The 72089-nt window shown below is 45.2% G+C and overlaps 2 protein-coding genes across 3 annotated transcripts; both read right to left on the bottom strand.

The window, feature by feature from the left end:
* Positions 1–14313: 14313 nt before the first annotated feature.
* LOC142312471 (uncharacterized) lies at positions 14314–20443 on the bottom strand. Of its 2 annotated transcripts, none has more exons than XM_075351413.1 (5): positions 19981–20443; positions 19774–19897; positions 19593–19690; positions 19305–19395; positions 14314–15186 (listed from the first exon to the last, which is right to left on the bottom strand). In XM_075351413.1, the coding sequence occupies exons 1-5, from the start codon at positions 20233–20235 to the stop codon at positions 14432–14434; spliced, it is 1323 nt and encodes a 440-aa protein (XP_075207528.1). In that variant the 5' UTR covers positions 20236–20443; the 3' UTR covers positions 14314–14431. The 2 variants fall into 2 exon arrangements, with proteins under 2 accessions (XP_075207528.1, XP_075207529.1); XM_075351414.1 differs by having other exon boundaries at positions 14314–15183.
* Positions 20444–38243: 17800 nt separating this feature from the next.
* On the bottom strand, positions 38244–65441 carry LOC142312469 (uncharacterized). Its single transcript, XM_075351410.1, has 13 exons — positions 65298–65441; positions 64989–65168; positions 64784–64907; positions 64603–64700; positions 64315–64405; positions 63403–63548; positions 42586–42735; positions 42277–42456; positions 42072–42195; positions 41895–41992; positions 41608–41698; positions 40095–40147; positions 38244–39975 (listed from the first exon to the last, which is right to left on the bottom strand). The coding sequence occupies exons 1-13, from the start codon at positions 65373–65375 to the stop codon at positions 39256–39258; spliced, it is 2133 nt and encodes a 710-aa protein (XP_075207525.1). The 5' UTR covers positions 65376–65441; the 3' UTR covers positions 38244–39255.
* Between the last annotated feature and the right edge of the window lie 6648 nt (positions 65442–72089).

Below are 72089 nucleotides of genomic sequence, written 5' to 3'. Positions count from 1 at the left end.
CCATTTTGCGCGTTGAGGAGAGGGGAGATCAGATGTGGGGAGCATAAAGAGAAGAATAAGGTTCAACTCTTACCTGGCCAGGTGTTTCTGGTCCCCACGTCTGGTCACCTCCTCCTCGGCTTGGCAAGACAATCCACTGCGTCCTGGGATTACAAACACGGGTCCCTGCTTTTCGGGCGCCAGATAATGTTAGGTTGACCTAACGGTCACAGCTGTTGCCAGCGATGTCCGAATGCAGAGAGGGTACCGGTGACCCCCCCTCTGCTACTCCGTCTCAATGAAAACAAGCGGACGCCGTTATACACATAAGACTGGAGATGTGCGGCTCCGAATAGAAAGTGTATTGGTATTGTTTACATTACAAAGTTATACAAAGTTGATTAGGGCGTAACTATGCAACATACATATTCATTAATCTACATTCATTAAGGCGTGGATTGCATATTCCCAGCAAGAGAAATTAATATAATGACTTATACTCCCATAACAAGATGTTTTTCAGTCGTCTCTAAGTCAAAACATTCTGCGTCCTTGAGGTTAGTCTCACAGTTTATTACGCAAATAAGTCTGGTTCGGTCTTGCCAGGGAGAATGAATTTCTATTATTTTCTAAGTCAGTGAAAAAGGTTAACTCTTTCCTCACACCAGCAAAACACACAAATGTAACAGGCAACAGAGTCTCACCCTTCCGCTGGCTCACCAGGGATTTAGAATGTCCTTGACTCAGAGGTTCCAGGGCCGCTTACTCCAGTCCAGCAGCACCCCGCTTTTGGCGGGCACCCACCGAGAAAGGAATAACGCCAGATTTAGGAAGCTGTGTGAGGTCTGCAAAGTCTGTAACAGGTGACTGAACTGTCCCAACCTAAGTGTCCTCCTTAGGTAGTCCTGGTATGATGTTACAATCCTGGCAGCCGGAGTCGAAATCCCTAGCCTGTGGATATGGTCTCCAACCGGATCCGGAGTCCCTAGATCGAAGCCATAAGATATCCTGATCCTCTAGTCAGCTCCAAAGAGCTTAGACTGGATCCATCAACCTTCATCATATGGGAGGCCTTCCATTCCTTGTAGTAGTCTAGTTGCCTGCCTTTGAACTGACTCTAACTTCTGAATGTCCTTTTTAAAATGTTATTACATTATCAATACACAACTACAATACAATGGTTACTGGAAATGTCTGGAGAATAATACGTCTGGCTTTCAGTGGCCAACACAATTACATTGAGTCAACAAGAGTCTTGTAAAAACAATGAGGGACTTCTCCCCCGTCTATAGACAATCTATCATGCTGTCTGGCTGGATTTTAAGAAACTTTAACCCATGAGAGTCCATGTCGTCACAGACACCACCCGTGGTGTGCGGTGATTTTTGATGGCACCGCCGCTGCCGCTGGTGCCCGGGGCTGATGGAGTGGGGCAGCTGGATGTTATCCCCACCACGGGTAGGAGAGGTGTTGTCCCGGGACCCCGGTACTGGCGGGATGGTGTACAGTCTGCAGGGTTGGACCAGAGGGTGTTGGTGTACTCACAGTTCCTGAAATAGCTTGACACAGAGTCGAGATAGTAAACCAAATTGCCAGTGGCTTGTCGCCTTGGAAGGGTGCATTCGGATTCCGCATCCCAGTGCGGTGGAACAAGGGCCCTTTTTCCTGCACTTTAGGTTTGTGTCCTTGGTTTTGACTACTCCGCTTGAAACGGGGAAGTCCACTCCAGGTGTGTTTGTCCGTGGGAGCTGTGGCCCGCGAGAACTGACTCGTGGGATCTTAGCAGGCAATTGTGGAGCCCTATCCCCCTCGTTGGGCTTCTGTCTCGCTCTATCTGGGCCTCCTGTGGGACGAGACTTGAAATCTTATCCCCGGCTGGTCAATTGGTGAGGTGTTTGAAACTGTTCCTCGCCCTAGGGTCCAGGTACCCTGTTCTGTGCACCGGATCCCCGCTGTTGGTACTGGCGGGCTACGACCCTGCCCCGGGCCACTTAAGGTTTCCCGCAACCGGATCTCCATCGCCTGTGGCCCTGTCTACCGACTGCCACCTAGTCAGTTGTCCAGGCCTCTGGTAGCCCAGGAGCTCCAACTCCTGGCTACCCTGTTCACCGTCTCTCACTCAACTCCAACTCTCACCTTCAACTGTCACTCTCTGACTGAAACTGGCCCCTCCCATAACACCTGAACCCCTACGTGGGCGTCGCTATCCGCTTAGCCCTGCCCACTGGTGTGTCCCTATTGTCATGGGGGGGTGATTAGGGTTTAGATGGCTGGTCTTGTGTACCAGTATGGGGATTATTATGGAGTACCAAAGAGGTGAGAATCCTGCACCTGGAAGAGGGGTGCAGTCTTCTGTGACACCCTGATTTTGTCAGGGCGTCACATTAATAGCCACAGGCAGAGCTCCAGTCCACCCACTGCTGTTAAATGAACATGATGGCTGATTAAATCAGCCATGATCAGCTGGGAAAGAAGCAGGCTCAGCTTGCCAGCCTGCATCAAAGGGATACAACACATGCATACCAGTATATCATATGTCAGTAAGGGCTTTAAACATCACCACATACATCATTACTCTATAGATAAGAGCATAGATAGGTTGGTTCTCTCCATAAGTTGGTCGAATCCAGAAAAATAAGACGTTATGTTTTACGTCTTCTTTAACAAGAATGTGAGATGATGAAAGAACTACAATAGAAGGTACACAAAAGGACTTTTTCTCTGAAATATTGTTCACAAATTTGTTTAAATCTGTGTTGGTGAGCACTTCTCCTTTGCTGATATAATCCATCCAGCTCACAGGTGTGGCATATCAAGATGCTGATTAGACAGCAGGATTATTGCACAGGTGTGCCTTAGGCTGGCCACAATAAAAGGCCAGCCTAAAGGTGCCTACTCCTTTACCATCTTTTGACCTGCTGTGTCGAATCCAGTTTTCCGACTCTGGATCTCCAGCAGAAGATTCCGAGCCTGTCAGATTGGCATTGGTAGTGATTAGCGCACCTTGGAGGATCTCCCAAGATTGCTCGGACATTGCCCTTTAGGCACTTGGCACTCCCTGTAATTATGACATTTCTTGCGCACCCTTCCTGGCTATGGACGGTTTTCCAGACCACTCACTGAATTTGAGAAGTTATCCATAGGAGAGGGGACACTCTGACACTCATTATCTGCGATGCACTCCCCCCCTTCCTTGCCCCAGTTATCTGATACTCTGGGAAAGAGATCTAGGAGTTGATCTTTCAGCTGAACAAAGAGATAAAGTTCTTTTACTTGCACACAAGACCTCTACCAGTTTGAAACGACAAGAAGCCAACTATAAACTGCTACGCCGATGGCATAGGGTTCAGAGATCGCTAGCGAGCGTACCCGCCCCCGTCGGTTGTGCATCACAGGCAAATCGCTTGCCGTGGTGCACAACATCGCTTGGACCCGTCACACTACTTACATGCCTAGCGACATCGCTCCTTTTTAGGTGGGCGGTTTGTTCGGCGTCACAGCGACTTCACTAAGAGGCCACCCAATAGAAGCGAAGGGGCGGAGAGGAGCAGGACGAACATCCCGCCCACCTTCTTCCTCATTGCGGGCGGTCGCAGGTAAGGAGATGTTCCTCGTTCCTGCGTTGTCACACGTAGCGATGTGTGCTGCCGCAGGAACGACGAACAACCTGCGTCCTGCAACAGCAACGATATTTGGGAAATGGACAGCGTGTCAACGCTCAACGATAAGGTGAGTATTTTTGCTCGTTAGCGGTCGCTCGTACGTGTCACACGCAACGACGTCGCTAACGAGAACGAATGTGTGTCATGAATTCCGTGACCCCAACAACATGGCGTTAGCGATGTCGTTGCGTGTAAAGCGGCCTTTAAACTGTTGTAAATTCCAAATGCTGGAGATATTGCATTGGGGAGGAAGACTTTTTGCATATCTTTTGGACATGCCCAACGTCAGATTGGTGACAGGAACTACACAGATCCAGGGCCCGAACATGTTTCTATTGCAATTTTATGAGACTTCGTCCTCTTCCTATAAAAGATCTCTGTTGAGGTTCTTAGTGATGACGGCCAGAGCTTGTATCCCCCTGGGCTGGAAATCTACCTGACTTCCAAGTCCTTCCACTTGGGTAAATAAAGTGAATGAATTGATGTACATGGAGGATTTGACGGCTTCTCTACATGACCGATATGATGCCTTCTGTAAAGGTTCGTATCAGTGGATTGATTTCAAATATATAAAGTTAAAGATGACACAATTCCATTGTATTTTAGGCCCAAAAAAAATTGATTTGCGTCTTCTAATTTTAAAATAAACAAAAAAGGACGCTGGGCTGATGCAAAAGTTTGGGCACCCTGCATGGTTAATACCTAGAAGCTCCCCCTTGACAAGTATCACAGCTCATACAGTTAGGTCCAGAAATATTTGGACAGTGACACAAGTTTTGTTATTTTAGCTGTTTACAAAAACATGTTCAGAAATACAATTATATATATAATATGGGCTGAAAGTGCACACTCCCAGCTGCAATATGAGAGTTTTCACATCCAAATCGGAGAAAGGGTTTAGGAATCATAGCTCTGTAATGCATAGCCTCCTCTTTTTCAAGGGACCAAAAGTAATTGGACAAGGGACTCTAAGGGCTGCAATTAACTCTGAAGGCGTCTCCCTCGTTAACCTGTTATCAATGAAGTAGTTAAAAGGTCTGGGGTTGATTACAGGTGTGTGGTTTTGCATTTGGAAGCGGTTGCTGTGACCAGACAACATGCGGTCTAAGGAACTCTCAATTGAGGTGAAGCAGAACATCCTGAGGCTGAAAAAAAAGAAAAAATCCATCAGAGAGATAGCAGACATGCTTGGAGTAGCAAAATCAACAGTCGGGTACATTCTGAAAAAAAGGAATTGACTGGTGAGCTTGGGAACTCAAAAAGGCCTGGGCGTCCACGGATGACAACAGTGGTGGATGATCGCCGCATACTTTCTTTGGTGAAGAAGAACCCGTTCACAACATCAACTGAAGTCCAGAACACTCTCAGTGAAGTAGGTGTATCTGTCTCTAAGTCAACAGTAAAGAGAAGACTCCATGAAAGTAAATACAAAGGGTTCACATCTAGATGCAAACCATTCATCAATTCCAAAAATAGACAGGCCAGAGTTAAATTTGCTGAAAAACACCTCATGAAGCCAGCTCAGTTTTGGAAAAGTATTCTATGGACAGATGAGACCAAGATCAACCTGTACCAGAATGATGGGAAGAAAAAAGTTTGGAGAAGAAAGGGAACGGCACATGATCCAAGGCACACCACATCCTCTGTAAAACATGGTGGAGGCAACGTGATGGCATGGGCATGCATGGCTTTCAATGGCACTGGGTCACTTGTGTTTATTGATGACATAACAGCAGACAAGAGTAGCCGGATGAATTCTGAAGTGTACCGGGATATACTTTCAGCCCAGATTCAGCCAAGTGCCGCAAAGTTGATCGGACGGCGCTTCATAGTACAGATGGACAATGACCCTAAGCATACCGCCAAAGCTACCCAGGAGTTCATGAGTGCAAAAAAGTGGAACATTCTGCAATGGCCAAGTCAATCACCAGATCTTAACCCAATTGAGCATGCATTTCACTTGCTCAAATCCAGACGTAAGATGGAAAGACCCACAAACAAGCAAGACCTGAAGGCTGCGGCTGTAAAGGCCTGGCAAAGCATTAAGAAGGAGGAAACCCAGCGTTTGGTGATGTCCATGGGTTCCAGACTTAAGGCAGTGATTGCCTCCAAAGGATTCGCAACAAAATATTGAAAATAACATTTTTTTTTTGGGTTTGGTTTATTTGTCCAAATACTTTTGACCTCCTAAAATGTGGAGTGTTTGTAAAGAAATGTGTACAATTCCTACAATTTCTATCAGATATTTTTGTTCAAACCTTCAAATTAAACGTTACAATCTGCACTTGAATTCTGTTGTAGAGGTTTCATTTCAAATCCAATGTGGTGGCATGCAGAGCCCAACTCGCGAAAATTGTGTCACTGTCCAAATATTTCTGGACCTAACTGTAAATGCTTTTTGTAGCAGCCAAGAGTCTTTTCATTCTTATCTGAGGAATTTTCATCTGTTCTTCTTAGCTTGTCTTCCAGTTCTGTGAGATTCCTGGCTCGTCTTGCATGCTCTGCTTTTTTGAGGTCTAGCTACAGATTTTCAATGATGTTCAGATCAGGGAACTCTGAGACCAGTGGCGTAACTACCGCGGTCGCAGCAGTCGCGATCGCGACCGGGCCCGGGAGATTAGGGGCCCGGCGGCCGCCAGGCAGATCAGCAGCCAGCTCCTGTCAGTGTGAGAAGAGCCGCGCTGATCTGTCACAGACCACGCGGCCGCTATTTGACCCGCTGCCGCCGCCGACACCGGGCCCCCCTGCCTGGTGTCAGCGGCGGCACCGGGGCCCCCTACCTGGTGTTAGCGGCTGCGGTGTCTCCCCCATCACCGCGCACAGTAATGATGAAGCATAGCGCGGCCGGCTATGCTTCATCATTATATATTGTATTCAGTATTATATATTGATATATTGTATATCAGTATTATATATTGAGTACTATGGGGTGAATTATAATACATGGAGAACTATGGGAAATACATTATAATACATGGAGGACTATGGAAGTGTATTCTAATATATGAAGGGTTATGTGGGAACCTTTATACTATTTGGAAGGCAATGTGGGTGCCATTATTGTATTTGGAGAACTATATACAATGGGGGACAAAGATACAAGCAGGGGATGGGAATGTTTTGTGCTGAGGGAAAAAGGCTCTTTTCCCTCAGCACCCAGCTTTCCCATGCTCTGCTATACATCATTTCTCAGCACCCAGCTTTCCCATCCATGCTCTGATATGGGAAAGCTGGGTGCTGAGGGAAAGATGTATAGCAGAGCATGGGGAAGCAGTGTGCCGAGGACAAGATGGATATCAGAACATAGGAAAGCTGGGTGCTGATAGAGGGATTTCAGATCATGGGAAATCTGGGTGCTGTGGGTAAGAGCCCAGTGTCAGCATCATTATCCTGTACCCCGAGTGTCAGTGTCAATATCCCGTACCCTAAGTGTCGGTGTACGTGGAGGGGGGGCCCAGGTCTGAACTTTGCACCGGGGCCCATCAAACTCTAGTTACGCCACTGTCTGAGACCATTGTAAAACCTTTAACTTGCGCCTTTTGAAGTAGTCTATTATGGATTTTGATGTGTTTACGATCATTTTCCATTTGTAGAAGCCATCTTCTTTTCAACTTCAGCTTTTTTACAGATGGTGTTATGTTTGCATCAAGAATTTGTTGAAATTTCATTGACTCCATTCTTCCCTATACCCGTGAAATGTTTCCAATGCCATTGGCTGCAACACAACCCCAAAGCATGATTGATCCATCCCCATGCTTAATGGTTGAAGAGATGTTCTTTTCCTTAAATTCTGTGCCCTTTTATCTCCACACATACTTTTGATCATTGTGGCCATAGAGTTCTACTTTAACCTCATCGGTCCACAGGACTTCCGAACAGCGGTGTCAGATCGGAAGTCACATTCCTAGGACCATATGACATTATGACACACTACTCCCACAACCAATCACCGCTGGCTTCCTTCTTCCCACCTTCGGACATTTAAGTAATGAACAAGAAGTGAGTGGCAATCACAGAGCTCACATCCTGTTAATTACTTAACCCCTTCACGACCGCGGGCAGTAAAATTACGTCCTATTTTAACATGACTTAACGACCAGGGACGTAACTTTACTGCCTAAAGTTCATTTGATTGCCGTGGCCAACGGCTTTCAAATGATGTCCCCTGCTGTTTCTTACAGCAGGGGACCTTTGCTTGACCCCAGGGGGGGTGGCATCGCCACCCCCCATCGACAATCGATGTGATTGGCTGTTCAAATCTGAACCACCAACCACATCGTTCGCACTAATTTCGGCAAAAATAATGCCTGAATTAGTGCGATACTGTGAGATCCAGCTATGAGATGCTGTAGCAGCTACAGCAGATCATAGGTGGACCTCAAACATGTCGCCCCCAGCCCCTGCAGCACTGATTGGAGCGATCGTGCTATGACGCGCAATCGCTCCAATCAGTGTGCAGTGGGGCGGTCTGATCTGCAGGTGGCCACCCTCCCCAGGCCTTTGCTGGTCTGGGAAGCCCCCCCCAACATGTCTGCAGCGTGGACTGGCTGGTACTTGTGGTACCACGCCACGGCTGCTGCCGCTGATGTCACTGCTCCTGCTCCACGTACTGTGAGTACTGTGCTCACCTTGCAGCCCGTGCGTGCTCCCGTGACGCCCCCTGCGCGCTCCCGTGATAGCCCCTGCCCGTGCCCCCCTGCGATCTGCCCCCCCACGCCCCGATCTGCCCCCCGACATCCCAATCTGCTCCCCCCGCGATCTGCCTGCCTCCCCCATGATCTCTATTCTGCTTCTGCAGCTCCTTCTCCGGTATCCCCCCCACTCCCCCTCTGCTCTCCCCCTACCCCTCTGCTCTCCCCCCGACATCCTCTTACCTGTCTTCACCGGGTCGTCCGAGGTCTTCACTGGCCCGATCACATCTGCCTCCATCGCTGGGTCCTTCCTGGGTATTCTGCAGAGCTGTCCAACGTCCTGCCTGCTGCTCCTGTAAAGCTGTCCATCTCGCTTGCCTTCTGTTTCTCCTGCAGTTCTTCTGGTCAGTGATCAACCTGCTAATCCTCTGGGTACTGTGAGTATAACTTTTTTTGTTGTTTTTTTTCTTTCTGTATCCCAAGTCCATTTTTACACCTCATCCGTCCGTGCGTCTTTTTTTTTCTCATATCCCCGACGCTTTTTGTATTGCATCAGTCCGTGCGTCCCGCCGAGCGCTGATCAGGGATGCACATAACGTATCTGCATCCCTGCAAAATTTTTGGCGTGACTTTTTTTTTTTCGTATCCCCGACGCTTTTTGTATCGCATCCGTCCGTGCGTCCCGCCAAGCGCTGATCAGGGATGCACATAACGTATCTGCATCCATGGTCAATTTTTGGCATGACTTTTTTTCCGTATCCCTGACACTTTTTGTATCGCATCTGTCCGTGCGTCCCGCCGAGCGCTGATCAGGGATGCACATAACGGATCGGCATCCCTGCTCAATTTTTGGCGTGACTGTTTGGGGTTTTTTTTCCGTATCCCCGACGCTGTTTGTATTTCATCTGACCGTGCGTCCTGCAGTGGCCGATCAGTGCACCGCATCTGTGCGTTTGAAAAGTCAAATAGCGTTCCTTCTCTTCTGAGCCCCACCATGCGCCCAAACAATTGATTTACACCACATATGAGGTATCTGCGTACTCAGGAAAAATTGCACAATACGTTTTATGGTACATTTTTTCCTGATACCGTTGTATAATATAAAGCTACCTGATTCATGCAAAAATGTTGTGGTAAAAAAAGAAAAATTTCACGGTTCAACGTTATCAACTTCTGTGGAGCCCCTGGAGGTACAAGGGGCTCACCAAACATCTAGATAAATTCCTTGAGGGGTTTAGTTCCAAAATGGGGTTATTTGTGGGGGAGCTCCACTGTTTAGGCACCATAGGGGGTCTCCAAACGTGACATGGTGTCCGCTAATGATTCCAACCAATTTTGCTGTCAAATGGTGCTCCTTCTCTTCTGAGCCCCGCCATGCGCCCAAACAATTACTTTCCACCACATGTGAGGTATCTGCGTACTCAGGAGAAATTGCACAATACGTTTTATGGTGCATTTTTTCCTGATACCCTTGTAAAAAAAAAAAAGCTACATGGTTCAAGTAACACGTTTGTGGTGAAAAAAAAAAGTGTATTCATAGCTCAACATTATGAACTTCTGTGGAGCCCCTTGGGGCTCGCTAAACATCTAGATAAATTCCTTGAGGGGTCTAGTTTCCAAAATGGGGTCACTTGTGGGGGAACTCCATTGTTTGGGTACCTCAGGGGGTTTCCAAATGCAACATTACGTCAGCTAATGATTCCAACCAATTTTGCTGTCAAATGGTGCTCCTTCTCTTCTGAGCCCCGCCATGCGCCCAAACAATTACTTTCCACCACATATGAGGTATCGTCTACTCTGGAAAAAATGCACTATAAATTTCATGGTGCATTTTTTCCTGATACCCTTGTGAAATAAAAAACTACCTAGTTGAAGCAACAGTTTTGTGGTAAATAATTTTTTTTTTCTTTTCACGGCTCAATATTATAAACTTCTGTGAAGCCCCCAGGGGTTCAAAGTGCTCACCAAACATCTAGAAAAATTATTTGAGGGCTCTAGTTTCCAAAATTTGGTCACTTGTGGGGGAGCTCCATTGTTTAGGCACCTCAGGGGGTCTTCAAACCCGACATGGCGTCCGCTAATGAGTCCAGCTAATTTTGCGTTCCAAAATTCAAATGGCGCTCCTTCCCTTTCGAGCTCTGCAGTGCTCCCAAACAATAGATTTTTACCACATGTGGGGTATCAGCATACTCAGGAGAAAATGCACGATAAATTGTATGGTGCACTTTCTCTTTTCTCCCTTGTGAAAATGAAAATTGTATGGCTAAAGTAACATTTTTGTGTTAAAAAGTAAAATTTTCATTTTTTCCTTCCACATTGCTTTGGTTCCTGTGAAGCACCTAAAAAGTTAATAAACTTCTTGGATGTGGTTTTGAGCAGTGTGAGGGGTGCAGTTTTTAGAACAGGGTCACTTTTGGGTATTTTCTGTCACCTAGGGCTCTCAAAGTCACTTCAAATGTGATGTGGTCCCTAAAAAAAATTCTTTTGTAAATTTTGTTGGAAAAATGAGAAATTGCTGATGAACTTTGACCCCTTCTAACGAAAAAAATTTTTGTTTCAAAAATTGCGCTGATGTAAAGTAGACATGTGGGAAATGTTATTTAGTAACTATTTTGTGTGACATATCTCTCAAATTTATGGGCATACATTTTCAAAGTTTGAAAATTGTGAAATTTTCAAAATTTTCGCAAAATTTCCTAAATTTTCACAAATAAACGTAAAAAATATCGGCCTAAATTTACCACTGACATGAAGTACAATATACAAAATTATCCCCGGCACTCCAAGAGAAAGAGAAACAATGTCTGGGTATTTTTGATATTTTTTATTGTGTGATAGTCTTATCTCGACGTTTCGGTCACACCTTGACCTTTATCAAGAGAATCAATCAGACTATAGAAAGAGAACATAAAAAAACAGAAATTAATACATAATACAGGAAATAATTACCAGGAGACACAGCTCCGGTTACTTATATACAATGTGCACAAAAAGACAATTTATTTCCTGTATTATGTATTAATTTCTGTTTTTTTATGTTCTCTTTCTATAGTCTGATTGATTCTCTTGATAAAGGTCAAGGTGTGACCGAAACGTCGAGATAAGACTATCACACAATAAAAAATATCAAAAATACCCAGACATTGTTTCTCTTTCTCTTGGAGTGCCGGGGATAATTTTGTATTTTGATCGACTGACTGTTTCCCCAGAGCACCCGAATACATAGTGAGCCAGGTCTATACGATTTATTGGATTCTATTTTTTCCTGGGCTCCTATAATCCGTAATTTTTTGACCTCAATGTCTTTCAATACTTTTTCATATGCTAATGAAGAGGTGACAAATATCCTGTCAAGGGTCACCACACCACGCACTTTTTTATCAGTTCCTACTGAAGAGATTCGTACCCGCGACTATGAAAAGGAGCTAAGGAGATACTCAGCTTTGGACTTACATTGCGCTACATTAGCCGAGTACCATAAAGTCCAACGAATCCCGAGAGGCCTCAGAGTACCCCTTCGTCCTACCTTATTTTCGGATAACCCCGAATACTGTACCAAGTACGAAAGTATCTTAAACAAATGCTCGATGGACGTGATTATATTGACCATTGAGTTTCTCCAGAAAGAGATAAGCGAATTGGAACCCAAAATCAAATCCATCGAAGACCAATTCTCTAACACCTTACCAAATGCCGAGTGGGACAGACTGAGACAGAAAACCAGAGAATCTATCGACGCCTTCCAGAAAAATCTACAGGAACGTAAAAGGACGAAGTTCATCAGGGATCAAGAGGATTATCTTAAAGATCGTGTCTACAGGTGGCGCTCACAGGACACTAATCCTCCCCATCGCCCTAACTTTCACAGATTCTCGGCCTCCTCTGGTTCTGATAGTGACTCCTACCCTACGTCATCCAACCGTTTTTTAGGGGCCAGACACACCCCAGGAGAAAAACGAGGAGGAGCCAGAGGAAGACCAGGTCATTTTCCTCGTATGCAGACCAGATCACAGGTATGACCACTGTAAATGACAATATTGTTGATAACTTGGTGTTTAACATTTCGTCATACAACCTTTCACCCATTGAATCACAGGTGTTGCAAAGGGGTCTCTCGTTTTGTCCCACTCCTAAGTTCAATCCCTTCAGGGTGGACCAGGAGATGAGATGCTTTTTCAGGAATCTCCGTCTCAAAGCCCATTTTGCCTCCTCAGAGGGGGACACGACCCCTGAGGACGTAAGCCTGGGTTCTGGCACTTTCAGTCTCCGGGATCTCAAACTCAGTCTCACGAGTACCTTTCATCCCCCCAGGTCATATCACCCCGTTGAGACTTACATTTCTCTGGTTTCCAATGATATGAATAAAATTTTGCAGGATATTGATAAGGGCCAATATAAGATCAGACACAATAATACCCCTGAAGAAGACAAAGCCATCAGGGAACTCAAAAACAACAAAACTATAGTAATTAAGCCAGCTGACAAAGGGGGTTCCATTGTCATTCTGGACAAAACATATTACCTCTCTGAGATTTACAGGCAACTACGTGATAACTCTACTTATTTGCCCGTCCCTCGAGACCCCACTCCTCAAATACGCGATCGGATCAGGGATATTGTGGATTACCACTTATCACAGGGCACGATTGATAAGAAATTGGCTGAGTATCTCATCAAGTCTAACCCCGTAACACCCGTCTTTTATGTTCTACCCAAGATCCAGATCCAAAAAAATACCCAGACATTGTTTCTCTTTCTCTTGGAGTGCCGGGGATAATTTTGTATTTTGATCGACTGACTGTTTCCCCAGAGCACCCGAATACATAGTGAGCCAGGTCTATACGATTTAATGAAGTACAATATGTCATGAAAAAACAAATCTCAGAATCTCCAGGATCCGTTGAAGCGTTCCAGAGTTATAACCTGTCAAAGTGACACTGGTCAGAATTGCAAAAAATGGCCCGGTCATTAGGGCGTTTTAGTGGCCGGGGGTGAAGGGGTTAAATGTCCAAAGGCAGGTAAAAGGAAGCTGCTAAAGATTGGTTGCGGGACTCGCGTGTCAATGTCTCGTGGGCCCTGGAAACATCATTGGAACCACGGCCGCACTGGAGGTGAGTATAGGCTTATTTATTTTGAGGGGAATGAGTAGGTGATTGTCAAAATAGTGGACTCCCCCATTAAAAAAGTCCTTGCAACTTTTTTTTTTTTAACATTGTAAATTTGTGTTGAAGAGTGTAAATGTGAAATTTGCCAGGAGAAAGGCGGCATAATCCTTTAAGATATGGATATGTACAGAATTGTTATATCAAAGTTTTTTGATGTCTAAGAAGTGATTTTTGGATAGAAAATTTCTCACATTTTCCACATGACTGGTCTACACTGTGAGAAAGATCTTTGATTCACAATTTTATTTGAGTAGCGATTGAAGCACTTTCCACATGCGCTACATAAAAAAAAAATGTCTTCCCTCTGTGACTCCTGATATTTGATCTGATTTTTCAGAACAATTTATAAGATAGATGTAAAATATTAATATGGTTTCTCCCCTGTGTGAACTCTCTGATGTGGTTTCTCGGTAAAACATTTCTCACATTTATAGCATGAAAATGGCTTCTCCCCTGTGTGAACTCTTTGATGGTCAACTAACTCTGTCTTCCGTTTAAAAGCCTTACCGCATTGTGAACATGAAAATATTTTTCTTCCTGTTTGAAGTCTGTGATGTCTAAAAAAAACTGCTTTGCTTTATAATCTGCTATGAATCAGAAGATAAAACCAGCTGAAAAACATTAGATGATAGATTTTTCTTGTGATGCGCTGACTGTATATATGTATTAATGACATGCTTTTCAAAAGTATAACGTGAGATTTCACAATCACCTACCTTGAAATGTGAACATATTTGATTTCTTTCTGGGCTCCAAGAATAGTTATCTGCTAAAAATAAACACCTAATTTTATTATTTTTTAAATTCATTTTTAAATTATATCCTTTTTTTTTTTAAGAAAAACAAAAGTTTTTGACTTTTGTGTTTAATTCCGCAGTTTCAACTTTCTAGTAAATTGTTCAGTACAGAGTAGTGTAGTATAGATATGTACAAAAAACATGGTTTTAGAACGAATATAAGACTGGATTAGCAGTATTCTTTTTTTTTATGTTGCTTACAATGTTTTAACATTTGAACATGAAAATATCTTCTCTCCTGTGTGAACTCTCTGATGTGTAACAACATGTGATTTCTGGGTAAAACATTTCCCACATTCTAAACATGAAAATGGCTTCTCCCCTGTGTGACTTCTTTGATGTTTCACCAAAACTGCCTTCTCTTTAAAAGATTTGCCACACTGTGAACATGAAAATGGTTTCTCATCTCGGTGAAGTCTGTGATGTCTAAAAAGAACTGATTTCTGGCTAAAACATTTTCCACATACTGAACATGAAAATGGCTTCTCCCCTGTGTGAATTCTTTGATGCTCAACAAGATTTGCTTTACGTTTAAAATATTTCCCACATTCAGAACATAAAAATGGCTTCTCTCCTGTGTGCACTCTCTGATGTGTAGCAACATGTGATTTCTGGGTAAAACATTTCCCACATTCTGGACATGAATATGGCTTCTCTGCTGTGTGAATTTGCTGATGTGTCACAGGATCGGATTTAAGGTTGCAGCATTTCCCGGATGCTGAACATGAATATGGCATAATTCCTGGATGAACTCTTTGATTTTGGTTCACAATCTGCAATGAAGAGAAGACCAGTTGAAAAGGATCACATGATAGATCTTTGCTGTGAGAGTCTGAATTTTCATACGGGTTAATGGTGGGCTCTTCATATGTGTCATGAGTGAATCCATAATCACTTGGTTTACAGTCAGAAAATATTTGATGTCCTTCTTGATTCCAAGCATAGTCATCTGCTAAAGATAATACAATTGAGTTTATTTTGAAATTCTACAGAAATCTTTTTTAAGAAAAATTAAAAATCAATATTAAGGTTTTGTATAAGAATTGCAAGTCAACTGACAAAAGCAGTTGTGACAGATTACAATTTAAAGTGAACTTTTCACCATGAAAATGTAGTCCAATGTGCAGGCACCAGGTTATGGAGCAGGGTAGATATGATATATAGTTTTGTTTTTTTTATTTATTTATTTATTTTTTAAAGCTTCAATATAACTTGTGTTTTCATTATTTAGACCCCTGCTCTTTCTGGGATTTTCAGTCCAGTGGGTGGTCCTATCAGTGATTGACAGCTATCTTTATATACTGTAAGTTATCACAGTTGTTCTGAATCTTTTTCCAAAACTATATCTGTCTGCTGAGTTCCCCCTACTCTATGTCTGCAGTTTAGACTTTATTTTTATGGGGACAGTTTTAGAGATGAGCGAACCTGAAAAGTAAAGTTCTGCGTTCATACCAAACACAGAATTTAAAAAAAAAGTGTTTGAAATCAGGTACAAACCACTACTGTATAATGCACACTTGCCTATCTTACGACTCCAAAGTAGGATGGTTGCCATGATCCGTTATGGTTTAAACTACAGGTTGGCGAATCACTGGGTTTAGAATGGTTTCATGAAATCTGGCGTAACAGTGTCGGCTATACATCTCTTTCTAGAAGGATTGACTTAGACATAGGTTGTCTACCAAAGGTCTAAAGCTAAACCAAGCTATGAGGCAAAAGACTAAACCAAACCAAGCAACAATAAAAAAACATCTACACCAAGCCATGACATGAGGGAAAGACAGCAGGCAGAACACCAAAAATAAGTCAACAGTCTGAACACCTTTCAAACACAAGGCAACATTTCGAAACCAGACCGAAGACAAAGTACTGGAGGCAAAATATCTAGACTGCTCCAAGCAAATGTTAATAACTCAAGGGCCAATATACTCACTGCAATCACTACTAGCGGCCTGTTCATAACTTCTCTAAGGGTGGACCATGGTTGTACAACCACATGTTTCAAGCTTAGCTGTCCAAAGGGCAGAATATAGCGAAAGTGATACCGATCTTAGTGCATGGTGATTCAGCTGCTGGAGCACTGTTGCATCCTATCGTGCTGTGTTGTGGAGATACTCTTGTCATTGTGTATTTCCTTCCTTTTCTTATTTCCCCCCGCCCTGTTCACATTTTGTCTTGAGAATGAGTTTTAGTTCCTCCCTGTCTGTCTACTTGCGTGAAAATTTATCATTCCAGTCCTGGCCCCCTCCCAGGGTGGGGATATAAGATCAGGGCTTACCAGGAGTTAGGGCTATGCTTGGGGTCCAGACTTCACCACCATCAGGCGTACATCTGGGATGAGGGACAGTTAGGGGCTCCCCTAGCCTGAGGTTCAGCTTAGGAGTCCCGATTCCCAGTCCCTCCATTACTACCATGACAAAAACTCCTTCATTATTAAACCACATCAAGAAACAGTGAGCCACCAAAAGCCAGGAGACAGCTGGCCACAGAAAACCACAAGGTAACAGGATAAACTAAATCAAGTCATATTACCAAAGATTATAACAAGCAAGCAGTCTAAAAGCCAACCCAAGCTAAAAGGTCTAAAGCTAAACCAAGCCATTAGGCAAAAGACTAAACCAAGCCAAGCAACAATGCAAAAAATCTACATCAAGCCATGACATAAGGGAAAGACAGCAGGCAGAACACCAAAAATGAGTCAACAGGCTTAACACCCTTCAAACACAAGGCAGTAGGTCGAACACCAGACCGAAGACATGAAGTACTGGAGGCAAAATATCTAGACTGCTCCAAGCAAATGTTAACAACTCAAGGGCCAATATACTCACTGCAATCCCTCCTAGAAGCTGCTTCAGAACTTCTCTAAGGTTGGACCATGGTTGTACAAGCCACGTGTTTCGTACTTATCTGTCCAGAGGGCAGGAAGACCACTGGAGGTGGAAGTAGGAGTTGTCTCAATTTTTTGCTTTAGGCTTCCTATATAGTAATAGGATGGAGCACTTTCTCATGGGTGTTGGGAAAAAATTCACATACAAATATGAAATGAGTCAGAATTCCAAGCCAAAAGCCAAAGAAAATGGTCATCTGAGCCGTTCATTTTCTAAATCTGTTTAAAAGTTCTCCATTTTCTTATCATACAGAAACTTGATTCTAATAGCTAATATTTCTCTAGTTGCAAAAGTGGTTAAAAGCCCTCAGCAGATGGTGAAGAAATAAACCTCATTCGCATAAAAAATTATCTTCATATTCCAGCTGTATATTATATATACATTTTATTTGGTGTCACCATCTATATTATACAGTCATATGAAAAAGTTTGGGCACCCCTATTAATGTTAACCTTTTTTCTTTATAACAATTATTTTTGGGTTTTTGCAACAGCTATTTCTGTTTCATATATCTAATAACTGATGGACTGAGTAATATTTCTGGATTGAAATGAGGTTTATTGCACTAACAGAAAATGTGCAATCCGCATTTAAACAAAATTTTACTGGTGCAAAAGTATGGGCACCTCAACATAAAAGTGACATTAATATTTTGTAGATCCTCATTTTGCAAAAATAACAGCCTCTAGTCGCTTCCTGTAGCTTTTAGTGAGTTCCTGGATCCTGGATGAAGGTATTTTTGACCATTCCTGTTTACAAAACAATTCCAGTTCAGTTAAGTTTGATGGTCGCCGAGCATGGACCGCCGCTTCACATCATCCCACAGATTTTCAATGATATTCAGGTCTGGGGACTGGGATGGCCATTCCAGAACATTGTAATTGTTCCTCTGCATGAATGCCTGAGTAGATTTGGAGCGGTGTTTTGGATCATTGTCTTGCTGAAATATCCATCCCCTGCGTAACTTCAACTTCGTCACTGATTCTTGCGCATTATTGTCAAGAATCTGCTGATACTGAGTTAAATCCATGAGACCCTCAACTTTAACAAGATTCCCGGTGCCGGCATTGGCCACACAGCCCCAAAGCATGATGGAACCTCCACCAAATTTTACTGTGGGTAGCAAGTGCTTTTCTTGGAATGCCGTGTTTTTTTTGCCTCCATGCATAACGCCTTTTTATATGACCTAACAAGTCAATCTTTGTTTCATCAGTCCACAGGACCTTCTTCCAAAATGTAACTGGCTTGTCCAAATGTGCTTTTGCATACCTCAGGCGACTCTGTTTGTGGCGTGCTTGCAGAAACGGCTTCTTTCGCATCACTCTCCCATACAGCTTCTCCTTGTGCAACGTGCGCTGTATTGTTGACCGATGCACATTGACATCATCTGCAGCAAGATGATGCTGCAGGTCTTTGGAGGTGGTCTGTGGATTGTCCTTGACTGTTCTCACCATTCTTCTTCTCTGCCTTTCTGATATTTTTCTTGGCCTGCCACTTCTGGGCTTAACAAGAACTGTACCTGTTTTCTTCCTGTTCCTCACAGTGGAAACTTACAGTTTAAATCTCTGAGACAACTTTTTGTATCCTTCCCCTGAACAACTATGTTGAATAATCTTTGTTTTCAGATCATTTGAGAGTTGTTTTGAGGAGCCCATGATGCCACTCTTCATAGGAGATTCAAATAGGAGAACTACTTGCAAGTGGCCACCTTAAATACCTTTTCTCATGATTGGATACACCTGCCTATGAAGTTCAAAGCTCAATGAGGTTACAAAACTAATTTAGTGGTTTAGTAAGTCAGTAAAAAGTAGTTAGGAGTATTCAAATCAAGAAATTGATAAGGGTGCCCATACTTTTGCACCGGTCAAATTTTGTTTAAATGCGGATTGCGCATTTTCTGTTAGTAAAATAAACCTCATTTCAATCCAGAAATATTACTCAGTCCATCAGTTATTAGATACATGAAACTGAAATAGCTGTTGCAAAACCCCAAATTGTTATAAAGAAAAAAGGTTAACATTAATAGGGGTGCCCAAACTTTTTCATATGACTGTATATGAATAAATATGTAACTATGTATTTTGGCTGAAGGAACGAAAATATACAATAAATAACAACCGATCAACCACAAAGTGCATGAAAAGAGTCTCAGACTTCTCCACATTTAGTGGTCACTACTCACCTGGGTAGTCGAATGTAGGAATCTCCTCTTTAATTCGCTCATCACCCCTCACATATGTCCCTGTAGTATTAATATGGGGCAGATCTTCCCCCTGAAACAAATATTGTAAAAGTCACAGACAGATGGAGAAGTCCCATCTATGATCAGCTCTAATCCTGCCATCTCCACCACTCTCATTACACAAGCATAACACATATAATACTGGAGGATAAAACAAGACTGAGCCCAAGACCTTCACAGCCGCCTACACATCATAGGGAGATTTCATGGCCCCTTCTCTCCATCTACCTGATGATCCTGAGGAACATCGGGGTCTTCTTGTTTACAGTCCTGTGGGAGAAGAGGACGGGGACATCTCTCTGGTGTTGTCGTCTTACTGGATAGACCTGGAGGAGACACATACAGGGACTGAATTCATTCCTTACATACAGATAATTATAGGCCGTGTGTATTTAGTCCTGTCTATTACCTGTTGATGTGAGGGGCAGGGGAACCTCCATCATGACGTCCTTGTACAGATCTTTGTGTCCTTCTAAATACTCCCACTCCTCCATGGAGAAATAGACAGTGACGTCCTGACACCTTATAGGAACCTGACACATACAATGATACCGTCACCCCCCCGATCCCTTCATAGCGTTACTGTATAATGTCCCAGCATTCCCAGCAGTGTCACCTCTCCAGTCAGCAGCTCAATCATCTTGTAGGTGAGTTCTAGGATCTTCTGGTCATTGATGTCCTCATGTATCGGGGGGTGAGGTGGAGGCCCCGTGACTGGGCTCAGTTGTCTTCCCCATCCCTCAGACACAGGGGCCTGACAGCGCTCACTAGAGGTCTTCTTCACTACTGTGTAATCCTGGTTATGGAGAGACACAGTAATAAATCTCACTCCAGACATTTCCAGAGTCCTCACCTCTCCAGTTCTGTCCATCTGTTATTCCCATAGATAAGAATGATGTAATGTGACGTCATCAGAATCTCTCACCTCTCCAGTAAGCCGGAAGAGGATCTCTAGGGTGAGGTGTAATATCCTCTCCGCCATCTTGTCTCTGTTCCTATCCATCCTTGACGGGAAATTTATGGAGAGGATATAAATAATTAGTATTCTATATTCTGAATGGGAAGGAGATAAGCTGATGTAAAACCATAAGGGAAGTAAAATATCACTAATACACATTATACTTGGCTGGATCTACTTCTACTTCGTACGTCATGCCTCCCACAAAGCAAGATAAAATAGCCAGAAAGCTGGAGAAATTTGCACACTGTGGATCTGTGAGTGAGAGAAAAATTCAAGCCTCAAATCACTCTGACTCATCTGTCTCTGGTCTCAATACTGTAGTATCTCCACTAGAGGGAATCTCTAACATACTAGACATACCTGAGAGCCATAAATAAATGTGGACCGATAAAATTGAGAAAAAGATTGATTATTTACAAGAGGACATTAATCTGTTGTGTGCAGATGTACAGAACCTACAAGAAAGGATGTCAGATGTGGAGAATCAAGTCTCATCTCGAGGATGTAATCATACCACTCAGGGCAAAGGTTGAGGCTTTAGAATCTACTTCTGCTACTCAAAACAATTAGATGGAGGACACTGAAAACCACCTGCGTAGATGTAACAACAGGCTGATTGGGCTCCTATAAGAAGTTTAGGTCAAGGATCCATGTTTGTTCTTGGAAGCTGTTCTCAGGGATAGTTACGGAGTCGATTCTTTCTCCCCTGTTTTCTGAGCATACAGGATCCCTTTACGAACTCTGCCACCTGGTGCTCCGCCATGTACTTTTGTCAAGTTGCTCAACTATCGAGACCGGGACAGGATCCTCGAGTTGAAGAGGTTCAAAGCTTCACCAACTTCTCCTTGGAAGTGCAGAGCAGGTGACAAAAAGTAACGAAGGTCAAAAGAATATTGGTGTCCAAACATTTCACCTATGCCATGATATACCCTTCTAAATTAAAAGTTTGTACGGCCGATCGTTCATTTCTTTATCAGGCTAGAATGTCATTAATTGGCTGAACCAACATTAGGTACTGAAGCAGTTGCTTTCTATGTTACTCATCGTTTCTCTCTATCCCCACTGGACTATAGTTCTCAGGTCAAGAACTATTACTACAAAGATGCACTTGGGGAACAGTAGCAGGGCTGTGGAGTTGGTAAATCAACCCTCCGACTCCTCGACTAAAGGCCTTGTCACACACAGAGATAAATCTGCGGCAGATCTGTGGTTGCAGTGAAATTGTGGACAATCAGTGCCAGGTTTGTGGCTGTGTACAAATGGAACAATATGTCCATGATTTCACTGCAACCACAGATCTGCCAAAGATTTATCTCTGTGTGTGACGGGGCCTTTAGACTCCATGACTCCCTTATAAATGGCTCATGTTTGTGATTATTTTACTGTGACAAAATGGTAACATCCAGCTTTTAATCATTATTATGATCCAATAATCAAGCTGTTTAGATAGAACATAAAATATATTTATTGGAATACTACTGTAAAACACAAAAAAAATGTAATAAATTATAAATATCCAATACACTATTCAGTAAGTTGAGAAAAAAAAACAATTTTAAAAAAAAAGTAATGAATACAGTGCATGTCAATAAATTAGAATATCATCAAAATGTTAATTTATTTCAGTAATACAATACAAAAAGGAAAACGCACATATTATATAGAGTTATTACACACAGAGTGATCTATTTCAGGTGCTTGTTTCTGTTAATGTTCATGGTTATGGCTTACAGCCAATGAAAGCCCAAGAGTCATTATCTCAGAAAATTAGAATAATTACCACTAAACACTTGCAAAGGATTCTTAAGTATATATATATATATATATATATATATATATATATATATATATATATATATATATTATATTATATAATATATATACCTACTGTCTCCTCCCCAAAATCCTATAGAATGTAAGCCCGCAAGGGTTGGGCCCTCCTCCCTCTGTACTAGTCTGTATACTGTAACTTGTGTATGTATTCTGTATGTAACCCCTTGTCATATACAGCACCATGGAGTTAATGGTGCTCTATAAATAATAATAATAGTAATAATAAAAAGTGTTTAAATGGTCCCTTAAGGCTACTTTACACGCTGTGATATCGGTCCAGATATCGCTAGTGTGGGTACCCGCCCCCATCTGTTGTGCGACACGGGCAAATCGCTGCCCGTGCCGCACAACTTCGCGCAGACCCGTCACACATACTTACCTGCCCAGCGACGTTGCTGTGACCGGCGAACCGCCTCCTTTCTAGGGGGGCGGTCCGTGCGGCGTCACAGCGATGTCACTGAGCGGCCGCCCAATAGAAGCGGAGGGGCGGAGATGAGTGGCCGAAACATACCGCCCACCTCCTTCCTTCCTCATAGCGGCTGGGAGGCAGGTAAGGAGAGCTTCCTCGTTCCTGCGGCATCACACATAGCGATGTGTGCTGCCGCAGGAGCTACGAACTACATCGTTACTGCTGCAGTAACGATAATCGAGAATGGACCCCCATGTCACCGATGAGCGATTTTGCACGTTTTTGCAACGATGCAAAATCGCTCATCAGTGTCACACGCAGCAACATCGCTAATGCGGCCGGATGTGCGTCACAAATTCCGTTACCCCAACGACTCGGCATTAGCGATGTCGCAGCGTGTAAAGCCCCCTTTAGTCTGGTTCAGTAGGCTACACAATCATGGGGAAGACTGCAGATTTGACAGATGTCCAGAAGGCAGTCATTAACACACTCCACATGGAGCATAAGCCACAAATGGACAATGCAGAGGCGGTTTCTGCACCAAGCCGTGCAATACCTTGTCACCAGATTTATAGGTCAGCTTCAGTACTCCTTATGGAAACAATGTTCATGGGTGCATGTAGACAAGGAAAGAGAAAATCCAAACCAATGTCCAGGAAGCAGAAATCTACAGCAAACACCATCCAATATTCCAAAGTGCTTTATTCCATTATTATGTGCAGTTAAAAATAGCGGGGAGAGAGCCGAGTGCGGACCCCCTATGGAAGACTACCTAAAAGCTTTACCTTTTAATCAATTTTTGAGGGTAAGAGTGGCTTTACATGCTACGATATCAGTACCGATAACGCTAGCATGCGACCTGCCCCCATCTTTTGTGCGAAACGGGCATATCGCTGCCCGTCGCGCACAAAATCGCGCACCTGCGTCACACATACTTACCTGCCTAGCGACTTCGCTGTGACCGGCGTACCGCCTCCTTTCTAAGGGGGCGGTCCGTTCGGCGTCACAGTGATGTCACTAAGCGGCCGCCCAATGAAAGCAGAGGGGCGGAGATGAGCGGGACGAACATCCCGCCCATCTCCTTCCTTCCGCATTGTGGCCGGCGGCAGGTAAGGAGATGTTCCTCGTTCCTACGGGGGTCACACACAGCGATGTGCACTGCCGCAGGAACGAGGAACAACAACGGCAAAGCGATAGTATCGATAATTGGGAGCGGACCCCCATGTCAACGAGGAGCGATTTTGGACGTTTTTGCAACGATCCAAAATCGCTCCTTGGAGTCACACACTACGAGATCGCTACAGCGGCCGGATGTGCGTCACCAATTTCGTGACCCCAACGAGATCGCTGTAGCAAAATCGTAGCGAGTAAAGCCCGCTTTAGAAGATTGAATAGTGATGAGGAAATTTTCAGAACATAGGCAGCCGATTTGAAATTGCGGCTAGAAGAAAGGGGTTATCCTCACGCATTGGTAGAGGACTCTTTGGCGAGAGCCCTATTGACACCTATGGGCGGTGGTTCTGGACACAAAAAGCAGACTAACAGGAATGAGTCTCGTAGATTTTTGTTCAATTTCAAATTTGGCCCGGTAAATCAGCAAATTAGAAGTGCAATTTTATATAACTGGCATGTTTTAGAGTCTGACCCTGATTTAAAAGATGTTACAGTACTTAGACCTTTGATTACACACCGCAGGTGTAATAACCTTATAGACCTTTAGGTTAAGAACAGATTAAAATGCAACTCCACATGGCTTGAAAAAGCATGCACCACAGGCAATTTCCATTGTGGAAATTGCTGTTTTTGTCGTTCATATTTGATCTCTAAAGGCCGCTTTACACGCAACGACATCGCTAACGAGATGTCGTTGGGGTCACGGAATTTGTGACGCACATCCGGCCTCGTTAGCGACGTTGTTGCGTGTGAATCGTACGAACGACCACTAACAATCAAAAATACTCACCTTATCGTTGATTGTTGACACGACGTTCTAAACCCAAATATCGTTGATGGTGCTGGACGGAGGTTGTTCATCGTTCCTGAGGCAGCACACATCGCTACGTGTGACACCCCAGGAATGACAAACAACACCTTACCTGCGTCCTCCGGCAACGAGGTGGGCGTCACTTTCTTTCGGCTGCTCTCCGCCCCTCCGCTTCTATTGGACCGCTGCCGTGTGACGTCGCTGTGACGCCGCACGAAGCGCCCCCTTAGAAAGGAGGCGGTTCGCCTGCCACAGCGACAACGCAAGGCAGGTAAGTCCGTGTGACGGGGACTAACGATATTGTGTGCCACGGGCAGAAATTTGCCCGTGACACACAAGCGACGGGGGCAGGTGCGATCGGCAGCGACATCGCTACCGATGTGGCTGCGTGTAAAGTGCCCTTAATCCAATTCATCTTGGCCCTTTTTAATATACTGTGAAGAAGTTTATTTCTTCTAACTTTAAATTTATTATGTATATCATCATATGTACAGTGCAGACCAAAAGTTTGGACACACCTTCTCATTCAAAGAGTTTTATTTATTTTCAGGACTCTGAAAATTGTAGATTCACATTGAAGGCATCAAAACTATGAATTAAAACATGTGGAATGAAATACTTAAAAAAATGTGAAACAACTGAAAATATGTCTTATATTCTAGGTTCTTCAAAGTAGCCACCTTTTGCTTTCATTACTACTTAGCACACTCTTGGCATTCTATTCATGAGCTTCAAGAGGTAGTCACCAGAAATGGTTTTCCAACAGTCTTGAAGCAGTTCCCCGAGATGCTTAGCACTTGTTGGCCCTTTTGCCTTCTCTGTGGTCCAGCTCACCAAAAACCATCTCGATTGGGTTCGGGTCTGGTGACTGAGGAGACCAGGTCATCTGGCGTAGCACCCCATCACTCTCCTTCTTAGTCAAATAGTCCTTACACAGCCTAGAGGTGTGTTTGGGGTCATTGTCCTGTTGAAAAATAAATGATGGTCCAACTAAACGCAAACCGGATGGAATACCACGCCGCTGCAAGATGCTGTGGTAGGCATGCTGGTTCTGTATGCCTTCAATTTTGAATAAATCCCCAACAGTGTCACCAGCAAAGCACCCCCACACCTTCACACCTCCTCCTCCATGCTTCACGGTGGGAACCAGGCATGTAGAGTCCATCCGTTCACCTTTTCTACAAAGACACAGTAGTTGGATCCAAAGATCTCAAATTTGGACTCATCAGACCAAAGCACAGATTTCCACTAATCTAATGTCCATTCCTTGTGTTCTTTAGCCCAAAGCAGGTCTCTTCTGCTTGTTGCCTGTCCTTAGCAGTGGTTTCCTAGCAGCTATTTTACCATGAAGGCCTGCTGCACAAAGTCTCCTCTTAACAGTTGTTCTAGAGATTAGAAGATGTGTCTAAACTTTTAGTCTGTACTGTACATCTGGAAGGTTTTACATTGGGAAGACGATTCGTCCCTTATATGTACGGTTCAAAGAACACTTTAATTCTATTATTTCAGGTAAAGGTTCTCCCCGCCTGATCCAGCATATCCAAGAGTGTCATAATAGTGATCCGAACTCCATGCAATTTGCAGGTTTGGAGAGGGTTTCTCTTCCACCACAAGGTGGTGACCTTCACAAGCTATTGCTACAAACAGGAGCTAGATTGATCATTAAATATCGGGCACAAGGGAATTTAGGGTTGAATCACCGGAATGATTTATCTGTCTTTTTATAATGTTGATTATTAAGTGAAATAATTGTATTTTATTTCTTTGATGAATTTTATTTTGTATGTTACACTGTCTTTTTTTGTAATGCCTGCCCCTTTTGGGGTTGTAATTTATGCACTTAGCTTGTTTTTAATGACCGGTGGATGAGATCCGGGTATACCTCTATTTAGATGGTGAGCTCTTGACCAGTACATTGAACCCGTTGAAGCACAAGAACGTGCAAAACTGCTGTCGTCCATTAGGGGGCCTTCACTCGGCTCTTTCCCAGCTATTTTTAACTGCACATGATGATGGAATAAAGTACTTTGGAATATTGGATTGAATTTGCCGTAGATTTCTGCTTCATGGACATTGATAAGCCACAAATGGTCATTGCTAAAGAACATGGCTGTTCAGAGTGCTGTATCCAAGCATATTAATCCCTTCACGACCCATGACGGATATATCCGTAATGGATCATGTGAGGTTAATCCCCGCCCCCTGCCGAGGGCAGGTCGCAGCAAGCCGCGCACATATCAGCTGTTTTTAACAGCTGACATGTGTGCCTGCAAGTTACGAGTGGAATCACTTCCACCTGAAACTTTTAACCCTTTACATCTCGCTGCCAAAGTCTGGCAGCGAGATGTATATGCGCGCGGCCATTATTGTTACTTACCGCCGGCCCCACCGGAGGTCACGTGCGTGATCATGTGACTTTTAGTGGTTGCCATGGTAGCACAGGGTCATGTGATGACGCCTGTAGCTAACATGAGTCACTTTCTCTCAGTGCCAGCATACTTCCGGCATTGAGAGTAAAGCAGCGTATTTGCAGTTCTCAGCTCTGTAGCTGAGATCTACAGATAGGGGAGAGCGATCAGATTGTTGATCCATATAGCCCTCTAGGGGGCCTAGTAAAATAAAAAAAAAGTTTTTTAAAAAAAACTCTAAAAGTTCAAATCACCCCCCTTTCATCCCATTGAAAATTAAAGGGTTAACAAAATATACACATATTTGGTATCGCCGCGTTCAGAAATGCCCAATCTATCAAAATATAAAATCAATTAATCTGATTGGTAAATGGCGTAGCGTCAAAAAAATTCCAAACGCCAAAATTACGTTTTTTTGGTCGCCGCAAGTTTTGTGCAAAATGGAACAACAGGCGATCAAAACGTAGCATCTGCACAAAAATGGTATTATTAGAAACGGCAGCTCGAGACGCAAAAAAAGCAGTCACTGAGCCATAGATCTTGAAAAATGAGAACACTACTGATTTTAGAAAATGGCGCAAAACGTACGCCACTTTTATTGGACAAGCTTGTGAATTTTTTTTAACCCCTTAGATACAAGTAAACCTATACATGTTTGGGGGTCTACAAACTCGAACCGACCTCAGGCATCACACCGACACATCGGTGGCTGAAGGGGTTAATGGAAAGTTGAGTGGAAGGAAAAAGTCTGGTACAAAAAAGGTGCACAAGCAACCGGGATAACAGCAGCCTTGACAGGATTGTTAAGAAAAGGTCATTCAAAAATTTGGGGGAGATCCACAAGGAGTGGACGCTGCTGGAGTCAGTGCTTCAAGAGCCACCACACACAGATATATCCAGCACATGGGCTACAAGTGTCGCATTCCTTGTGTCAGACCTCTCATGGCCAATAGACAACACCAGAAGCGTCTTACCTGGGCCAAGGAGAAAAAGAACTGGACTGTTCTCAGTGGTCCAAGGTGTTGTTTTCAGATGAAAGTCAATTTTGCATTTCATTTGGAAATCGCGATCCCAGCGTCTGGAGGAAGAGTGGAGAGGCCACAATCCAAGCTGCTGAGGTCTAGTGTGAAGTCTCCACAATCAGTGATGGTTTGGGGAGCCATATCATCTGCTGGTGTAGCTTCACTGTGTTTCATCAAGACCAAAGTCAGCGCAACCGTCTACCAGGGAATTTTACAGCTCTTCATGTTTTGTCGACAAGCTTTCTGGAGATGGAAATTTCATTTTCCAGCCAGACATAGCACCTGTGCACACTGCCAAAAGTACCAATACCTGGTTTGCTAACCACAGTATCACTGTGCTTGATTGGCCAGCAAACTCGCCTGACCTAAACCCCATAGAGAGTCTATGAGGTATTGTCAAGAGGAAGATCAGAGACACCAGACCGAACAATGCAGATGAGCTGAAGGCTGCTATCAAAGCAACCTGGGCTTCCATAACACCTCAGCAGTGCCTCAGGCTGATCGCCTCCATGCCACATTGCCGAATTGATGCAGTAAATACTGAAAAAGGAGCCCCGACCAAGTATTGAAGCATTTACTGTACAGGCTTTTCAGTAGGTGCCAATATTTCTGAATTTAAAATCCTTTTTTCAGTTGGTCTTGTATAATATTCTAATTTTCGGAGATAATGACTTTTGGGCTTTCATTGGCTGTAAGCCATAATCATCAGCATTAACAGAAATAAACATTTAAAGTAGATCCCTCTTTGTGTAATGACTCTACATAATGTATAACACGTGAAATAGTATAATAAATAATAAACACGTGAAATGGATCACTCTGTGTGTAATGAGTCTATATAATATATAGGAATAGATCCCTCTGTGTGTAATGACTCTACACTGTGTGCAGAATTATTAGGCAAGTTGTATTTTAGAGGAATTTTTTTTAATTATTGAATAACAACTATGTTCTCAATCAACCCAAAAGACTCATAAATATCAAAGCTTAATATTTTTGGCAGTTGGAGGGGTTTTTTAGATTTGGCTATCTTAGGAGGATATCTGTTTGTGCAGGTAACTATTACTGTGCAGAATTATTAGGCAACTTAATAAAAATCAAATATATCCCCATCTCACTTGTTTATTTTCACCAGGTAAAACAATATAACTGCACAAAATTTTGAAATAAACATTTCTCATGTGCAAAAACAAAACCCAAAAAAATTAGGGACCAATATAGCACCCTTTCTTTCTGATGACGCTCAGCAGCCGACCATCCATAGATTCTGTCATTGCTTGATCTGTTTATGATCAACATTGCATGCAGCAGCCACCACAGCCTCCAGACACTGCTCCCAGAGGTGTACTGTTTTCCCTCCCTGTAGATCTTACATTTTGAGGGACCACATGTTCTCTATGGGGTTCAGATCAGGTGAACAAGGGGGCCATGTCATTATTTTTTCATCTTTTAGACCTTTACTGGCCAGCCACGCTGTGGAGTAGTTGGATGCATGTGATGGAGCATTGTCCTGCATGAAAAGAATGTTTTTCTTGAACGATAGCGACTTCTTCCTGTACCACTGCTTGAAGAAGTTGTCTTCCAGAAACTGGCAGTAGGTCTGGGAGTTGAGCTTCACTCCATCCTCAACCCGAAAAGGTCCTACAAGTTCATGTTTGATGATACCAGCCCATACCAGTACCCCACCTCCACCTTGCTGGCGTCTGAGTCGGAGTGGAGCTCTCTGCCCTTTACTGATCCAGCCTCTGGCCCATCCATCTGGCGCATCACGAGTTACTCTCATTTCATCAGTCCATAAAACCTTTGAAAAATCAGTCTTAAGATATTTCTTGGCTCAGTCTTGAGATTTTATCTTATGTTTCTTATTCAAAGGTGGTGGTTTTTCAGCCTTCCTTACCTTGGCCATGTCCCTGAGTATGGCACACCTTGTGCTTTTTGATACTCCAGTAACGTTGCAGCTCTGAAATATGGCCAAACTGGTGGCAAATGGCATCTTGGCAGCTTCACGCTTGATTTTCCTCAATTCATGGGCAGATATTTTGCGCCTTTTTTGCCCAACACGCTTCTTGCGACCCTGTTGGCTATTTGTCATGAAACACTTGATTGTTCGGTGATCACGCTTCAAAAGTTTGGCAATTTCAAGACTGCTGTGTCCTTCTGCAAGACATCTCATAATTTTGGACTTTTCAGAGCCTGTCAAATCTCTCTTCTGACCCATTTTGCCAAAGGAAAGGAAGTTGCCTAATAATTAAACACACCTTATATAGGGTGTTGATGTCATTACACCGCACCCCTCCTCATTACAGAGATGCACATCACCTGATTTACTTAATTGGTAGTTGGCTCTCAGCCTATACAGCTTGGAGTAGGACGACATGTATAAAAAGTATCATGTGATCAGAAATACTCATTTGCCTAATAATTCTGCACACAGTGTATATAATATATAGGAATAGATCCCTGTGTGTGTAATGACTATATCTTAAATAGGAATAGATCCTTCTGTGTTTAATGATTCTATATAATATATAGGAATAGATGCTTCTGTGGGTAATGACTATATATTATATAGGAATAGTTCCCTCTGTGTGTAATGACTCTAAATAATATATAATAAACACGTGAAATAGATCGCTCTGCGTGTAATGACTCTATATAATATATAGGAAAAGATCCCTCTGTGTGTAATGACTATATAATATATAGGAATAGATTGCTCTGTGTGTAATGACTCTATATAATATATAGGAATAGATCCCTCTGTGTGTAAGGACTCTATATAATGTATAGGAACAGATCCCTCTGTGTTTAATGACTATATAATATATAGGAATAGATCCCTCTGTGTGTAATGACTCTATATAATGTATAGGAATAGATCCCTCTGTGTTTAATGACTATATAATATATAGGAATAGATCCCTCTGTGTGTAATGACTCTATATAATATATATGAATAGAGCCCTGTGTGTGTAATGACTCTATATAATGTATAGGAATAGATCCCTCTGTGTGTAATGACAATGTAATATATAGGAATAGATCCCTGTGTGTAATTACTTTACATAATATATAGGAATAGATCCCTGTGTGTAATTACTCTACATAATATATAGGAATAGATCCCTCTGTGAAATGACTCTATATAATATATAGGAATAGATCCCTCTGTGTGTAATGACTCTATATAATATATAGGAATAGATCTCTGTGTGTAATTACTCTATATAATATATAGGAATAGATCCCTCTGTGTGTAATGACTCTATATAATGTATAGGAATAGATCCCTATATAATATATAGGAATAGATCCCTCTGTGTGTAATGACTCTATATAATATATATGAATAGAGCCCTCTGTGTGTAATGACTCTATATAATGTATAGGAATAGATCCCTCTGTGTGTAATGACTATGCAATATATAGGAATAGATCCCTGTGTGTCTAATTACTCTATATAATATACAGAAATAGATCCCTCTGTGTGTAATGACTATATAATATATAGGAATAGATCCCTCTGTGTGTAATGACTATATAATATATGTGTTTCCCTTATTGTATTGAATTACTGAAATAAATTAACTTTTTGATGATATTCTAATTGATTTAGATGCACCTGTAAGAATATGCAGTCTATGAATTTGTTCTGAGAAATAGTATCGCCTCCATCAGATCCTCCTTCATAGATTACATCAAATCTGACCTAATTATTTGAAAGCTAGAGCACAATCTCTGTACACTAACTTAGGTTGGTGACCACATGAGCAACATCTCTAGCAATCTCGGAGTATCAAGGAATTGTCTTATACACAGTCAGTTTTGATGAACGATTGAACTCTTCTATTTCTATGAGAGCAAGTGAAAAATATTGCTGAAATATGGACAATCTGTTTGCTTTGGGGGGTAATCTTTTTCCTTGTGGCAACGCTTTGTTGCTCCAGGTCGGTCAAATACTTTTTAAAATTAAACTCCTAATCTGATGAGGTGAAGATACAGCAGCAGTAGCAATGGCAGGATTCATGTCCTCATCTGATGAGGCTGAAGATATGGCAGCAGTAGCACTGGAAGACAAGTGCTCATCTGATGAGGCTGAAGATATAGCAGCAGTAGGCCTCAATTAACCAACTCCTCATCTGGAGAGGCTAAAAATATAGCAACAGTAGACCTCGATGAACCAACTCCTCATCTGGTGAGGCTGAAAATATAGCAGCAGTAGACCTTGATGAACAAACTCCTTATCTGGTGAGGCTGAAGATATAGCAGCAGTAGACCTCTATGAACCAACTTCTCATCTGGTGAGGATGAAGAAATGGCAGCAGTAGACCTGGTTGACACCTCCTTTTGCTCTTGGCCATCCTTTAACCCACTCATCCTAACTGCTACCTCAGTCAGAGCTTTTTTTCCGTTAGTAAGCGGTTAATCATCCAGCTATATATGATGACTTGGGTCCACATACACAGCTGCCAGACGAATTGTATTTTCTAATAGCAGTGTTTCTCCGTTTTATTGATACAGCAATGCAACCTCCTCTTTGGGACAGGCAAAATAGCAAGTTCTTCCACTCATTTATGAAATTGCTGGGAAGGAAGTCCTCAGCTTGTAATTTTTTTGGTCACTGTAAATGGGTGATGAAGCAATTACTTCAATTCAGCCACCTGTGTCTTTTGACCTTCATTTAGTGTTACCTGAGGGTCGGCCATGTCTACAAGAAAGGGTTTCAGCTCAAGCAGTCAATCAATCATTGCTTTACCAATATTGCGGTTAAGTGGTCAAACTGTCGAAAGCCGGACTTGATCAGACCAAAATAGTTGACCCTGTGGAGTGAAGGTACCTGAGTAGATTTGGTTTTGGCCTAATTTTTATAAAATAAGGGCAAGTTCTGTAAACTGCCCAATGTTTGGTATTAGGACGAATAGTCACATTTCGGGAGGGAGGAGGCGGTTCACAGGGCTCCTGTCCAGCAGTGATGGACTACTGCCCTGAACTCTCCATCAGGGTCCCACGCAAATGACTTCCATCTTTAGACTATAGTGATGCGGCACCGAAAAAGCGAACGTGGGGAACGAAGGCGATCAGAGCCCAGAAACGAGAACGACCGCAGCCTCGTCCTACTTATACAAGGACCACAGAGCTCAACGGATGGCGGACGGGTCTGAGTCTCTGGTAACACGCACGATACCGCCTATTCCTTGTATGAAGGAAGAAAAATAGCGAAAATTAACCCAATAATGAGATGTGTCCACATAATATCATAAAAGCAAGTTTAGATTCTCTTTAAAATTCAAAATCGCCCAGACCTGAAGGGGTTAATGATAATGAACCCGAAATAATGGAGACTGCACCTACCTCCACCTGCAGAGCCGCACACTAGATATATAATACCCTGCACCTACCTCCACCTGCAGAGCCGCACACTAGATATATAATACCCTGCACCTACCTCCACCTGCAGAGCCGCACACTAGATATATAATACCCTGCACCTACCTCCACCTGCAGAGCCGCACACTAGATATATAATACCCTGCACCTACCTCCACCTGCAGAGCCGCACACTAGATATATAATACCCTGCACCTACCTCCACCTGCAGAGCCGCACACAGATATATAATACCCTGCACCTACCTCCACCTGCAGAGCCGCACACTAGATATATAATACCCTGCACCTACCTCCACCTGCAGAGCCGCACACTAGATATATAATACCCTGCACCTACCTCCACCTGCAGAGCCGCACACTAGATATATAATACCCTGCACCTACCTCCACCTGCAGAGCCGCACACTAGATATATAATACCCTGCACCTACCTCCACCTGCAGAGCCGCACACTAGATATATAATACCCTGCACCTACCTCCACCTGCAGAGCCGCACACTAGATATATAATACCCTGCACCTACCTCCACCTGCAGAGCCGCACACTAGATATATAATACCCTGCACCTACCTCCACCTGCAGAGCCGCACACAGATATATAATACCCTGCACCTACCTCCACCTGCAGAGCCGCACACTAGATATATAATACCCTGCACCTACCTCCACCTGCAGAGCCGCACACTAGATATATAATACCCTGCACCTACCTCCACCTGCAGAGCCGCACACTAGATATATAATACCCTGCACCTACCTCCACCTGCAGAGCCGCACACTAGATATATAATACCCTGCACCTACCTCCACCTGCAGAGCCGCACACTAGATATATAATACCCTGCACCTACCTCCACCTGCAGAGCCGCACACTAGATATATAATACCCTGCACCTACCTCCACCTGCAGAGCCGCACACTAGATATATAATACCCTGCACCTACCTCCACCTGCAGAGCCGCACACTAGATATATAATACCCTGCACCTACCTCCACCTGCAGAGCCGCACACTAGATATATAATACCCTGCACCTACCTCCACCTGCAGAGCCGCACACTAGATATATAATACCCTGCACCTACCTCCACCTGCAGAGCCGCACACTAGATATATAATACCCTGCACCTACCTCCACCTGCAGAGCCGCACACTAGATATATAATACCCTGCACCTACCTCCTCCTGCAGAGCCGCACACTAGATATATAATAACCTGCACCTACCTCCTCCTGCAGAGCCGCACACTAGATATATAATACCCTGCACCTACCTCCACCTGCAGAGCCGCACACTAGATATATAATACCCTGCACCTACCTCCACCTGCAGAGCCGCACACTAGATATATAATACCCTGCACCTACCTCCACCTGCAGAGCCGCACACTAGATATATAATACCCTGCACCTACCTCCACCTGCAGAGCCGCACACTAGATATATAATACCCTGCACCTACCTCCTCCTGCAGAGCCGCACACTAGATATATAATACCCTGCACCTACCTCCACCTGCAGAGCCGCACACTAGATATATAATACCCTGCACCTACCTCCACCTGCAGAGCCGCACACTAGATATATAATACCCTGCACCTACCTCCACCTGCAGAGCCGCACACTAGATATATAATACCCTGCACCTACCTCCACCTGCAGAGCCGCACACTAGATATATAATACCCTGCACCTACCTCCACCTGCAGAGCCGCACACTAGATATATAATACCCTGCACCTACCTCCACCTGCAGAGCCGCACACTAGATATATAATACCCTGCACCTACCTCCACCTGCAGAGCCGCACACTAGATATATAATACCCTGCACCTACCTCCTCCTGCAGAGCCGCACACTAGATATATAATACCCTGCACCTACCTCCACCTGCAGAGCCGCACACTAGATATATAATACCCTGCACCTACCTCCACCTGCAGAGCCGCACACTAGATATATAATACCCTGCACCTACCTCCACCTGCAGAGCCGCACACTAGATATATAATACCCTGCACCTACCTCCACCTGCAGAGCCGCACACTAGATATATAATACCCTGCACCTACCTCCACCTGCAGAGCCGCACACTAGATATATAATACCCTGCACCTACCTCCACCTGCAGAGCCGCACACTAGATATATAATACCCTGCACCTACCTCCACCTGCAGAGCCGCACACTAGATATATGGCTGCTCTGTGCTTACAGGACCTGTGATGATGTCACATGGAGGGGAGGAGTCAGGGGTCACATGATCAGCAGTCCTCAGTGTATGCAGGACTCTGCTGTGCTGGTTGTCATGGTGCTGGATGAGGGGAAGTTTATGTGTGGGGTCAGGAGGGGTTTACAGTGTGGATGTAGCAGAGCCGTGTGTGTACGAGGTGTACGGAGCAGAGCCGTGTGTGTTCGAGGTGTACGGAGCGGAGCCGTGCAGGTATGAGGTGTACGGAGCGGAGTCGTGCATGTATGAGGTGTACGGAGCGGAGCCGTGCGTGTACGAGGTGTACGGAGCGGAGCCGTATGTGTACGAGGTGTACGGAGCGGAGCAGTGTGTGTACGAGGCGTACGGAGCGGAGCCGTGTGTGTACGAGGCGTACGGAGCGGAGCCGTGTGTGTACGAGGCGTACGGAGCGGAGCCGTGTGTGTACGAGGCGTACGGAGCGGAGCCGTGTGTGTACGAGGCGTACGGAGCGGAGCCGTGTGTGTACGAGGCGTACGGAGCGGAGCCGTGTGTGTACGAGGCGTACGGAGCGGAGCCGTGTGTGTACGAGGCGTACGGAGCGGAGCCGCGTGTGTACGAGGCGTACGGAGCGGAGCCGCGTGTGTACGAGGTGTACGGAGCAGAGCCGCGTGTGTACGAGGTGTACGGAGCAGAGCCGCGTGTACGAGGTGTACGGAGCAGTGCCGTGTGTACGATGTGTACGGAGCGGAGCCGCGTGTGTACGATGTGTACGGAGCGGAGCCGCGTGTGTACGAGGTGTACGGAGCAGAGCCGCGTGTGTACGAGGTGTACGGAGCAGAGCCGCGTGTACGAGGTGTACGGAGCAGTGCCGTGTGTACGATGTGTACGGAGCGGAGCCGCGTGTGTACGATGTGTACGGAGTAGAGCCGCGTGTGTACGATGTGTGCGGAGCAGAGCCGCGTGTCTACGATGTGTGCGGAGCAGAGCCGCGTGTCTACGATGTGTACGGAGCAGAGCCGCGTGTCTACGATGTGTACGGAGCAGAGCCGCGTGTCTACGATGTGTACGGAGCAGAGCCGCGTGTCTACGATGTGTACGGAGCAGAGCCGCGTGTGTACGAGGTGTACGGAGCTGAGCCGCGTGTGCACGAGGTGTACGGAGCTGAGCCGTGTGTGCACGAGGTGTACGGAGCGGAGCCGTGTGTGCACAAGGCGTACGGAGCGGAGCCGCGTGTATTCTAGGCGTACGGTGCTGGATGAGGGGAAGTTTATGTGTGGGATCAGGAGGGGTTTACAGTGTGGATGTAGCAGAGCCGTGTGTGTACGAGGTGTACAGAGCAGAGCCGTGTGTGTACGAGGTGTACGGAGCGGAGCCGTGTGTGTACGAGGTGTACGGAGCGGAGCATGTGAAAGAGCACAAAGAGTTAAAATCTAAGATGAGTGAATGGCGAGGGCGTAATGATCACAGGCTAGAGGGTGCAACTGAGCCCTGGCTGGAGAGGGCCAGCTGATGCTGGCGCCTATTTAAGCTCGATGTGTGTCCGAGGACATATATTCAGCTGAAATGCATTGTGATGCAAAGACCCGCTGGGTTCTTGCTACAGTTCAATACACACCGCTAGCCAATCGGAGGCTGGCAGCCGAAGTCGGCATGTCAGGCGCATAGTCATGCAATGTGTCGGCCATAGTAGGCACGTCAGTGTTAGCTGCCTGCCGTTGTGCCAGCTAAAGCAGAGGGCGGCGAGCATCATGGGAACAGGGGAAGGTGAGAACAGTGGAAAATGGGGGAAATATATATCAGGAAGGGGCTCAGAATGAAGGAAAGTTATACCAGGAAGAGGCCCAAGATGAGGGCAATATATACCAGAAAGGGGTCCAGGATTGGGGAAATATATACCAGTTAGAGGCCTAGGATGGGGGAAATATATACCCGGAAGAGTCCCAGGAAGGGGAAATATATACCAGGGAGGGGCCCAGAATGGGGGAAATATATGCCAGGATGGGGGAAATATATACCAGAAAGAGGCCTAGTATGAGGGAAAAATATTCCAAGAAGGTGCCTACTATGGGGGAAATATATACCAGGAAAGGAGAAATATACATCAGGAAGGGGGACATTAATTCATAATAATACTCATTACGCTAAAGACATCAGCACATAAAAATAAACCCTCACACAGCCAGCATCAGTCAGGCCCGGTGTTATCGGTGGCCCACAGCTCCACAGCAGTACAACAAGGCCACTGGCCTATAGGATGGCAGCTGACATCAGCACATGGCAGTGAGAACCATTGATTCCCTGTGGCTGTGAGCGCTGCACTTGGCTTATTCTGGCAGCCCCAAAGAGGATAAGTGGAGCTGCAGTCAGACATCCGAGCTGCCACTCTATTATAAAATGGGCATAAAAGTGCCCTGCCAGGGATAAAAGTTTCGTATTCTTATGATCAGTTCAGTTTCCAATGGTCTGATTCCACCAATTATTAATTTTAAAAAATGAAGAGAAAAAAATAGCAAATGGTGATGTTCGCAAGTATTTGTTCAGTGCACACACATAGAAGAAATACTAAAGAAGTATCATCCTGTCAGAACAAATTTAAAATTTTAATTATTTTATTCGCTTTACGGTGGAATATATTTCCTACATGGATTAAACAAACAATAAAGACATTTTTATCACCAAGTTCCTTTGTAGAAAACTATCTCAAGAGAAATATTTGCCAGCTCACCAAGTTGTGGTTGAAGCACTTTCGACATGCATCTTCCCTCTTTGACTCCTCCGATGTTTATTAAGATCTGATTTTTTAAAAGATTTCTCACATTTAGAACGTGAATATGGCTTCTCTCCTGTATGAATTATGTGATGTTTAGCAAGATTTGATTTGTGGCTAAAATATTTCCCACATTTTTAACATGAATCATGGTTCTCTCATGTCTGAACTCTTTGATATGTAGCAGCGAAGTGATTTCTTGGTAAAAACATTTCCACATGACCTACATAAAAAAAAAATACTGCTTCCCTCTGTGGCTCCTCTGATGTTTACTAAGCTTTATCAAGATTTCCCACATATAAAACATTAACCCCTTCACAACCGGCCGATTTTGCGCTTTCCGTTGTTTTTTTTTCGCCATTCTTTTTCCGAGAGATGTAACTTTTTTATTTTTCAGTCAATATGGTCATGTGATGGCTTTTTTTTTGTGGAACCAGTTGTACTTTTAAATGAAACCATAAGTTTTACCATATAGTGTACTGGAAAATGGTAAAAAAAATTACAAATGTGGAAAAATTGCACAGAAAAGTGTGATTGCACTATTGTTTTTTAGATATTTTCTTCACGGTGTTCACTATATGGTAAAACTGATGTGTTGGTGTGATGTCTCAGGTCTGTGCGAGTTCGTAGACACCAAACATGTATAGGTTTACTTTTATCTAAGGGGCTAAAAAAAAATAAAAAATTTGTCTAAAAAAAAGTGGCGTATGTTTTTCGCGACCTGTAGTGTTCTCACTTTTTGGGATTTATGGCTTAGTGATGGCTCATTTTTTGCGTCTCGAGCTGACGTTTTTAATGGCACTATATTTGCGCATATGCTACGTTTTTATCGCCTGTTATAGCATTTTGCGCCAAATTTGTGGCGACTAAAAAATATAATTTTGGCGTTTGGACGTAATATTACTACCCGTGGTCGTTAAGGGGTTAATATTGTTTCTCCCCTGTGTGAATCCTTTGATGTTTAACAAGATGTGCTTTCCTGGTAAAACATTTCCCACATTCTGAGCATGAAAATGGCTTCTCCCCTGTGTGACTTCTTTGATGCGCAACTACATCTGCCTTCCGTTTAAAAGATTTATCACAATGTGAACATGAAAATGGTTTCTCACCTGTGTGAAGTATGTGATGTCTGAAAAGAACTGATTTCTGGCTAAAACATTTTTCACATACTGAACATGAATATGGCTTCTCCCCTGTGTGAATTTGCTGATGTCTAGAAAGATTTGATTCATAATTGAAACATTTTCCACATTGTGAACATGAATATGGTTTCTCCGTTGTGTGAATTCTCTGATGTCTAGAAAGATTGGATTCATAGTTGAAACATTTTCCACATTCTGAACATGCATATGGCTTCTCTCCTGTGTGAATTCTTTGATGCTCAACAAGGACTGATTTCCGATTAAAACATTTTCCACACTCTGAACATGAATATGGTTTCTCCGCTTTGTGAATTTGCTGATGTCTAGAAAGATTGGATTCATAATTGAAACATTTTCCACATTCTGAACATGAATATAGCTTCTCTGCTCTGTGAGTTCGTTGATGTGTAACAAGATCAGATTCATGGTTGAAGTATTTCCCACATTGTGAACATGAATATTGCTCAATTCCTATATGAAATCTTTCATTTTGCTTTACAATCTGCAATGAATGAAAAGATAGAACCAGTTGGAAAGGATCAGCTCTTTGGACTGAGTGCATGTATGTGGGATAATAACATGCTCTTCATAAGTATCGTATGTGATTCCATGATCACCTACCTTGAAATCTGAAGATATTTGATGTTCTTGTGGGCACCAAGAATAGTCATCTGCTAGGAATGAACCCAATGTTATTATTTTTAAATTTAATTACTTTGAAATTTAATATATATAATTTTTTAATTAAAAAACACACATGAAAGCACTGAGGAATTTGAAATGTAATCTGCAACGGTGTCCAGTGCAAGCTATGGGTGCCAGAGTCTTGTTCCTTTGTCAAACTGGTTTTAGAAAGTAAAAAATGGAAAGCACCCAAAAGATTTTTCCTTCCTTTCCTTCCGCGATCGGGCGGCCAGGTGCCTGTGGCTGCGTGCAAGCGGCCGGGTACCTGTGCTTGCGTGTGGGTGGCAGCCGGGTACTTGTGGCTGCGTACAGGCGGCAGTCGGGTGCCTGTGCCTGCATGCGGGCGGCAGCCGGGTGCCTATGCGGGCGGCAGTCGGGTGCCTGCGTGCGGCAGCCGGGTTCCTGTGCGGGCGGCAGCCGGGTGCCTGTGTGAGGGAGGCAGCCAGCACTGACAGGCACCCGGCTGCCACCCTCACACAGGCACCCGGCTGCCACAGGTACCCGGCTGCCACCCGCACGCACGCAAGCACACGTACCCGGCCGCTTGCACGCAGGGTGGGCGGGCAGCCTGCTGGCTGCCACTCTGTGTGTGCGGGGCGGGCGGCTGTGCAGCAGGTTATCCAGTTTGTCCGCAGCCCCAGTTTCAAATGATGGTGCCAGGAGCGGGCGCGTGCGCAGATGGAGCTCTTGGATGAGAGCTCCATCTGCGCACGCGCCGCTCCGGGAGTCAGCGTGTGCACAGATGGAGCCCTTGGATGATAGCTCCATCTGCGCATGCGCCACTCCAGGCGCCATCATTTGAACCGCGAACACTGGGACACTCACTGCACCGGCCTGCTGCACGACTCATTTACCTCCACCACGGATGCCACCGCGCCTGCCACCACGGACGCCACCACACCTGCCACCACGGACACCACCGCACCTGCCACCACGGACGCCACCGCACCTGCCACCACCGCACCTGTCACAACGGATGCCACTGCACCTGCCACCACGGACCCCACTGCCACTGACCCGCCGCGCCTGCCAGCACAAGCTCTGCCTCCTGTGACCGCGCTTCACCACCACTGCTGCCCCCTCCGGTAAGAGAACACCGGAGTATAAGACGGACCCCATTTTTCTTTTTTTCCCTTTTTTATGTCTAAACTTGGGGTGCGTTTTATAATCCGGTGCGCCTTATAAAGCGAAAAATACGGTAAGTAAAAAAGATTTTTACTCTTTGTTGGTTGTAGTTAGAGACGTACGAACCAAAACAGTAAAGTTCGGTGTCGCACCGAACACGGACTAAAAAAATCAGTGTCCGAGTTGGGGGTACGGGTACTGTACGTATGCTAGCCACTCGATCTAGCAGCAGAGTGCTCTTCCCAGTGTGAGCTGCTTGCAGTATCTGAATGGCTCTCACTGGGAGTAACAACGTTATCGGACGTAAAGTCACCTGGGTACTCACCTGGGTAGTCATATGTAGGAGTCTCTTCTTTACACCACTCATCACCCCTCACATATGTCTCTGTAGTATTAATATGGGTCAGATCTTCCCCCTGAAACAAATATTGTAAAAGGCACAGACAGATGGAGAAGTCACATCTATGATCAGCTCTAATCCTGCCATCTCCACCGCTCTCATTACACAAGTATAAACATATAATACTGGGGGATAAAACAAGACTGAGCACAAGACCGTCACAGCCGTCTACACATCATAGGGAGATCTCATGGCCCCTTCTCTCCATCTACCTGATGATCCTGAGGAACATCGGGATCTTCTTGTTTACAGTCCTGTGGGAGAAGAGGACGGGGACATCTCTCTGGTGTTGTCCTCTTACTGGATAGGACTGGAGGAGACACATACAGGGACTGAATTCATTCCTTACATACAGATAATTATAGGCCGTGTGTATTTAGTCCTATTACCTGGTGATGTGAGGGGCTGGGGAACCTCCATCATGACGTCCTTGTACAGATCTTTGTGTCCTTCTAAATACTCCCACTCCTCCATGGAGAAATAGACGGTGACGTCCTGACACCTTATAGGAACCTGACACATACAATGATACCGTCACCCCCGATCCCTTCATAGCGTTACTGTATAATGTCCCAGCATTCCCAGCAGTGTCACCTCTCCAGTCAGCAGCTCAATCATCTTGTAGGTGAGTTCTAGGATCTTCTGGTCATTGATGTCCTCATGTATCGGGGGGTGAGGTGGAGGCCCCGTGATTGGGCTCAGGGGTCTTCCCCATCCCTCAGACACAGGGGCCTGACAGCGCTCACTAGAGGCCTTCTTCACTACTGTGTAATCCTGGTTATGGAGAGACACAGTAATAAATCTCACTCCAGACATTTCCAGAGTCCTCACCTCTCCAGTTCTGTCCATCTGTTATTCCCATAGATAAGAATGATGTAATGTGACGTCATCAGAATCTCTCACCTCTCCAGTAAGCCGGTAGAGGATCTCGAGCAAGAGTTGTAATATCCTCTCCGCCATCTTATCCCTGTCCATATCCATCCTTAACGGTTGAATCAGGAGAACTCTCTTATATAGAAGATCTCCACTGAGAGGATGCGATATTTTAGAGATCTGAATGGGAAGAAAATAAGCCATTGTAAAACCACTGGAGATAATAAGGAAGGTAAAATCTCAATTCTGTACATTATACCTGTCAATTCCTATTTTTTCCCGTCATGCCTCATGCAAAGCAAAATAAAATAGTAAGCTGAAGTAATTTGCAGACAGTGGTCCTATGAGACAGAAATATTCATATCTCAGATGACCCTCGCCTAGCTGTCTCTGTTCTTGGTACTGCAGTAACTTCAATAGAGGAAAACCCTACCATACTGCATAATCAAAACGGTGGAAGCCTAAGGCTCTGCTTCCGCTGATCAAAAGTAGAAGATGGAGAATCTTGAAAACCACTGGCTTAGATGTAACAACATTGGGCTCCCAGAAGGCAATACAAGCAAGAATCCATGTGTGTTCTTGGAAGCTGTCCTCAAGGAAACTTATGGAGCTACACTGACAATGAAAAGGGTAACAATTTTTTGAACTTACAACCTGTTCTTACATTCCCTAATAGCTCAGTGTGTTATTAGGTTGATTCCTAAAGCTTAATGTGGCCAAAACTGAACTGATCATCTTTCCTCCATCTCACCTGCACTCTCCACCTGACCTATCCATTACAATTAATAACATCACGCTCTCCCCAGCACCCAAAGTTCGGTGCCTCGGAGTGACCTTTGACTCTGCCATGTCCTTCATACCACACATCCAATCCCTCTCCACCTCCTGCCGTTTTCAACTCAAAAATATTTCCAGAATCCGCCCTTTCCTCAATCCCCAATCTACAAAAATGCTAGTGCACGCCCTCATAATCTCCCGCATCGACTACTGCAACATCCTCCTCTGTGGTCTCCCTGCTAACACACTCGCCCCTCTCCAGTCCATCCTTAATTCTGCTGCCCGAATGATCCACCTCTCTCCTCAATACCACCCCGCTTCTCCTCTCTGCAAGTCCCTCCATTGGCTCCCAATCTTCTATCGTATCCAATTCAAACTACTAACCCTGACCTACAAAGCCATCCATAACCTGTCTCCTCCATATATCTCTGAACTAATCTCTCGCTACACTCCAAAACGTAACCTCCGGTCCTCCCAAGATCTCCTTCTCTCCTCCTCTCTCATTCGCTACTCATGCAACCGACTCCAAGACTTCTCCCGAGCATCCCCAGTCTCCTGGAACTCGCTGCCTCAACACGTCAGACTATCTACTACACTTGCAAACTTCAAACGGACCCTGAAAACTCATCTGTTCAGAAATGTCTATAATCTACAATGACCTCACTGCCCCACCACCGTGCGGAGCTGCCGCCCCACCACCGTGCGGAGCTGCCGCCCCACCACCGTGCGGAGCTGCCGCCCCACCACCGTGCGGAGCTGCCGCCCAACCTACACCCCACCTACTGTCTCCTCCCCAAAATCCTTTAGGATGTAAGCCCGCAAGGGCAGGGCCCTCTTCCCTCTGTGATAGTCTGTCTATTGTAACGTGTATATGTATTCTGTATGTAACCCCCTCATGTACAGCACCATGGAATCAATGGTGCTCTATAAATAAACAATAATAATAATAATAATAATTCCAAAGCGAAAGGTCACTATTTCAAATCGAGGAACAGCCATGAAGAAGATTTGCCAAGAAAAGAGAAACAGGATCATCCAGCTCATCGAGAGCAGTCTCTCTGCCAAGAAAATTGCCAAACTGCATCATGTGAGGCCATGACAGATGGGAGAATATGAATTAAAATCCGTCCATTCATTCAAAAGCCAAGAGGCGACGTACAGGCAAAAATTCTAAGTCAACAAAGGTCTATCAGTTCTGGGGAGACAAATGCAGCAGTGGAGGCGGCTCGTATGCTTCATAATAGTGATATCACAGACGTCCATGCAAGCACCGTGCGAAGCACAACACAATACACAAGTCTGGAATGGTGGCCTGAAAAAAGGTAAAGAAACCTAAACTTCACGATCATCATAGGAAGTGTCGGCACTAGTTTGCAGAAAAATGGACAACTAATGATTGGAATCGAGTGATTTGGAGAGATAAGACAAAAGTCAATAGACGGTTCTGATGGGTGCAAATGGCTCTGGAAAAGACAAGGGAAAAAGGGGCTAATGAATTAAGAAATTGAAGGAACTGTCAAGTTCGGTGGAGGAAACCGCATGATATGAGGGTGTTTTACAGCCAAAGGCATTGGATACTTGACTAGGATCGATGGTGGTCTCAGTGGTGAGCTATATGTGAGTATACTACAAGACGAGTTACTTTGTACACTCAAGTACTATGGATATGAAAAGGATGACATAGTGTTCCAGACGGACAATGACCTGAAACATACATCGAGACTGGCAAAGAAATGGTTCAATGACAATAAAGTGAGGTTCTGGATTGGCCCCCACAGTCCCCAGACCTCAGCCCAATCCAACACTTGTGGATAAAATTGAAGAAAAAGCTGTATACATCCCCAAGTGAGCCGACTAGTAAGCACCAACAGTGGGAGTGTGTAGAAGAGACCTGGGATCAGATTTTGGTCGATACATGCTTAAACCTGATCGAGAACATGCCCAGAAAGATTTAGAAAGTGCTGAAAGCTAAAGGAGATTTACAAAATACTAAAAAAAATAAAATAAATAACTTTTGATTTTTAGGGGCAAAACAGTAACAATGCAGTGACATGACAAGAATCTGCATAACTAATCATATGCTAAATAGTTGCACGTCAAATTTATATATGAGATAGCTAAGATGATTGTCTATAAAATGAAGGTCGTCTCAAAACTGTAGTGGATGGTGAGATATGGAGCCTGAAAATCAAAAGTTCTAAACATTGTTACATTTTCGCTCCTCACAGTAATTCTTTCTCCCCTATCTTCTGTGCTCACCGGATCTCTTCCCGAGCTTTGCCACCTAGTGCTCGTCGACATACTGTACATTTATTTGTCAAGTTGATAAACTACTGAGACCAGGATAGGACTATGGAACTCAATAGATGCCAAGGTCCACAAATTGAATGGATAGGAGATTCAAATCTTTCCCAACTTTTCCTTTAAATCGCAGAAAAGGAAGCAAACATTCATGGACATTAAAAATTTTCCGAAGTTCCAAACAACTCAGCTAACTCAACTATGCCATGCTATACCCTGCTAAATTGTTTTGTTGTTAGAAGATGTCATTAATTGGCTGGAACAAGATTAATTACTGGGGCATTCAAGCAGTTGCTTTCTATGTGACTGATCCTATTCCCACTGGACTATAGTTCTCGGGAGAACTACCACCATGAAGATGCACTCGGGAACAGTAGGTCGTGTTATGCCATGGTTAGATGCTTAGACACAGTATGTCAAAGGTTTCTTTGCTAAAATCCCTTCTTCAAGACTCTAAAGTTCTAAGTAGTGAGGCTATATATGTTTTTTATGTTCAATGCTACTTTATACATTGCGATGCAAGCCTCGGACAAGTAAGCTGTCTCTCTTCCTGCCGTCTCTCTCTGAGTAACTGTCTCTCTCCCCGCACTTAATAAGGCAGTCTGATTGTCTCTTTTTCTACAAGTAATACAGCAGTGTGACTGCACCCAATCATTGATTTCGGCACAGAAGGGTAGTGTCACACTAAGTTTTGTACAAATTTTGCCGGCTGTCACGGCGGTGGTGGGCTGTGTTCACATTGCAGATTCGGACACTCCACCTGATGGTTTCTCTGGTGTCTGGGATCAACACAGGCAGACTACTCCATCGACCTGCTGTGTGCTCATTCATAGCCAGTCTAATAAGAGTTCATCTCTGCTGGTCTGCTTGTTAGGTTCCTGTGATCACATGTGATGGGGAAGCCAATCACAATCTGCTCCCCTCCTACTTATGTGGATGAAATCTACTCATGCAAGCTATCAGTTATCCTGTGTTGGACTGTGAGGTGTGGTGTCCCAGACTGGTAAGAGTGTTGCTTTTGCTTGGAACAGTTGTGGAGTTTACCCTTATTGTCTTGTTGCTTCCTTCCTGCTCAATTTCCTAATAATCTCTTATTGTCTTAGGCTAGGTTCACATTTCCATTGTTTATGATCAGTAACAATCTGCCGCTCTGATAAACAACGCAATCCGTTTGGCGGATTCCATTGTTTCCCATAGACTTGTATGAGCAGCGGATTGTGGCTGATGCCCTTGTGTTGCATCCGCCGCCCGACTGATCAGTCGTGGAACAATTGACCATCGGGCGGCAGGAACATGTCGCAGGCGGGGAGGAGGGTGTCAGCACTGCGCTCACCCCTCTGCTCGGGTCCGGCTGCTGCTGCTCAGTGGTGGCTCGAGCGGTGGGCCGGATCCCGGGGGTCTCGAGCGGCGCTCCTCGCCCGTGAGTGAAAGGGGATTGGGTTTTGGGATATAGTCTATTGTCCGTGACACCACCCACGGTTGTGGTGATTTGTTGACACCACCGCTGCTCTGTATGGGAATCCCGGGAATGATGGTGTGGAGCAGGAAGTTGTTGTGTTGCCCCTCCGTGGGTAGGGGTTGGTGATCCCGGGGCCCAGTGATGTGGTGGGAGATGCAGGGCTTGGTGGGAGCAGGGACGCGGGGGCAGCGCTGTGCCTTGCGGCACTGTGGTACTCACTCAGCCTGAGATGATGACACAGTTCTCGGTAAAACACACGGCTGGAAAGACGGTTCCCACGGACGGCTGCACTTGCTTTTCCCCAGTAGTTGACGGTGACTGTCCCTTTGTCCTGCACCTAAGATGGTTGTGGTTGCGATGGGTTCCCACCGGTAACCCGCTCCCCGGCTTGGATATGGGCCGGAGGAGCCCTACTTTGCCCGCAGGCGCTGAGAAACTGGTGCCCTGGCGGTGACGGTGTCTCTCCGTTATGGTCGGACTGTTGCCTTCTATCGGGACTTGGTTGTTGGGAGACAGTCGTCCCCTTCACTGACGGATTTGGCAAATTATGGCGACTCCTAGCCTTGCCGGGATCCGAAAGGCCCCTGCCCTGGTGCTGACTGTTCCTTGTACACTGCTCCAGACCGCCGGGTCACCACCCGTCCGCGGTCCTTCCAGTAACCTCCGAGCAGTCACCCCTGCGGACAATCACCGCCGTCTGCTGACCTTGCTGTCTCTCAGCCCGGGGCACACACCCGGACCAACTTCAGGCTTTACAAACTGTCTCTTTTTTACTTTACTTCAGCTTTTCTCTTAAGCTCCTCTACCACTTCACTTCTTTCTACTTTCACTTCCAAACTATCTACTTGTTTTCTCCTTTCCGTCCCTAGCTGGACTCCACTTTAGCCCTCAGCTAGACTTCAACTGCCTGGTTTTCCCGCCTCCAGAGCTGTGAACTCCTCGGTGGGCGGAGCCAACCGCCTGGCCCACCCCCTGGTGTGGACACCAGCTCCTGGAGGAAGGCAACAAGGATTTTGGTTTAGCTTGGATGTTCCTAACTGGGGTGTACGGTGTGGTGGTGTAATGACCTGTGACCCCTGGTTTGCCCAGGGCGTCACAAACACAGCATGTAACGTTTTTAGAGCAGCAGAATCCTTTTGATTTCACTGCGCATGCTCTCTCTCGGCGGCCGAACGATCAGCTGATCACCCGGCTGCCTGCTTTTGAGAGCGATCAGCTGATCTCCCGGCGGCCAGCTAATGAGAGCGATCAGCTCATCGTTCACAATAGCCGGCCGCCGGGAGATCATCTGATCGCTTTCAAAAGCCGGCGACCGGGAGAGCAGCTGATCGCTCTCAAAAGCCGGCGGCCAGCTATTGCGAATGATCAGCTGATCGTTCTTTCTCTCTCTCTCGTTTTACAATGGAATCCGCTTTCTCATGACAATGAATTCTAATTCTTGTCATCTGTTGTACAATGCATCAGTCACAAGCGTAAAGCAAAGCATGTGACTGATGCAAAACAATGGAAATGTGAACCTAGCCTTATAGATCTTTGTGTGCGTGCTGAGTAACTGTTTTGGTTTCCCCTATCTGTCTAGTTCCGTGGTTTTCAACACATCCCTCCGGAGGTGAGTGGGAGAGGGAATAAGATCAGGACTGGTCAGGAGCAGGGCCAGGAAGGAGACTCACGCCTCTCCACTAATAGGAGTATCCCTGAGGTTAGGGATAGCATAGAGCCCCCTAGCTTGAGGGTCAGCCTATGAGCCCAGGTTCCCCACTATCCAGTAGTCATCAAGAGAGGTAGGCAGGGGAAGGGTTAAATATTCATTTTGCATTAACATGAGTTTATCTAGCCTGTGTGTGATTATACATTTTTATCTCCTTGGAATATTCCTTTAATAAATGTTAATCAAATTTACAGCAAGAAAACGGGGCAATGTGCGCAATAACAGTTACGTATCCTGAGAAGACTGCCGAACCCCTATTTCACAATACTATTAGTATGATGAATTGCAACTAGAGCTTATTTTTGGAGTAGGGCTTATATTTTAAGCATGCTCCAAGAAGCCGAAAAATTCTGCTAAGGCTTATTTTGGGAGTAGGTCTTATTTTCAGGGAAATATGGTAGTAATATCTATGCTTCTGATAACATCTCCTTCCATGCAATCTGAGATTAGGGTGCGTGGTCTGCCCCTGCCGAGCTGCAGTCAGTCAGACTGTGCTCAGTCTATCCTCCCTCTCCCATCGGAATCCATGGCTGCTACCCTCACAGCTTCTATATTACTGTCAAGCTACAAATGCAGACTGCAAAAACTGCAGAACAAAACATGATAGTGCATAATGCGTCCTGTTAGGCAGGGAACAGAGCCAGAGTGCTGACTGACACAGCCATAGCAGTGAATTATGTACTCATGTTGGGGGAGACCTCCAGGGGATCTCTCTCAGGGTCTCGGAGGAGGATTCCAAATCAGAACTGCGCAGATGAATCAGGAGAAATGACCACACAGAGACGTATCTCTATACGGGAGAAGCACAGTGCTCTTCTGATCCTTGTATTCATAACACAGCATATATATACACAGCTTACTCAGTACATCCACATTATCTATTAACCAACCAGCTAGCCTGGGCATAGTTCATTCCTTGTTTAAACAGTCTTAGCAACATTCGTTAGCAAAACATTCAAGTGTGTCTAGACATAGATGACAGTCTATGAATAGAACAATGTCAGTTACTTATTTGAAACTACAGATAAGCATCTCTTCTATTCAAGAATGTTAGTTACTTATACATGAACTAAAACTTATTCTACTTAGCCCTAAGCATAATTTGTTTTGATTATACATTCCGTTAATATTTCAATTAGGTATATGTGGAGAAGCAATACATAAAACAAAGGACAGATTATCTTATTATATTACACTGGACAAATAATTTATAGCCTAGGCCTTCACACTCATATGTGTCCATCAGTCTTCTGCCTCTGCTCCCTTCCTGATATGTAACAGTACACATTATCCACGGTCATGGCTTGTACAGTAGCTGATCGCAGCTTGTTGAATACATGTCCAAAAGTAGTATTCTATCATGATTGCAATAAAAAAAAAAGTTTTTCACCATTTCATCCTACTTAAAATTTAATGGTAAAATGAATGGTTTCAACTAGCAGTACACCTCATTTCACCTAAAAACAAACCCTAATACGGCTATATCGATGGAAAAAAAGAGTTATGGCTAGGGATGAGTGAGCAGTACCATGCTCGGGTGCAAAACAAGCAGCTTGGACGCTCAGACGCGCACCACTCGAGTACCGTGCATAATGGAAGTCAATGGTAAACTTAAGTATTTTTCCGAAAGATCTTTTGAGAAAATGCTTTAGTTTCCCGTTGACTTTTGTTATGCTCGATACTTGAGTTGAGCCTGTCCGAGCTGCTGATTTTGGGTACCGAGCACCCGAGCATGGTAATGCTTACTCATCACTAGTTACAAGTACTGAGCACCCAAGCATGGTAGTGCCCGCTCATCACTAATTACGAGTAACGAGCACCCGAGCATGGTAGTGCCCACTCATTAGTAGTTACGAGTATTGAGCACCCGAGCATGGTACTGCCCGCTCATCACTAGTTATGAGTACCGAGCACCTGAGCATGGCAATGCCCGCTCATCACTAGTTACAAATACTGAGCAACCGAGCATGGTAGTGCCCACTCATCACTAGTTACGAGTACTGAGCACTTGAGCATGGCAGTGCCCGCTCAACACTAGTTACGAGTATTGAGCACCCGAGCATAGCAGTGCTCGCTCATCACTAGTTACGAGTACTGAGCACCCGAGCATGGTATTGCCCGCTCATCACTAGTTACGAGTACTGAGCACCCGAGCATGGTATTGCCCGCTCATCACTAGTTACCAGTACAGAGCACCTGAGCATGGTAGTGCCCGCTCATCACTAGTTGCGAGTACTGAGCACCAGAGCATGGTAGTGCCCGCTCATCACTAGTTATGAGTACTGAGCACCTGAGCATGGTAGTGCCCACTCATTACTAGTTACGAGTACAGAGCACCTGAGCATGGTAGTGCCCGCTCATTACTAGTTACGAGTACTGAGCACCTGAGCATGGTAGTGCCCGCTCATCACTAGTTACGAGTACTGAGCACCTGAGCATGGTAGTGCCCGCTCATCACTAGTTACGAGTACTGAGCACATGAGCATGGTAGTGCCCGCTCATCACTAGTTACGAGTACTGAGCACATGAGCATGGTAGTGCCCGCTCATCACTAGTTACCAGTACTGAGCACCCGAGCATGGTAGTGCCCACTCATCACTAGTTACGAGTACTGAGCACCTGAGCATGGTAGTGCCCACTCATCACTAGTTACGAGTACTGAGCACCTGAGCATGGTAGTGCTCGCTCATCACTAGTTACCAGTACTGAGCACCCGAGCATGGTAGTGCTCGCTCATCACTAGTTACCAGTACTGAGCACCCGAGCATGGTAGTGCCCGCTCATCACTAGTTACGAGTACCAAGCACCTGAGCATGGTAGTACTCGCTCATCACTAGTTATGGCTTCTGGAACAAAAGGAGGAAAATATGAAAGCGTAAAAACAAAAAATTTCCCAGTCTTTCCATTTAGAATAGACCATCGTAATTAGGATTCGTTGTATTCCTGTTTCCAATAAAAGCAGAGGAGCCCTATTGATTATTTTGTGGTCTGTCCAATTTGAATTTTTTGTATATTTGGCAGAAAAAAGGTTCTGCATGCAAGACACTTTTTATTTTCCGGACACCAGATGCAGAGGCCAGGTCAGGAGCCTTGTGATCAGCTCTTTTTGTGATTAGCCGCCCTGGAAAGATGCACATGACATTGGCTAACTACTCATAAGAGGAGCTGAGGGTGCTGGGAGAGAGGAGGCGGATCACAGGGCGGATAATTGACCTGACCTCTGCATCCGGGTCCTGTGAACCGATCCCCTCATCTGTAGGCTATAGTGATACGGCACAGCGAGCGCATGAAGGGAAATCAAGTGCGACCATGGTGGGCTCCCTCTTATACAAGGGCCACACAGCTCCACATATGGTGGACAGGTCTGTGCACGCGGTAACGTGAACCTTACTGTCAAATTAGGGAACATTAACCCAATTATAAAATGTGTCCACATTATATTTCTAGTTTAGGAGTGAAAAATAAGTAAAAAAAAAAAAATTAATACATTCTTGAAACACAGACATGAAGGGGTTAATTAGACAATGACGTCCTCCAAAATAATAGAGACCCTGCACCTACCTCCACCTGCAGAGCCGCGCACTAGATATATAATACCCTGCACCTACCTCCACCTGCAGAGCCGCACACAGATATATAATAACCTGCACCTACCTCCACCTGCAGAGCCACACACTAGATATATAATAACCTGCACCTACCTCCACCTGCAGAGCCACACACTAGATATATAATACCCTGCACCTACCTCCACCTGCAGAGCCGCACACTAGATATATAATACCCTGCACCTACCTCCACCTGCAGAGCCGCACACTAGATATATAATACCCTGCACCTACCTCCACCTGCAGAGCCGCACACTAGATATATAATACCCTGCACCTACCTCCACCTGCAGAGCCGCACACTAGATATATAATACCCTGCACCTACCTCCACCTGCAGAGCCGCACACTAGATATATAATACCCTGCACCTACCTCCTCCTGCAGAGCCGCACACAGATATATAATACCCTGCACCTACCTCCACCTGCAGAGCCGCACACTAGATATATAATACCCTGCACCTACCTCCACCTGCAGAGCCGCACACTAGATATATAATACCCTGCACCTACCTCCACCTGCAGAGCCGCACACTAGATATATAATACCCTGCACCTACCTCCACCTGCAGAGCCGCACACTAGATATATAATACCCTGCACCTACCTCCACCTGCAGAGCCGCACACTAGATATATAATACCCTGCACCTACCTCCACCTGCAGAGCCGCACACTAGATATATAATACCCTGCACCTACCTCCACCTGCAGAGCCGCACACTAGATATATAATACCCTGCACCTACCTCCACCTGCAGAGCCGCACACTAGATATATAATACCCTGCACCTACCTCCACCTGCAGAGCCGCACACTAGATATATAATACCCTGCACCTACCTCCACCTGCAGAGCCGCACACTAGATATATAATACCCTGCACCTACCTCCACCTGCAGAGCCGCACACTGGATATATAATACCCTGCACCTACCTCCACCTGCAGAGCCGCACACTAGATATATAATACCCTGCACCTACCTCCACCTGCAGAGCCGCACACTAGATATATAATAACCTGCACCTACCTCCACCTGCAGAGCCGCACACTAGATATATAATACCCTGCACCTACCTCCACCTGCAGAGCCGCACACTAGATATATAATACCCTGCACCTACCTCCACCTGCAGAGCCGCACACTAGATATATAATACCCTGCACCTACCTCCACCTGCAGAGCCGCACACTAGATATATAATACCCTGCACCTACCTCCACCTGCAGAGCCGCACACTAGATATATAATACCCTGCACCTACCTCCACCTGCAGAGCCGCACACTAGATATATAATACCCTGCACCTACCTCCTCCTGCAGAGCCGCACACTAGATATATAATACCCTGCACCTACCTCCACCTGCAGAGCCGCACACTAGATATATAATACCCTGCACCTACCTCCACCTGCAGAGCCGCACACTAGATATATAATACCCTGCACCTACCTCCACCTGCAGAGCCGCACACAGATATATAATACCCTGCACCTGCCTCCTCCTGCAGAGCCGCACACAGATATATAATACCCTGCACCTACCTCCTCCTGCAGAGCCGCACACTAGATATATAATACCCTGCACCTACCTCCACCTGCAGAGCCGCACACAGATATATAATACCCTGCACCTACCTCCACCTGCAGAGCCGCACACTAGATATATAATACCCTGCACCTACCTCCCCCTGCAGAGCCGCACACTAGATATATAATAACCTGCACCTACCTCCACCTGCAGAGCCGCACACTAGATATATAATACCCTGCACCTACCTCCACCTGCAGAGCCGCACACTAGATATATAATACCCTGCACCTACCTCCACCTGCAGAGCCGCACACTAGATATATAATACCCTGCACCTACCTCCACCTGCAGAGCCGCACACTAGATATATAATACCCTGCACCTACCTCCACCTGCAGAGCCGCACACTGGATATATAATACCCTGCACCTACCTCCACCTGCAGAGCCGCACACTAGATATATAATACCCTGCACCTACCTCCACCTGCAGAGCCGCACACTAGATATATAATACCCTGCACCTACCTCCTCCTGCAGAGCCGCACACTATATATATAATACCCTGCACCTACCTCCACCTGCAGAGCCGCACACTAGATATATAATACCCTGCACCTACCTCCACCTGCAGAGCCGCACACAGATATATAATACCCTGCACCTACCTCCACCTGCAGAGCCGCACACAGATATATAATACCCTGCACCTACCTCCACCTGCAGAGCCGCACACAGATATATAATACCCTGCACCTACCTCCACCTGCAGAGCCGCACACAGATATATAATACCCTGCACCTACCTCCACCTGCAGAGCCGCACACTAGATATATAATACCCTGCACCTACCTCCCCCTGCAGAGCCGCACACTAGATATATAATACCCTGCACCTACCTCCACCTGCAGAGCCGCACACTAGATATATAATACCCTGCACCTACCTCCACCTGCAGAGCCGCACACTAGATATATAATACCCTGCACCTACCTCCGCCTGCAGAGCCGCACACTAGATATATAATACCCTGCACCTACCTCCACCTGCAGAGCCGCACACTAGATATATAATACCCTGCACCCACCTCCACCTGCAGAGCCGCACACTAGATATATAATACCCTGCACCTACCTCCACCTGCAGAGCCGCACACTAGATATATAATACCCTGCACCTACCTCCACCTGCAGAGCCGCACACTAGATATATAATACCCTGCACCTACCTCCACCTGCAGAGCCGCACACTAGATATATAATACCCTGCACCTACCTCCACCTGCAGAGCCGCACACTAGATATATAATACCCTGCACCTACCTCCACCTGCAGAGCCGCACACTAGATATATGGCTGCTCTGTGCTTACAGGACCTGTGATGATGTCACATGGAGGGGAGGAGTCAGGGGTCACATGATCAGCTCCTCAGTGTATGCAGGGCTCTGCTGTGCTGGTTGTCATGGTGCTGGATGAGGGGAAGTTTATGTGTGGGGTCAGGAGGGGTTTACAGTGTGGATGTAGCAGAGCCGTGTGTGTACGAGGTGTACGGAGCGGAGCCGTGTGTGTGTATGAGGTGTACGGAGCAGAGCCGTGTGTGTACGAGGTGTACAGAGCGGAGCCGTGTGTGTACGAGGTGTACAGAGCAGAGCCGTGTGTGTAAGAGGTGTACGGAGCGGAGCCGTGTGTGTACGAGGTGTACGGAGCGGAGCCGTGTGTGTACAAGGTGTACGGAGTGGAGCCGCGTGTGTACGAGGTGTACGGAGCAAAGCTGTGTGTATGGCGTGTATGTGTACGTGTGTGCTCATGGTGTAATAGTCTGTCTCTCCTTGACTGTCCTGTATGTACTACTGGTGGGGATTGCTTGTTCTTCTCAGCATGGGACTTCTCCAATCCACAACTTGGTAAACAGAACAGAGCCAGGAGTCTAAAGTCCATTCATGTATCAAATGTCATCAAATGTCCAGGCGGAGTTGGGCCCACCTTAGGGGCTGATCCCAGGGGAGAAGAACAATGAGACCCATGTTAGTTCAGTTAGTTGGATCTCGGCTGGAGAAGGACTAGGATCTATTGCTGAGGCTGGATCCTAGAGCCTGTGTATGGACTGTTACAGACTGGAGATCAGTGGCCACGTGGGATTGTGTTTTATTGTTCCCCCTGTTGGACTCAAGGAACTCATATAAGGATCATTGCCATATTTTTCCTGGCGTTGGAATACCGGGCGGTGCCCCTGGATCTTTTGTTTTGTTGTGGACTCCTTGCAGACTTTAAGGATTTATATTTGTTTGGTGCTTTATCTTTGTGGTTCCAATAAAGCCCTTTGGATTGTTCTTTGGCCTGGCGTCCCTCACTGCTCTGTCGCATACCCCGTCACATAGACATCACACACTAAGTTTAAGGCATCAAAGAGTGCAGCCTTGTGGTGGCTCAGTGGTTAGCACTGCAGTCTTGTGGTGGCTCAGTGGTTAGCACTGCAGTTTTGCAGCGCTGGAGTCCTCGGTTCAAATCGCACCAAGGACAACATCTGCAAGGAGTTTGTACGTTCTCCCCGTGTTTGCGTGGGTTTCCTCTGGATTCTCCGGTTTCCTTCCACACACCAAAAACATACTGATAGGGACTGTAGCTTGTGAGCCCCAATGGGGACAGTGTTGCAAATGTATGTAAAGTGCTGTGGCATTAATAGCGCTATATAAATGAATAAATATTATTATTATTCAATCAATCATTGGGCTACAAGCCAAACGTCCAACTACAGGTGTCCATTGACCTTACGCCACCACGCGGTGTAACGATGTGTCCCTCCCCAACCCCCAGCCTCTATTCATGTACTCTATGCCATATAGGGTCATGTAGGTTGCTTGGCTGTCTTAGTTCTTCTCAGCTGGCGGTGACTCCAATAGACAGGCCTGTGGGACACAATGGAGCCATGAGCTTCTGGAGACTTCTCCATATATAGACACTACTCAAAAGTGGGTGTGAACCCTTTCTATCCAGGGGGTGGATCTAAGGAGAGGTGAAAGAATCAGCCACATGTTTAGTTAGTTGATGCTTTGTTTGGTGCAGAGAGAGGATCTGTGCTGAGGGCAGATCCTGGTGCCCGGGTATGGACTATGGGACATTGAAGATCAGCTGCTATGTGGGATTGCGTTGTCCCAGTCACACTACCGGATTTAAGGAACTCATCTAAGGACTGTTGTTGCATTTTCCTTGGCATCGGATTGCTGCGTGGCACCCCTGGATCTGTTTTCTTTGTGTGGACTCATTGTGGACTTTAAAGAACCATTTGGATATTGGATGTTCTGTGCTCCCTGCCTCAATAAAATTTGTTGGATTGTTCATCGGCCTGGTGTCCCTGCCTGCTCTGTCGCATACCCCGTCACACGCGGCTGTGAAGATCTGAGATTGTGGGTTGTATTAATCACCTAGGCAGGTTAACAATGCAATTACTTTTATTCTTTCGTCCATAGTCTTACAGCAACTCCAGGTAGATGGCCAAAATGAGATGCCCCCAGGTCATGAGATCCCAAACCGAGATCAGCAGTTCCACTGCCCCCGTACCAGGCGATAACCACTGTCTCTCAATTTTTGGTTGGCCCACAGCTTTTGTATTTCCCACTAGTATAGCCTGCAGTCTCAACCTATGCTCCTTCAGATGACGGATACCACGACCATAGCGAGTGTTTCCAGTTCCAGCCGTCAACAACCCCCTTCCTATCGTCAGTGTCCTAAGTACCCCAAGCCGCGCCCCCCCCCCCCCTCGGGTTTGAGCTTGGCCCCCTGGAAACAGTCTCCCAATGCTAACTGTGCATTGCTGGAGGTGTTTTTCTGAGGCCTTCACTCGAGACTGCATGTGAGACCCCCTGTGGGGATGGCTCCTCTGGGTCCACCCGCCCATCCACATAATGTGACTAGTGGCTGGGAGAACAATGGCTTAATTGAGGCCCCTGTGACACTAATGAGAGTAATAGAATGATTGCTTTACTCTCCAGACTCTAGTCACCAATTGAGCACATCTGGGACATTTTTAGTGCCACGCCTGTCTCTCTGAATTATGAGAGGAGTGACGAATTAAGGACTTGAGAGTCATTTTTAAGCTAGACTCTCAATAGTAAATGGATTTCCTTTCCTTTGGAAGTTGTAGGCTTAATGTCAGTTTGCTTTCCAGCAGTTTCTGAATCCTGGTCAGGTGTTTCCAGTTTGGGACCACTCCCAGTCCCTTTATATACCCTCCACTACCAGCAGAGGGTGCCGGTTATGCTCTTTGCCATTTAGATGTTGAGCCAGGAGGTGGAAGGAGCTGCTGAAACCCTCTCTTGAAGTTGCTGCAGTCTTGGTGCTGACTGCAGCAGTTTGTTGTAGTGTTTTTTCCCCCCTGGCTGTCTTACTTCCCTAGTTTGCTGTTTAAGTGCAGCCGTGAGGTTAGTGTCCCTCACCTGCCCACTCCCTAGCCAGGGACTATTGTAGGGTCTCTCAGGGCTTCAGGTTCCTGCTTGGCGAGAGGTGAGGAACCAGTATAGAGATTGGCTAGGAATGTAGGTTACAGGTGCAAGTAAGTGAAAGAGGTGTCCAGCTTCTCCCTCACTAGTCCTAGGGCCCACCGTTGTTAAAGTGTCCCCAGTGTTCCCCTTGTTTGTCTTGGTGTTACACTTGTTTAGTTGTATATTTGGCCTCACGCCGTACTCTTCCCAGTCCACGTCATGACTATTGGTTGATAATTACAAAGGCAACTGGAAGTATGACATTTTAATTTTTTGCATGTCAAGTGCATTCAGCGTGATAGTTAACAAGGCGTGTAGGTACTGTATTTTTCTGCGAGTGGTGCTCATACTCAATACTTAATAAATCGAGATGTTTTGAAAATGTTGTTTCCATTTTTTTCTATCATTTGTCTATCCAGCCTGTGATTCCTTGATTCTACATTTCCTTTTTTGTGGTGTAATTTGAATGTTGAGGAGTAGAGATGAGCAGATAGGTTCATAGGAGGATCAAGTTCGAATCGAATTTCCAGAAATTCATGATTCCTCTCGAATTCAGACATTTTGAGATTTAATTCATGGGGTTCAAAAAAAAAATAAAAAATCTTGCCCGGCACCATCTCCCACACTAATGAAGCTTCAGAGACCAGACAAATGTCATTTTGGATTGCTGCGCTGGCCTACCCATACTGCCCTGCAGCTATGACATCATACAGGTTACTATACCTTGTATAGTGGTTACCAGTACCAGGATCATCAAAGATCAGTGGTGCCCAGGGGAGCACAGTTTTTACGGCAGTCATTTTTCATCTCCAGAGTCACTGGGTAAGTCTCTATCTTCTGTATAGTGTAAGCTCTTAAGGTCAGCGGGTCATCAATCTCGCCTGCAGCATGTGAGCTCTTATAGTCAACTGAATCCTCTGGTGTGTAACTAGCACACTGTTTATATTAGCTCCTCTCACTTAGTTCATCCATTCCTTGATTTTTGGACTGGCTTCCCTGTGGCTCCTCCTTTCTGTTCACACCTGGTATCTTTCATGTGCAATTAAAGGTGTATAAATTTGGAGCGAAGTCTATGATGACCTTGGTCTATGCATGCAGCTTTTTAAGTGAACATTAGAAACATATCGGAAATGTACCAAAAGTGGCCAGATGGTAAGATCTAAAACTGTTTACTAACTGCATCAACCTTTTCATTTCCCACATTTACTCTTTCACGATGCTGACATATGGCCTTAAGCAGGCTTTACACGCAACAACATCGCTAACAAGATGTTATTGGGGTCACCGAATTCGTGACGCACATCCGGCCTCGTTAGCGACGTCGTTTCGTGTGAAATGCACGAACGACCGTTAACGATCAAAATTACTCACCTAATCGTTGACCGGTCATTCCTTCCCGATTATCGTTGCTGTTGCAGGACGCAGGTTGTTCGTCGTTCCTGCGGCAGCACACATCGCTATGTGTGACACCGCAGGATCGAGGAACATCACCGTACCTGCGGCCGCCCGCAATGATGAAGGAAGGAGGTGGGTGGGATGTTCCGCCGCCTCATCTCCGCCCCTCCGCTTCTATTGGGCGGCCGCTTAGTGATGCCGCATGAATAGCCCACTTAGAAAGGAGGCGGTTCGCCGGCCACAGCGACGTCGCTAGGCAGGTAAGTATGTGTGACGGGTGTTAGTGATGTTGTGCTCCACGGGCAGCGATTTGCCCATTACGCACGACCGGCGGGGGTGGGTGCCATCAGCAGCGACATCGCTAGTGATATTGCTGTGTTTAAAGCCCGCTTTAAAGTCATAGCTTCACTAATCCTTACATTCCTTCACTATCCCTAAAACTGAGCACTCTCCAAACAAATAACTATCTCAACTTCCCTCTTATCACCATACCTGACCTCATCTGCAGACCTGTTCCAAAACTTCAGATCCCTCCGACTAAAACACAAAACAAGCCACAACTCTCCTCCAACTTAGTCTTGATTGGATTTTGTCACCTTGCCATTTGGCTCCCAGTTCTTGGTGTTGAATTCTTGCTGCGAGAGCTGACTGACATGTATGAATGTCATATTCCTCATCATATTCCTTACACCTGCTCCATAATTAGCTTGTCCAATGACAATGCATAAGAGAATCATAATTCATGGTCATTTTTACTGTTCAATAAATACCATTAAAACTACACACCCGAAAAATAATTGCTGCTTCTTTTCGCAATTTCACTGCATTTATAATTTTTTTGGTTTTCATTTTCTAGTACACTGCATGGTAAAATGAATGATGTAATTCAAAATCATAACTCTCGCTCTAAAAACAAGACTTCATATCGCTATGTCAGCAGAACAATAAAAAAAAAGATCCCTATACAGGAGTTAAAGGGTTTTGGGGTTCTTGGGATCCTGCTGAGTGGGCGGATATCCTCTAGTCTGTGCATGACAGGAACCCTGAGTCTGTGGTCCCGAGCAGACATTACATTGTGTCTGTCATGATAAACTTCCTGTGAATGCTGGCTTCGAGCCGCCATTCATAGATCATGATTTCAGCTATACAGATCAGTGATCATGCACTCCTCTGTATAGCAGAAGCAATCGGACAATCACAGTTTTATGTCCTCTAAGGAGACTAATAAATGCAATAGAGAGCTCAAAACAATTTTTTTTAAATAAGAAACTACTAAGGACCAGGGGGCACTCACTGCGAGTGGAAGAAAAGCGATTCCGACAGCTAAATAGGAAAGGGTCCTTTACAGTTAGAGCAGTCAGACTGTGGAATGCCCTACTACAAGAGGTAGTAATGGCAGATACTATAACAGCTTTTAAAAAAGGGCTGGATGATTTCCTCAGTACACAAAACATTGTTGGTTATAAATGACTTAGTGACCAAATGTAGAACTGGTGGAGGAAGGTTGAACTAGATGGACCTAGGTCTTTTTTCAACCTTAGTAACTATGTAACTATGAAACAAAAAAACAAAGTTCAAATCACCCCCATTTTGCCCCATTGAAAATAAAACTATTTCCGTGGAAAATCTGTGCAGCACTTTTATGGAAATCAAATACAGACTTTTTCTTAATAATGTGATGAACTTTGGAAAAAGTTTTAGGTGGTCGTCCACTTCTAGATTTGTCAGCTGTTCAAGAAAATTATTTTGCTTCCTTTATTCGTGACACTTGACTCAGGACAGTTGATTTCATCGCATCCTCTCTTTGGCTTTTTCCTGATTTCACTCTCATAATAATAAGCTTCCTGACAACTGGTAATAAATTTGGCCTCGTTTTTGCCATGTTTTTTCAAAAAAACACACACACAAAAATTAGGCAAAATTCGATTATCCGTGACAAAATATGAAAAATATTTGGCCCAGAAAATGTGGAAAACGGGATAAAACAATGTCACACACAATTTTCATCCTTAGAGCTGACAACCGATTGCTTTTGTTTACTAAATTCACCACGAAAATGGCAACAACAATCGCAACAACCAGACGGAAGTATGCACACTTTAAAAAAAAAAAAAAAGCAGAACTTTTGGTTGCTACTGAATGGTGTCTGTCAAAAGTACAACTTGCTCTGCAAAGAAACAAGCCCCCATTGATGGAAAAATAAAAATTATGGCTCTTGGAAGAAGTGGAGGAAAAAAATCAAAAGCGCAAAAACGGAAACTTGCAAAATCGTGGGGGGGTGAAACAACAGTGACATTTTTGTCCATCAAGGTCCTTTGTAGAAAACTGTAATCAAAGAGAAACCTAGGTCGGCTCACACTTGGTAATTAAAATGTGTTGGCTATACTACAAAGCTTTGGTCGCAACTCATTTAATTCCCGGGTATTTAAAAAGTTCCCAAAAAAATGTTGTCGTTATTTAAAATATTGTAAACTTGGGTATAAGTACATAAATATCAAATTGTCCACAAGAAAAATAGACAGCTCAAACCTTTTAAGATATGGAATGTAAGCCCGCAAGGGCAGGGTCCTCTTCCCTCTGTACTAGTCTGTCTACTGTAACTTGTATATGTATTTTGTATGTAACCCCCTTCTCATGTACAGCACCATGGAATTAATGGTGCTCTATAAATAAATAATAATAATAATATGGTTATGGACACACTAGCTATAAATTAGTTCATTGATGTCTGATAAGTGATTTTTGGTAAAAACATATTTTACATTCTGTGTTTTACACTGAAGATTTTTGATGCACAATGAGATCTGAGTTGTGGTTGAAGCACGTTCCATATGCACTAGATAAAAAAGGCTTCTTCCCTCTTCTCTCTGTGACTCCTCTGATGTTTATCAAGATGTGATTTTTGAGAACAAGTTTTCCCACATTCAGAACATGAATATGGCTTCTCCCCTGTGTGAGTTCTGTGATGTATAGCAAGATTTGATTTGTGGCTGAAATATTTCCCACATTCTGAACATGAATACGGCTTCTCTCCTGTGTGACTTCTCTGATGCGCAACCAAAACTGATTTTCGGTTAAAACATTTCCTACATTCAGAACATGAAAATGGCTTCTCTCCTGTGTGACCTCTCTTATGTATTTCAAAATATGTTTTCTTGGTAAAACATTTTCCACATTCAGAACATGCAAATGGCTTCTCTCCTGTGTGAACTCTTTGATGGATAATAACATGTGATTTCTTGGTAAAATATTTCCCACATTCTGGACATGAAAATGGTTTCTCGCCTCTGTGACTTCTTTGATGCTCAATAAGATTTGATTTCCGATTAAAACATTTCCCACATTCTAAGCATGAATAAGGTTTTTGCACTGTGTGAATTTGCTGATGTGTAACAAGGTCAGATTCATAGTTGAAGAATTTCCCACATTCTAAGCAAGTGTATGGCTTCTCTGCTGGGTCAATTTGCTGATGTGTAACAAGATCTGATTCACGATTGAAGCATTTCCCACATTCTGAATTTAAATCTATCTTAATTTCTGTATGAGCTTTTTGCTTTACAGTCAGTGATGAATCAGAAGATAGGACCGATTTAAAAGGATCAGAAGATAAATCTTTGCTGTGTATATACGGTATAATGGCGGGCTCTTCATAAGTATCATGTGTGATTTCACGATCACCTGCCTCGAAAGCTGAAGATGTTTGATATCCTTCTGGCCTCCAAAAATTGTTATCTGTTAAGAATAAACCCAAATGTATTATTTTTGATTTATATTACTTTAAAATGATATTGTTTTGTGGGGTTTTTTTTAAACAATTTAACATAGACATTTCTGATTTCTGTGTTTATTTTAGCTTCCTAACATGTTCCTGTTACCATCATATGAAGATGATAAAGGGAGCAGGATGTATTTTCATCTCAATCCTCTAACATCTGCTCAGAATCCGAAGACTGTTATTCAGAAAGCTTGTTAGCTTAGGCCACAGCTACATCCAGAAGAAACCCGACATTGGCATTGTGGCATTTTTCTAGTGTGTCTAATTCTAGTGCATGCGTACTTACACTGAGTTCTCGGTTGGTTTCACCTAAGCAAGTAGACGTGGAAGTCCTCCCAATTCCGGCAGTGGGAACTTGTGTCTTAGAACCCCTGTTGTCCCACACCCCACCTTGTACATGACAGCTAAAGCCACAGGCTGCCCATGGAAGCTTTTCCGGAGTCAGCAGGGCTGTAGGTAAAACGCCCAAAGCAGCAGCTACTGATTACAGAAAATAACAAACTTGAGCACCCAAGAAGTAGGATCCCTCTCTAAGAACAGAAAAATTCTGAAGTGATGGAAAGGCTCCACATATTTATCTTGTACGCTTCTTGTCCTTAAGGATGGATCCTCACTTAGGTGCTATCATGGTGAAAGGAAAATATACAGTAAAAAAGAAATAACAGGCCACAAAGTGATTAAGAAGAATCTGTGACTTCTCTGCATTTAGTGGTCACTACTCACCTGGGCGATCATCTGTAGGAATCTCCTCTTTACTCCGCTCATCACCCCTCACATATGTCTCTGTAGTATTAATATGGATCAGATCTTCCCCCTGAAACAAATATTTTAAAAGTCACAGACAGATGGAGAAGTCCCATCTATGATCAGCTCTAATCCTGCCATCTCCACCGCTCTCATTACACAAGTATAACACATATAATACTGGTGGATAAAACAAGACTGAGCATAAGCCCTTCACAGCCGTCTACACATCATAGGGAGATTTCATGGCACCTTCTCTCCATCTACCTGATGATCCTGAGGAACATCGGGATCTTCTTGTTTACAGTCCTGTGGGAGAAGAGGACGGGGACATCTCTCTGGTGTTGTCCTCTTACTGGATAGACCTGGAGGAGACACATACAGGGGCTGAATTCATTCCTTACATACAGATAATTATAGGCCGTGTGTATTTAGTCCTGTCTATTACCTGGTGATGTGAGGGGCTGGAGATCCTCTATCATGACGTCCTTGTACAGATCTTTGTGTCCTTCTAAATACTCCCACTCCTCCAACGAGAAATAGACGGTGACGTCCTGACACCTTATAGGAACCTGACACATACAATGATACCGTCACCCCCGATCCCTTCATAGTGTTACTGTATAATGTCCCAGCATTCCCAGCAGTGTCACCTCTCCAGTCAGCAGCTCAATCATCTTGTAGGTGAGTTCTAGGATCTTCTGGTCATTGATGTCCTCATGTATCGGGGGGTGAGGTGGAGGCCCCGTGATTGGGCTCAGGGGTCTTCCCCATCCCTCAGACACAGGGGCCTGACAGCGCTCACTAGAGGTCTTCTTCACTACTGTGTAATCCTGGTTATGGAGAGACACAGTAATAAATCTCACTACAGACATTTCCAGAGTCCTCACCTCTCCAGTTCTGTCCATCTGTTATTCCCATAGATAAGAATGATGTAATGTGACATCATCAGAATCTCTCACCTCTCCAGTAAGCCGGAAGAGGATCTCTAGGGTGAGGTGTAATATCCTCTCCATAATCTTGTCCCTGTCCATATCCATCCTTCACGGGGCAATCAGGAGAATTCTCTTCTATAGAAGATCTCCACTGAGAGGATCCGATATTGTAGAGACCTGAACAGGAACAAGATGAAATAAAATTACTGGCAATAATAGAAAGTTAAGATATCACTTGTGCAAGAAAAAATAAGTAAAAAAACCCTTTTTTCTCCATAAAATATGCTATTCAAATGCAAAAGTAGAAACACCGACTCATTAAAGTAGCACGTTATTTTGATAGAACTATAAAGAGCATGTAATAACAAAAGAGCTTCATTGCTAATTAAGTTCCAAGAAATAATAAACATTTAAGCAATAAGTTATATAATTCATCTTATGCAAGAAAAAAACAGTTCTTAAGACATTTAGAACAGGTGAATTCCAGCGTAACGGATGTAACATTGGCATGATATTTCCAATGTCAAAAGACTGAATATCTTGTTTGCATGAAGCAGCTGAAACTTACAAATGTATTGCTATATACAGGTGACATATGGAAGGAGATCAACTTTTTTGAGTAAGTAAATTATTTAATACCCTAATCTTAATGGTATTTATTCAAATTATTTTTTTTATACATCCCCAAGTATGTATCATGCACTGTCCGGATCAGCACTCACGGATTACAGCTACGGCGTCAGACTCAATCCGTCAGCCAACCTGGTCACTCTTAAGTGCTCAGCTCTGCTGGATGTCGGCAGAGTTGTTTCTCTGCTCCTATCTGTGCATGAGTTAATCCTTTTTGGAGCAGTGTGCGACTCTTCAGGTTACTGACCCACAGCTGGTCTCTTCCTATTTAAGACTGGGGAATGTGTTTGAAGACTGACAAAGATAGCTTCAGTGATCCCGGTCTTTGTGGTTATCCAGTTCATGGTCATCTACAGTTGCTTTTCTGCATGGTGTGAAAGTACCATTGTTGTGTGATTATTTCCTACCCTTTTCTTTATTCCATTGTACACATATCTCTCCTTTGTGTTTGAGTGCAGTGAATACGAGTTTTTGTTGTCCCTTGTCCATGTCATTTTTGTGGGGCTTTGCTACTGGTTTCCGGCCCACTCCCTTGGTGGTGGGAGTAAGATCAGGTATACTGGGGGCTCGGACCTGGCTACCATCAAGGTTACCTTCGAGATAAGGGACAGCGCCGGGTCTAAAGTTTGAGAGCCAGTTTAGGAACCCCTGTTCCATCATTACATATCCCATGATAGTATGTCAACCAAAAACTAGCTGTTTATGCACAGGTGAATGTTCACTGCATTAACAAAATTCCTTTTATATAGCCATGTAATGGATGAAACACATTTAAAGCAAGTGACGTAATCTCCAATATCTGTATATGTGAAGACCATCAAATGTCCAGATGGCGGGATTAATGGAAGATAACTACTCTTCTATTTTTAACTTGCAATAGCGGGTACTCGGTAACATTACATTTTTTCGATTCCGTCACGTTTTTCAATCCCACATCATATTATAGTGTTATCGGCTGAGTCAGAGTGCCCGGCAATGTTTTCATTAAAATTAGGTCAAAAAGTTTCTACTGTTCTTTTATATAAATGTTGGGCTGCATCGTAAATGTTAAAAATGTATGGCCGAAAAGGACACAGTGCCTTATGTTACGTCCATTACATTGCCATGTGGCATCAGTTACGCCTCTGTTTCTGTAGCACGGCTTAAAGTAAACACAAAATCTTGATGATGAATACATAAAGAAAGAAAATAATTAGAACTCCTTTGACTGTGTTTCCGAAAAAAATTGACAAAAATTGTAATGGACGTAAAAACAGATAACACAATTGTAATGCTTGCTGCCAGAAATGGTGAAGCGGCAAGCTGAACTGGACCCACTGGACCCCAGGGGGACCCGGGGCTTACTCTTTAGAGGGAGTGGCTTGACTAAGCTCCCACCGCGAGCCAGGTGCCACTCCGAGGGCAGAGACCAGGACTATGGCAGCTGACCCCCAGGGCAGGGACGGACACAGGTGCAGATAGGCAGAGTCACTGGAGTAGCAGGTGCAGACACAGGACAGAGACAATCACTAGTACCAACAGGGCAGGACAGACTGGTTGCAGATACCAACAGGGCAGGACATGACTGGAGCCAGGTGCCAACAGGGCAGGATGGACTGCGACCAGGTGCAGGCAGGACAGGATGGACAAGGGAGACCTGAAAACTAGCTGGCTAGGGTGCGGAACACTAACTAAACATGGGCATTGATCAGGCAACTCCTCTAGTGGGAGGGCACCTTAAGTACTCACTGCCTCTCAGCGATAGGCTGACAAGCATTCCTGGGAATGAAGCACTGGCCCTTTAAGAGAAGGACAGCATTGTGCGCGCACACACCCTAGGAGCACTCCCAAAGGACTTGTGCAATGTGCATAGGCCCCATGAGGGTAAGCAGGAAGCAGCCACGTGAAGTGCTGCGGGGACCTTGAGTAGCATGGAGAGTGCCAGTGGCGGCGGTAAATGCATGTCTCTGCGGGGAGAGGAGGAAGGGGTGGAGAGATGCCAGCGCCACAACAAGTTTGACAATTGCCAAATTCCCTGAGCACAAAGTTTTTGAGGGTTATAAATGTGACAGTGTGAAGAGTGCTGTCAGCTGTGCTGCAATTTCTAATCAGTGCTCTTTCCCTGTAAAGGACTCATCAGCTGTGTAGAGGGCACTAAGAAGTAGAGACTCCCTGCTGCAACAAGGTGGGGGCCAGAGGGAGAGGAAGCAGCATGTACAGTATGTGGGCGGACAAGCCCGGGAGACAGAGTTTCAGCGGACTGTACAGAGCTCTTGTCAGGAGCTCCATGAGATTTGGTCAGTTTTTGCTAAGTTGAATGGTCAGCTGTTGACTGGGTCCTCACCTTGACACCTGAAGGTGAAGGAGAAGCTTTTCCCCTCGTGTGGAGACCAGGGAACCCCTGTAAGAGACGATATCCATATTGATAAGGATTGATAAACTTAGGCCCACAGAACTGTGAGTGGCACAGTTGAAGGCCTTTGAATGCTGAGGAGAGAGGAGATATCCATTTGTGTACGTTTAGATTTCCCCCCTGTTTGGCGTGAAAGACCCTGGGAAGCGGCTGAGGAACAGACCCTCCATGTAACTGTGATGGACTTTGCCAGGTGGTATGGCACCTTTGCTGAAGTTATACCTGGGTATACCAATCTACTTATAGTATATGTGCATATACTGTGTCTCTGCTTATGTGGGGTATCGTGTTATAGTTTGTACAGATAAGTTGTAAGTTGGTGTGGAGCCTCATAGATCCCCCTGCAGCCACACTCATATGTTTTACACCCCTTGTTGCTGTGTTAGTTCTTCCAGCCTGAAGAGACTATTAGGTAAAATGTTTCCAGGATCTCTGTGGGGAACTTTGAGGCTGCAACTCCACCCATTAGTAGATCTCATTGTACGATATTACTGTGGTCGTTTGGGTGAAGAGTCTGCGGACTGTTGTCTATACCTTATTTCCCCTACCCAACACTGTCAGTAAAATTTAGTTGGTTAACTTTCTGCGTGCGTCTCTGTCTTGTGACTCGCTGGATCCCTATGAGACCTTCGGTCATTACATAAAGCACACTAAAGTTAAGAAGAAATATCTACCTTTGCACATTCATGTATTTCACTACACTTCACTTGTATGTTTTGTACTGATGGAACCTAAAACTAGAGCATATTTCTTCAATCCCAAGTACACATACACCTGTGCTCACAAAGTCCAATATGGCTGTCTTGTCATGTGCCAACTGCATATTTTTAGAAGGTTTAATGTGTGTCATTGCATGGCCGGGATGTTTGAGCATGGAGAAGGCTGAGAAACTGAGCTCCTTCCATACCTGGTAAATGCCAGTCGCTGCATAGCTGGGGTGACAGCATGGAGAAGGCTGAGGTACTAAGCTCCTTCCACACCCCCCGTAAATGCCAGTCATTACATGGCCAGGGTGACTGAGCGTGGAGAAGGCTGAGGAACTGAGCTCTTTCCACTCCTGGTAAATACCAGTCGTTACATGGCCAGGGAGACTGAGAGTGGAAAAAGCTGGGGAACGGAGCTCCTTCCACAAACGGTAAATGCCAGTCATTATATCGCCAGGGAGACTGAGCGTGGAGAAGCCTGAGGAACTGAGCTCCTTCCACACCTGGTAAATGTCAGTTGCTACATAGCCGGGGTGACCGCATGGAGAAGGCCGAGGAATGGAGCTCCTTCCACACCTGGTAAATGCTAGTCATTACATGGCCAGGGTGACTGAGCGTGGAGAAGACCGAGGAACTGAGCTCCTTCCACACCTGGTAAATGTCAGTTGCTACATAGCCGGGGTGACCGCATGGAGAAGGCCGAGGAACGGAGCTCCTTCCACACCTGGTAAATGCCAGTCATTACATGGCCAGGGAGACTGAGCGTGGAAAAAGCTGGGGAACTGAGCTCCTTCCACACCCGGTAAATACCAGTCGTTACATGGCCGGGGTGACTGAGCATGGAGAAGGCTTGGGAACTGAGCTCTTTCCACACCCGGTAAATGACAGTCATTACATAGCTGCGGTGACTGAGCGAGGAGAAGCCTGAGGACCTGAGCTCTTTCCATACCCGGTAAATATCAGTCGTTACATGGCCGGTATGTCTCTAACAGCCATGGCTGGAGCTCAGCTATATGATCGTGGAGCACCCATGGATTACCATGGGAGTGGATGGCCTGCATTTCTGGTAAGCTTGTGCAGGTCAGCCATAGACTGAGTTTCATAAGGTGCACTGAGGGAGGATGCGGTATACAGGGCTTCTGTTCGGCAACTAACCTGACCTCTGCATCCGGTTCCTGCAAACGAATCCATTCATCTATAGACTATAGTAATACAACACAGCGAGCGCAGGGAAATCAAATGACCAGACCCTGAGGACAAGTGCGACCATAGCAGGGACTCTTATATACAAGGGCGTTCAGTGAACCCACCGCAGTCACAGAGCTCCATGTGTGGCGCCCTGGGCAAGCCAGGATGTCACAAGCACTACACCAACACACCCCACACTCCCGGTCAGGCACACCAAAGTCAGACAAAAACCCTTGTTGCCTCCCTCCAGGGGCTGATGTTCACACCAGGGGGTGGGCCAGGCGGTTGGTCCCGCCCACCGAGGAGTTCACAGTCCTGGAGGCGGGAAAAAGAGTGAGTTTCAGTTTGGAAGGAAAAGTGAGAGGAGAGTGAAGTGGTAAAGGAGCAGACAGAAAGTGGTCCGGGTGTGTTGCCCGGACGGAACAACAAGGTTGGCAGACGGTGGTGACCGTTTGCAGGAGAGGCCTATTGGAGCTAACCGTAAGGACCGTGGACGAGCGGTGGCCCGGCGGTTCCAGACCGGTACGCAAAGAGAAGCCAGCACCATCCGGCAGGGGCTTACGGACCCTGACAAGGCTAGGAGTCGCCGTGCAATTTGTCAAATCCGTTAGCGAAGGGAACCTCCTGGGTTTCCCAGCAGCCAAGTCCCGACAGAAGGCAACAGTCCAACCGTTAGAGGGAAACACAGTCACCGCCAAGGCTAAAGTTCCCAGGGCCAGAGCCTGCGGGCAAAAGGGGCTCCTTCAGCAACCTTCAAGCTGGGGAGCGGGTTACCGGTGGGAACCCATTGGAACCGTTTACACTACACAGGTGCAGGGAAAGGCAGTCACCATCAACCTGCCGGGAGGAGAAACACCGCAGCCGTCTGTGGGACCCGTCCATCCAGCCGTTTGTTTTACCGGAGACTTTGTGTACATCATTGGCTGAGTGTGTACCACCGTGCCGTGCGGCACAGCGCTGCCCCCGCGACCCTGCACCTCGCCAGGCCCCGTAACCCGCCTGCCATCCATACCTACCCCCTCACCGGGCCCCGGGACAACCAACTCCCTACCCACGGAGGGGAGAACTAACAACAAAGCTGCTCCCTGTCACCGCTCCCGGGATCCCCGTCCAGAGCAGCGGTGGTGTCACCAATCTCACCACAACCGTGGGTGGCGTCACGGACAATAAACCCCCACAATCAATCCCCTTTTCACTCACGGGCGAGGAACGCCGCTCGAGTCCCCGGGATCCGGCCCACCGCTCGAGCCACCACCGAGCAGCAGCAGCAGCCGGATCCGAGCAGTGGGAGAGCACAGCGTCCCCTCCTCTGCCCGCGACACATGCATGGTGGACGGTTCTATGCACATGGTAATACGCAAACTTTACCACCTATTTCTTGTATGAAGGCAGCAAAATAGTGAAAATGAATCAAATTCCAAAACGTCTCCACATTATATTTCCAGTTTAGGGGTGAAAAATGAAATTTAAAAAAAGTTTACATATTCTCTAAACCCAGACCTAAAAGGGTTAATTATAACGATGGCGATCCTCAAAGTAATGGGTAATCTGCACCTACCTCCACCCGAGCCGCACACTAGATATATGGCTGCTCTGTGCTTATAGGACCTGTGATGATGTCACATGGAGGGGAGGAGTCAGGGGTCACATGATCAGCTCCTCAGTGTACGCAGGACTTTGCTGTATGAGGTGAAGTTTATTATTATAGCGCCATTTATTCCATGGCGCTCTACATGTGAAAAGGTGGGTATACGTAGACAAGTACAATAATCATGAACAATACATGGCATAAACTGGCACAGGAGGAGCAAAGAGGTCCCTGCTCGCGAGGGATCACAGTCTACAGGGGATGGGTGGGTAGAGTTGATTGTGCGCCAGTATAGTGGACTGAGTGTTACTGCAGTT

The sequence above is a fragment of the Anomaloglossus baeobatrachus genome, chromosome 5 (assembly GCF_048569485.1).
Source record: "Anomaloglossus baeobatrachus isolate aAnoBae1 chromosome 5, aAnoBae1.hap1, whole genome shotgun sequence".
In the NCBI taxonomy this organism is placed as follows: Eukaryota; Metazoa; Chordata; class Amphibia; order Anura; family Aromobatidae; genus Anomaloglossus; species Anomaloglossus baeobatrachus.
This window is presented reverse-complemented; position numbering and strand designations above follow the sequence as displayed.

Coding starts and splice junctions, on each gene's coding strand:
- LOC142312469 (XM_075351410.1), bottom strand. CDS start 65,375: ATGGATATGGACAGGGACAAGATTATGGAGAGGATATTACACCTCACC. Junction 65,169..65,297: donor TCTTCCGGCTTACTGGAGAG/GTGAGAGATTCT, acceptor CTCCATAACCAG/GATTACACAGTAGTGAAGAA. Junction 63,549..64,314: donor TCCTACAGATGATCGCCCAG/GTGAGTAGTGAC, acceptor TATTCTTAACAG/ATAACAATTTTTGGAGGCCA.
- LOC142312471 (XM_075351413.1), bottom strand. CDS start 20,235: ATGGACAGAACTGGAGAGGTGAGGACTCTGGAAATGTCTGGAGTGAGA. Junction 19,691..19,773: donor CCTGCCCCTCACATCAACAG/GTAATAGACAGG, acceptor TGTCTCCTCCAG/GTCTATCCAGTAAGACGACA. Junction 19,396..19,592: donor ATGTTCCTCAGGATCATCAG/GTAGATGGAGAG, acceptor TATTTGTTTCAG/GGGGAAGATCTGCCCCATAT.